Source organism: Pleuronectes platessa, chromosome 16 (assembly GCF_947347685.1).
Source record: "Pleuronectes platessa chromosome 16, fPlePla1.1, whole genome shotgun sequence".
In the NCBI taxonomy this organism is placed as follows: Eukaryota; Metazoa; Chordata; class Actinopteri; order Pleuronectiformes; family Pleuronectidae; genus Pleuronectes; species Pleuronectes platessa.
The window spans coordinates 18,199,495-18,261,700 of NC_070641.1; the positions used below are offsets into that span (position 1 = coordinate 18,199,495).

The 62,206-nt window shown below is 41.6% G+C and overlaps 6 protein-coding genes across 7 annotated transcripts in view; 2 read left to right on the plus strand and 4 right to left on the minus strand.

Annotated features, from left to right (window-relative positions):
* Window positions 1–923: 923 nt before the first annotated feature.
* Window positions 924–29,610, minus strand: LOC128458854 (Na(+)/H(+) exchange regulatory cofactor NHE-RF2). Its single transcript, XM_053443880.1, has 6 exons — window positions 28,948–29,610; window positions 27,311–27,598; window positions 10,223–10,450; window positions 5,077–5,230; window positions 4,556–4,674; window positions 924–4,440 (listed from the first exon to the last, which is right to left on the minus strand). The coding sequence occupies exons 1-6, from the start codon at window positions 29,152–29,154 to the stop codon at window positions 4,276–4,278; spliced, it is 1,161 nt and encodes a 386-aa protein (XP_053299855.1). The 5' UTR covers window positions 29,155–29,610; the 3' UTR covers window positions 924–4,275.
* A 4,438-nt stretch (window positions 29,611–34,048) lies between these two features.
* Window positions 34,049–39,387, minus strand: LOC128459024 (somatostatin receptor type 5). The gene is made up of 4 exons (XM_053444119.1): window positions 39,048–39,387; window positions 36,961–37,687; window positions 36,491–36,835; window positions 34,049–36,001 (listed from the first exon to the last, which is right to left on the minus strand). Exons 2-4 carry the CDS (start codon window positions 37,639–37,641, stop codon window positions 35,927–35,929), a joined length of 1,101 nt encoding a protein of 366 aa, XP_053300094.1. The 5' UTR covers window positions 37,642–37,687; window positions 39,048–39,387; the 3' UTR covers window positions 34,049–35,926.
* A 7,697-nt stretch (window positions 39,388–47,084) lies between these two features.
* Window positions 47,085–47,933, minus strand: LOC128459025 (myeloid-associated differentiation marker homolog). Its single transcript, XM_053444120.1, has one exon. It carries the CDS (start codon window positions 47,931–47,933, stop codon window positions 47,085–47,087), a length of 849 nt encoding a protein of 282 aa, XP_053300095.1.
* A 1,767-nt stretch (window positions 47,934–49,700) lies between these two features.
* On the minus strand, window positions 49,701–50,989 carry LOC128459046 (myeloid-associated differentiation marker homolog). The gene is made up of 2 exons (XM_053444147.1): window positions 50,723–50,989; window positions 49,701–50,291 (listed from the first exon to the last, which is right to left on the minus strand). Exons 1-2 carry the CDS (start codon window positions 50,987–50,989, stop codon window positions 49,701–49,703), a joined length of 858 nt encoding a protein of 285 aa, XP_053300122.1.
* A 1,243-nt stretch (window positions 50,990–52,232) lies between these two features.
* LOC128458346 (LITAF domain-containing protein) lies at window positions 52,233–57,332 on the plus strand. Of its 2 annotated transcripts, XM_053443136.1 has the most exons (5): window positions 52,233–52,302; window positions 53,083–53,158; window positions 54,727–54,883; window positions 55,996–56,140; window positions 56,361–57,332. In XM_053443136.1, the coding sequence occupies exons 3-5, from the start codon at window positions 54,742–54,744 to the stop codon at window positions 56,464–56,466; spliced, it is 393 nt and encodes a 130-aa protein (XP_053299111.1). In that variant the 5' UTR covers window positions 52,233–52,302; window positions 53,083–53,158; window positions 54,727–54,741; the 3' UTR covers window positions 56,467–57,332. The 2 variants fall into 2 exon arrangements, with proteins under 2 accessions (XP_053299111.1, XP_053299110.1); XM_053443135.1 differs by lacking the exon at window positions 52,233–52,302 and having other exon boundaries at window positions 52,960–53,158.
* A 2,826-nt stretch (window positions 57,333–60,158) lies between these two features.
* LOC128457976 (interferon-induced protein 44) overlaps window positions 60,159–62,206 on the plus strand; it is a 4,005-nt gene continuing 1,957 nt past the window's right edge. The window contains exons 1-4 of the mRNA XM_053442551.1: window positions 60,159–60,469; window positions 61,177–61,258; window positions 61,466–61,648; window positions 62,118–62,206. The exon at window positions 62,118–62,206 is cut by the window's right edge and continues 61 nt beyond it. Of these exons, the coding sequence (XP_053298526.1) occupies window positions 61,241–61,258; window positions 61,466–61,648; window positions 62,118–62,206 (290 nt within the window). The 5' untranslated portion in view covers window positions 60,159–60,469; window positions 61,177–61,240. The remainder of the gene's footprint in view (window positions 60,470–61,176; window positions 61,259–61,465; window positions 61,649–62,117) is intronic.

Sequence of the window (62,206 nt, forward strand, 5' to 3'; positions counted from 1 at the left end):
CCAAAAGAGGTCAAATGATCAAGATATGAAAGCATCAAAAACTATTTAAGTTTATTACGTTGATCATTTCATGACCATGCAGATTTATTTTGTCGTCCTTTGGAGGGGTGCTAGGTTCAGATCCATATGGGACTACATACGTTTATATGCAGTGGTTAAAACTCAACTAATTACATCAATTAAATACTGCTTACACTTTGAGGCATCATTACTTCAAATATATTAATCATATCTTATATAAAAAATATGATCTGGACATTTATAAATACTCAAGAAATTGATCTGAGTGCTTCTTGCACTGTCCATAATTCAGACTGGTTGAAGATGCAGACACATGCGGACACATAGAGGCAAGACAAAGGAGATAAGAGACTGATCTTCAAGTCCCTGCTACACAGGCGGTTTGGCCTAGGGGGTAAAGTGGTCGTACTCCAACAAGAAGGTAACCGGCTCAAACCCAACTCTTCCCCATCTGCATGCCGAAGTGTCCTTGGCAAGATACTGAACCCCTAAATGGCCCCTCATAAATGTTGAGTGTACTAATTGTAAGTCGCTTTGGACAAAAGCGTCAGCCAAATGACATGTAATGTAATACACACAGATTCACACACTCATTTTGACCAGTGTTTAACCTTTGTGTGCCCTGAAAGCTCACAGCAGCTGGCTGGTGGAGAAGTCTGAGAACGGGCTGAAACTGAACGCCGGCGTAATCCTCGGCGGGGCGAAAGGCAGGGAGAGCGAGGGCTGAAAGGGAAAAGGGAGTTAAACGAGTGATACTGTAAAGATAAAAAAAAAAAGGACCAGGCGCACTTTCCCTTTTACAAAGCCTTTCAAAGTACAAAGTGCTGAATTCCGTCCGTTGGGGGGGGGGGGGGGGGGGGGACGTAACAGAGAAGGCTTGAGAGATGACAACAACAGTTGAATATGTCCAAAATCGCAATAGTCACACTTTATTGAAAAAAATAACTGAAAAAAAACAACCTGCGATAATGTTTGCTTTTACTGTATGTACATGTGCAGCCAATGGTAACAGTGGTTTGTCAAGATACACCATTTCACGCAGGGATGAGCCAGTACATTCCGTGTGTGCTTTGTAAAGTAAGGACAAGGGTATGAATGCATGGGCACCAACTAAAAAAACAAACAACTAAAGCTCTCAGCATACATGGCATTTCTCAAACTTGCAGTCCATCTTGTTGTAACATAGGCCTTTACATCAGCATTGCCTAGGGTTTCGTGGTGGACGTCCTCCCTACACATAGGTTCACTGACATTGTGCTCAGAATGTGTGTGAGCATGTGTATGACAGCTGTCCCTGTATGTGTAGTAATCCTCGGTAATCCCCATGGCTCCCACCGTCTCTTGGACCAGATCCTCCAGGGCATCGCTGACCTCACTCTGTGCGTCTCCCGTACACCATCATGTAACCATGCTAACACACAACGCTCATGTGACGCCTCATCACATCCGTTCATCCTAAAATCTGCTACTTTGCACTTCTGAGTCTTGATCGCACTTTCTTTCCTGACCTGGAGGAATGTGCCGGGACGTTTTTTTGGCAAATATGCTCATTTGCCGTTCCGTGAGAATTGTCCCCACTCTCGTTTCTGTGAATTGGAAAGCTTTACAGTGAGCAGCAAGCTAGGTTAGCTTAGCACAGAGAAAGCTAGCACAAATCCTTATATTTGACAAATTTTCTGTGTTTACACTTAATTTTTTGCACACAGTAAACAATAGGTGTGAATTAGAGATGTTGTTTAGCTAGCTTTCGTTCACTTTACACAAAGCTAGGCTAAACTTTTCAACCTGTTTCCAAGCTAAGCTAACCTGCTGCCAAGTTGAACAGGAGAGGTTTCAATATTCAAACCTTTGTCTTTCCCAAAATTAGTACTTGCAAAATGTAGCATGACATACTTCCGCTTTCCGCACTGCCCGTTGGTTCGATTCCCCTAAATGTGTGACTAATGTTACTTTCACCACCAACCTGATCTCCACACAGTGCTTTCTTACTTTCACAGTTAGCTTTGTATATATTGTTAATAGTGTAATGGACATGTTAACGTTGGACCTTCAAGCAAAGAGTCTTGTATGTTCCTTACTGTGGGACGCTACAAGCCAGCAGAGCGCCGCGGGTTTAAACTGTACGGGCTCTTCATTTAGTGGCTAGCTAGGCTAACTGGCTGGCTAACCACGCTTTTTTACGAGACACTGATTGTCATTAATGCTAAAAAACAAACTACATTTCTCTGTAAATAAAATTAACAATACATACAAAGCTAAACGTGAAGGTTGAGGAATTAATGTAAGGACAAGAAAGTGTGGGGGGGGGGGGGGGGTCAGGTCAGAAGCGAAGGTATTGACAGGAAGTGAACTGGAAAGAAAAAGAAAGAAAGCAGAGGTACGTCATTGTGCGACTGTTTACCTCATCAATTTAACCTTTTTCTTATACTTGACAAATATGTTCTGAAAAAATCGATTTTAAATTCATTCAGCTAAATTTTTATAGTTGATCATTTATACTTAAAATCACCTTCCACCATTTATATGAGCTTACTTTGAAATCACAGTTGCAGGTGTAAATGTAACACAATAACTAAAGTAAAAGTAAAAGTGTCCTTCACATAATCAAATGATGATTATTTTTTAATACCTAAATCCTCAAATAATTTTGATTTTCTTTCCTCCACCTTACCTGAATTTATATTTTTTTCTAGGACATTGTGTGATGCCAAATGATCTCCTGGTAAACACCTACTTAAGTGCAAAAATATGTCTCCATTTGTGGTGTAAGTTTGCCCTCTGCTGTTCACATTAGAGCAACACTATGCACCTTTTTAAACCTTAAAATAGCAGCTTCAATAGTTACGCTACGCTGACTTGTAAAAGGGAGAATGATGAAGCTTTGATGCCCTCTGCTCACCACCAACACCTGTTCTTGCTCAATCTAACTTTGGTGAGCGGGTACAATCTCCTGTGAGACGTACATAACTGAGCTTGGATTTCTAGACTTAGGTTCGTCAAGATGAAGAGTAAAGCTCACTGGTAGATAGTTAGAAAGACTTAGATGTCATTAAATACCAGCGTCTATATCCAGTTGTCAGTGGGGAAACTTTTAAAGTATCAATAATCTTTAAACAGACTTCGGTTTATTTTCTTACAGCTGCAGCTCTCCTGGTTATGGAAGCCGGGGGTCATGGGTAATATCCACCGTTCACTACGGGACTATGCAGACAGAGCTTTGATGGGTTACTTTTCTCTACATACAAAAAACTGTGTGTCTGCAGAGGACGCTGTTGTTTGTAAAAGTTACATAGTGTTGCTTTAAGCTCTCAACAATATAAATCTCATTCATCGACTCGCTCGGCCTGAGAAACCTCCATTTTCTATTATTTACTTCATCAATGCATTCAATTTTAGTGGTGCTTACCACTGGAGCACAATTTGGGGAAAGAGGTTACTGGTGATACAAGTATTAGCGTATTTTATACGAAAGTAACATTGGTTCTTTCTGAATAAAGCAAGGCAGTTCTGAAGCGGTTCAGCCGCTGCATATATGTGGGCTTAAGCTGAAGATAAAATGATTATCTCATTGTAAAAGTACAAATAGATGTAGAGTACATTATACAAAACCAGCACACGCAGCCCTCCTTTTCTCAGTCAGTGGTTAAACGTCTTGGTGGGCTGGAGGGGGGAGGGTCTCAGCACATTCACAGTGATCTTCTGCCAAATTTGGGCTTCCGCTGACTGACAAAGTCCACAATCATTAATGTCACAGTGTCCATTAAACTATCTGAAATCCAGTCCATGATCCAGACCATGATTTTGGGATAATGCTTATCTGTAGTTTATAGTTTATATATTTAAAATATAAAAATAACTGCCTCCCCCATTTGTTTGAAACAAGTCTCTCGGAGTATAGGCAGGAAAGGGAATGATACAAGTAGAGAAGGAGTGATGGGGATTGAGGCAAATTCATGAAAACGTGTTTAGAAGTACATGTCTGTGTACATGTCAGTTTCTGAGGTCAGTCAACGCTTTATTGTACTTTGATGAGGGACATTTAACAGTTTAAGAGTCTCTTAAGTGGCTGAAGTAAAATCCATTGGACGACTTTATCCCTCTGTCACTTTTCATTCCAGGAACAAATGATGTTCAGTTGTATTGAGTCGTCATAAGCGTCTTAAGAATGTTCTCCAACAACACAAACTCATCCACGCAGAGGGCTGCAGACAGCTCTGTCCTGTGTTCTGTGAAGTGTCCCGTGAGGGGACTGTCTCAGAAATTACTGAAGAGTTCATATTTCTTCATCCAGTCCATCTGTGGTGCCTTCCTCTTTTCTTTGGCGTGCACCTTCATCTTTTCCTCTGCTGCCGTGGCGCTTAGACTCAGCCCCATCTCAGCGAATGGATCCAACAACGGGCTGCCCTCGTCGTCCGCCAGCTGGACCGGAGATGGAGTGATTATCGAAAAGGGGAACACAGATAGAAAGGTTGAGAGTTCTGACTTTACACGTGGAGAAGCAAACACAGCATCATGCCTGAACGTCCACACCCACCTGTGTGCTGTTGCCCTGGCTGCTGAGGTCGGAGCGCGTGGACCTGATGGACTGCGTGGTGGAGCTGCCGTTGATCTGAGGGCTGGGGGAGCCGTTGGATATGGACGGACCATCATAGTCTGTGAAAACAATCAAACAATGCACACTTTACACACAGTCTCATAATATCTTTCGATTCAGGAATCAGTGGAAGTCAACTATTATGCAGCATAAACACATTTGGAAACACTTTCTTTTAAAAGTCTGTAATGCTCTTATAAATTCTGCGAATGTTTCAGAAAGAAATGTGTCAATTGGTGCTAACCATAGAGACCATGGAGATAATATGGAGCTGGTTTACTTCCCTTTAATTGTTTGTCTAACTTCCAATCCCTCAGTCAGTAGCTAAACATGACAGACTTTGCAGGATTAACTTTCCAAAAATAAATTAATTATGAATAAATGTTCATGAAATTGAACACAAATCCCCCCAAATGACTAAAATAACTGAAAGGACAGATTTCCGCGTCGGGCAGTGCTACCTTTGACATGAGCAACCGTGGGGATAACCCCCCTCCTCTTGAAGTGATCGTCTGTGTCTGGATCCACCACCAGCAGCCAGGTCTCGTCTCCCCCTTTCTTTATGAAGGCCACCACCTCTGCATGCCGCATGCCCTCGATGTTCACACCATTTACCTGGAAAACACATAAAAAAAAACAGAGAAGTGTTTATCGATAAGCAGGAAAGAGGTTAGTTGTTGTTGTGTGAGTTGGATAAAGATGATTGAAAAGATGAAAAGAAGACTTTGTGGGCCCTGTAAGATGAGATCAACTTTATTGATCCCTTATAGAGGGATGATCACTTTTATTTTGAATATAGCACCTGTAAGAACCGCTGTCTTATCAATGTTTTTCATTGTTGACATATTGTACACAACACAGAGAGCCTGTGCTACTTAATTTCCACAGTAGGGGGAGCTATACACCAATAAAATGATTCTACACAGTTCAACATGTCTTTCAAAGCCTCAGACCACTACGCTCACAATGTTGCTCTAACTCTTGATGTGACTTATTGATACTTGCAACAGCGACTTGGGAAGGCATTTAGTGCACATGTGCACATGCTGCTGCAGATGAAGCCTGAAGCTATGATCTACCACAGTGAGACTCTTCAGAAGAACAATTAGTTCCAGGACCAAAAACTAAAGCTGAGTAACAGACATAATCAACATGTGAGCAAGGAACTGGCCAATCTATTTAACAACATTCCCTTGGCCTCTACACCTATAGCAAAACACGACAGACTGTTATTGTTTGGTCGAAACTAGACGTCCATTAGGAGCCGTTTGTTTCAACAGCTTTGTGCAGACCTTGGGTTCTCTGAGGCCGGCAGCTTCGCACAAAGCCAGGTTAGTGTTGGTACATATTCAATTATTGATGGCTCTCCTGGGCTCTGGGTTTAGTGGGGGTGTCAGGTGACAAGAGGCCCGAGGCCGAAATATTTTAAAATATTCACCGCTTTTGACAAGAAGTGAAGTGGAAATAAAATCCAGGGGGGGGGGAGATAAGGTGTATACTGGGATAGACTTTACAGGACGTTCAAGGGCAAGAGGAAGGACAAACAAGTCAGAGATTGAGGGAAGGGAACAAGAAGAAAGTGCGATCAACAGATGGAAAATGTGAAAGTCTCCTCTACTCTCCTCTCCTCTCCTCTCCTCTCCTCTCCTCTCCTCTACTCTCCTCTCCTCTCCTCTCAGATCTTCGGTCAGCCAGGACGACACACACAGACAGTTTGATAGAACAAGCATCTTTGTATTCCGCCAAACAACAGGTGTCGTGTCATGTTTCACAGCCCTTCATTAACAGTCCATCCCACACAAGACAATACACTCTGTTCTCTGCCCACTGGGCTAATTAATAAATGCTGTAGGAACAGTACAGACGCTTATTTCTCATGGGATTATCCCTCAGGAAACCTCTTGAGACAAGAATGTTTGCGTGCAAGTGTTGTGTGTGTGTGTTTGTTTGTTTGTGTGCATTATAGTGCATGTATCATCAAAGTCATGATGCGTGCAGTCACCTGATGTCCAACGGTTCATATTTGAATTGGTTCGTGTGCGTGTGAGGAGGCCGCCACAGAGCAACCTGGGATTGATCAAAACAAGCAGGATGCATGTGCACATCTGTGAATATGACGCTTGTGATGTGTGTGACTTTCAACTTTCTGGTCGCCAGACAAAACCTCTTTCTGACACCGAGAGCACATTCGCTGGAAGTGGGACCACGAGGGACAAAATGGGTTTTGAGAAGTCACTGAGTCTGTGAGCCTTATCTCCTCAGCCCGAGGGGCCCTGATGACACATACAGGGTTCTGTGCAAGACAGCAGCGTAGGGTCGAGTGTGTGTCCTTTTGTGAAGTGAATGAAAGAGAGAGGGAACCGCTGTTCCATCACTGTGCAGCTGATTTGTGGCCTATCTTGGAATTAGAACCCTAAGTTTGTTGTGACGGATGCGAGGGGTTCAGGGTACGCACGGTTGAGCTCCGACACAGCAGAGAGCCTGATGAGGCGTTCACAGGTGTCAGTGCTTGTGCCAGACACTGACCGAAAGCTGAGCTCTCTCATCATAGCGTCTATACACCACACACCTCCTGAGCAATGGGGCGTGGTGAGAGAAAAACATGGCGAGCGACAGAGGGCGTGAGAGGGACCTGTCATGGTTGTTCACCTCGACAACAAGCCGCTGACAGACGACACAAGAGATGTCCTGACGCGTGTTCAGAGACACGCACACAGACACACAGACACACACACACACACACACACACACACACACAAACACACACACGCACACTGAAAATCCGACTATCTCCAAGGGGGGGGGGGGGGGGGGGGGGGGCTCAGCATTTTTTTGTCCAAACAAAACAATCACACTGAGATAAAGTTATTATCCTGGCAAGAAACCACAGATTTACCAGAATGCTTTAAATCTAATAAAGAATCCCAGAGGACATTAAAGGTGATTACATCAGTACACAGAGCCAAAGTCCAAACCTTCACACAACATGTTTTCTTTTTTCACAAATTTTCCTTGAATACATGAAGAACGTATATACATATATAATACAAAACTGTGGTCATATTTTAAAGATCTTTCAAATGGGTCATATCGTGTGGGTCAGGAAACAACAAGACTATGGCTGCATCTTTCAGTCATTTTATTAAAGATGAATCTTTTGATTATGGTCTTGATCAATTGATTCGTTTTAGTTTTAAAATGTCAACTCCCCCACTCTTCCACAAATTGTGACTGAAAACCCTTAAATCTTGAGATATTTTGTTTTAAATAACAGAAAAACTGAAAATCCAGACATTGGAGACGTTGAATTTTAGTTAAATGATAATCAACATTGCTACTGATGATTATTTCAGCTCTTAACTTAAGGAGATACTATCAGCTGATCTTACATCATGCCAATAAAGCTCCTTTTATGTAGAAAAAACATGGCTTGACTCAAACTTCATTGTGTGTGTGTGTTTGTGTATGTGTCGGTGTGTGTAAAAGTGTGAATGTACAGCATGATTGTGTGTTTGTGTGGCAGACTGTTCCTGCCATCAGTGACCTGCTACAGGATGTCCCCACACCCTATCACCAGCCAACTAATGTCCCAGCAGAGGATCGCTTCATCAGCATCCTCTACAGCTACGACTCTCACTGCTGAACTCAAAACATGCAGTTCAGTCATAGTATAAACCAGGCTCATTGTTTTCCACTCGCTACCTTAAAATTAGTACTTTCCACGCATGAGATGCACATTTAGAATATTTGGTGAAGCCACAGATAATCTATTACACTGAATATATTATTGTGGATATAACAAAAAGGAGATATAACCAGAGCGCGACCGATTAATGGGATGGCCGATAAATATCGTCCTGTATGAGTCATACGGTATCTGCGTTTGCCAGTATGAGAACTTAATAAAATTACAGAAAAGATGGGCATTTATGCGTAAGGTATAAAATAATCCTAATAGCATTTCTATGGTTAAATATCGGAAATGTTTTACCCTCTTATATCCCTATCAGCATTGGACACACTTACAAAAAAATCCATATTAGTTGTGCATCATATATATTTTGTTAATTAGGGGAGAGTTGGTCGAAAGTAGACCATATATTTACTGTACTGGGAGAATGGATAGTTTCATCCAACTCAAATTTAAATGTTTTCCGTGTTGGATTTATTTAATTAGTATAGTGATATTCTGATGTGAAATACATCAAAAACTCATGTGAAAAAGTTAAAAACATGTAAGACCTCCAGTGAATTCCTACATGAACTGTGCCTGACCTCTGTTTCAGTCCGGCTCTGCAGCCTGATCTGGACCCTGATGTACAACCATTGAGGGCAAAGGTCATGGGAATGAAGGGTGAATGTTGTGTGTGTGTATACTCAGATGAGAAACTGCTTATGATGATGATACCAGGTTGTTTTGTTTTTTTTTAAACCAGGGGAAAAGTTGATTTAACATCCATGCTCTTCGACACGCATGTTTCTGTCTCGTACGTAACATGGTATCGGTCTCCCTTTCTCACAAGGTTTTACAAGAGGCGACACACACGTACCACCCCCCCCCCCCCCCTCCTCAAGCCCCTGCCATTAGTAATCACACTGATTTATAGCCGACTGTCCCCTGTGAGCGGCCTCTCCGCTCTCCGATCTGATATGCAGTCAAGATTGAGTCCAGATTCCAGGTCTGTTCTCCTTTGAATCTGAGGCCCGACGGCAAGTGTGATTCCTTACCTTTTTAATTACGGCTGTAACAGTGCAAGAAGTTGAGAGGTCGCATATGGATTCGATCAGCAACTTAACTTTTCTGTAACTTGTGACTTCTTTTAGATAAAAGCTATTACTTGTTATTTTTAGAACATGTACGCACATGATCCATCTTCATTTTTGCTGTTGGTGGCTTTTTCTACCAGGACCTGGTGCATTCAAGTTGTCTCACACAGCTTTTCTCTATAACTACACACAACCAAATAAATTAGTTCCTATGCAAACACTATGCAAAAGCATCTGGTGATGACAAAGATAGTGAAAATCCACTCTTTTCTAAAGAGGCATGATGAAGGGTTACAGGAAGCCTCTCAGTTTATTTTCTCACACCCAGTCATCACTATGATAAATATACCAGATTAACCTGAAATCATTTATGAATTATCTCCTCGTTAGTGTGCATGTTTTTATGATCCCCTCTCTCCTCTTTCTACTCAAGCCAGTCAAGTGCACACACATGCAAGAAACACACATTAAACTCACTCACTAACTTGAAAGCTAACATGTGTATTTTAGACTATAAATAAAGACGGGCAACAAGTCTTCACTTCCTCCCACTATCCAAAAAAGAAGCCAAAATAATCCGGATACAACCACGGCCATCTTGTAAATTTGGAGCCAGAGTCTGTGCAGTAGAGATCGGGGGCTGGAGGATGGAAGCGAGGTCCTGCCGATGCACTCTGGTTCCTAAATTGAGGGATCGACTTAACATTCCGATGCATCTCAAATCTGAATGTCGTATTTGTGTTTGTTTCCATCACTATGGAAAACATTTCCAGAGGAGTGTAGAAAACAGCAGGCTCCTCAGCACCTTACAGACCCTTCATCCACACCCTTTCTTCTTACCTCGATGAGTCGGTCTTGAGGCCGGAGCCCGGCGCCGTCTGCAGGTGATCCTGGGTCCAGGGAGCGGATATACTGTCCGGGTCGTGAGCGTTCACTGTGCAGGTTGAAGCCGTAGCCCGTCTCTGTCCGCACCAGGTGGCACAGACGTGGCAGAAGCTCAGATGTGCTGACCTGGGGCCGTGGCTGGGATTGCGCTTGGATGTGAGCGTCAGCCTGAGCAAGAGCCTCCTGGATGAAATGAAACAGAAGTATATTGTCATTTAATAAGCTCCATGCAGAAATCCTCGTACCTTTTCGTTTCCCTCTCATTAAGTTTTTGCATCCAACCAGCAAACACACCAACCAACAAACAAATGGAAGGGGGTGAAAACCTAACCTCCTTGTCGGAGCTAAATCAATATTTCAGAGAGTCACCTGGTTATTTCAAGATACTTAAAAGTGCAGAGCATGTGATGATTTCCTATGACGTGAGACTCAAACACGTGGTTGAGTCACTGGTCCTTCATAACAAGCCTGCAGGGTGAGTGTTTCATGCACAAAAATGTGGGTGGAGTATCACTTGAAGGTACAAATGAATAGAGTATTGTAAAGTAACGCAGCTTCACCAGATCATAGTCAAAAGAAAAACATATCAGACGGAATGTGATCTAATAGTTCTGATTAAAAAGACCCCAAAGCGTTCTTTGTTGGTTGCAAATTGATTCTTCCCTCATGTTTTCACTTTGTGCTGCAATTCAAGCCTAGAGGTGTCACAATTTATTTTTAAAAGAGCCAGTTTCCATCTGGAGTGAAACTCTCCACTAGTAGCAAATAAATGAGCCTCGGAGAAGATGATCATAGAAGCTGAAATGGTGCCCTGAGCTCTCCAGTATGATCACGGTGATTTACCACCTGCATTAAAAAGAACATGCCGTGAGAGGAAGAATAGATGAAGGCCATGCAGCTCTGCACCCTCAGCTGATATTTGCTGAAAGGTGGCGAACGGGTGAAGCTCTGGTTGACACACATGTCGTGTACATACAACAGACCTGCAATCATGTTACGCAACTTGAAAGGTCTATTGTTTTCACTGCATGAGTCCACCATGCACATGCTAAAAATACATATAGAGTACGTGGGCAGGGTGAGAGAGAGTTAAAGGTACTGTAGTGTTCTGAGAGAAAAAGTGAGTACTGTCCTTTATTCATTTTACCAGCAACGTACTGCACTAATTTGTTATTACAAATTTACCATGAGCATGCCTCAATCACCACAATACTGCCTCCAACTTTGGCCCTCAACCGTAAAAAACTAACACAGACGGCAACATATAATTTCATTTGAGGCACCAAATTCCTGGGCAGTGATCTGGGCAGCTTGCCCTGAGAAAAAGGGATCGAGAGAAAAAGAGAAAAGGGAGAGGGAGTAACAACAGAATAATTCATGAATCCCCCCAGACCCTCCTTTTCCTGACTGGAGAGGAAGGCCCTGGTTTGGCAACGGAGCTGGATCTTCCAAAGGAGAGAAAATGTATTAATATAAAATCAAAACCTATCAGCATTCAGGGATCTGGGCAACAGAAGGGAAAACCAAATGTCACGAGAGAAGGAGAGGAGGAAGGGAATAGGAGGGAGAGGGTGCGTGGGAGGGATCGAAAATTAGATGCAGCTCAAACGACTGAGAGAGAGAGTTCGAGAAAAGAAGGAGGACGAAGTAAGCAGAGAAACACAGCAGAGAGATAAATGGACAGATAGAGAGATAGAGCGGTGCGGGTAAATCAAGACGACAGTGAGTTTCCAGTCAGAGACGACGGGAGAGGAAAATAGTTTGCAGTGGAACTCGAACATAAACAGTGAGAGTAGCACAGCTGGGAGTCATTATGTGGGGGAGACGTGTCTGCCAATCTAACCTCTGACTGCCTCTCACTGCCTCTCTGCACCCCACTAATCATCCCCCGGGGCTCGCGCCATCCCTTGTACCCCGCGCCTTCGACGTCAGCGTCCATTTAGGACACTTTTGATTCTGTCTTGATGTCCCGTGGGTTTGATCCGTATGAATTTGATAGTGAAAGTCTGGTTTGTCCGGCAGGGAAGGATGACAACATGACTCCACGTGTGTCGAGGCATGTTAAACTGCTGGTTTCTTCCTGTGTAAGCCTACGAGGGATGAGTGGCCTGAAGTTACCACATGACGTCTCCTAACCAGGAGCCCATCAAAGGAAAATACGATCATCTGTGTTTGTTTGAAATGTGGGTGTTGAAAAACCTCGTGTTGTTTTGGGGGTGAAAAAAATATTTTGATGGGACAGGAAAAGAGCTGTAAGGTTTTCCCCCTCTATCAGCAAACCAGCCTGTCATCAGTCGGTTAACTGCGTCGGACACTTGTTTTGATTTTTCAAAACACATGGGAGGAGGAGCAGCAGTAAAAAAACATCCATGTTTTGTTTCGGGCTCATGTGAATATCTGCAGAGCCGCTGAAAAACAAGTTCACCTGGAAAGTTCGGCACTAAATCAGGCTGTAAGGACAATAATATGGAATATTTCACGCCCTACTGCAGAACATTTCGGACACACACACACACACGCACACACACACACACACACACACACACACACACACACACACACACACACACACACACTCACACACACACATACACACACTGACCTCGGTGTCCTGACAGTGGCACACTGAGAGGATGTGCAGTCACAGTGACAAGTGCCATCCCATGAATTCCTTTAGCTTCCTGCTATAATAAGCCTTTGTTTAAGTCACTGAGTTAGAACATGTGGGGGAGAGTACAGTGTACACACAAGCTTCTGTGGTAGGATTGCACAATTGTCGTTTACATTAGTTGTGCATGTTAAAGCACACAAACACATGGGTTAATCAATGCATTGCCTTTTTGCTCCTGTATGTTTGGTTCTAGTGTCAGGTTGGTTGCTGCAGCTTTAACACAACAATCACTTTCCAATGGAGGAGTTTAAGCAAAGAGTTGTTATTACCAAGGAAAAATCTGTGTGTGTCACAGGAACTTAACAGGAAAAAAAATATATTTTGTGATGTAAATAGAATGATTTCATTGTAAATTAATCAGTAACAGTGTGTCTGCATGTGTTTGTGACTGTGAGTCTTACAAGCAAGTCAGAGTTTTAAAAGATCTGTGACTAAATATAAGGACCCCATAGTTAACGTGTTTAATTTGAGTGTGTATTTGCACACATACACACACACGCACACATATTTCCTTCTGCATGCGACCGCTGTCAGTGGCGGTCCCAGTTGATGAAACTAGATCTCGGCTTGCTGAATAATTGAGAGGTAACCTACTGCGATGGACGGATCATGACCAACATTAACCCTTTCACAGCCAAGGATCACCGGCCCACTGGTTTGGTTATGGATGTGCGTGCATCTGCCAGCGTGTGCCGTTGGACAACAACGAGTATCTGTGTGTGTGTGTCTGTGTCGCTCTCACTTTTATGCTTCCTTCTGGCAGTTGACATAAAGTCGATTAAGTCAAGTTTCATTTGTGTGTGTTGGTCAGTAAAAAATATTTTGTGATCATTCTACAGTTTAACACACTCCGCCCTGTAGTTAAAACAAACATGCATTCATCAGTTTTTGTTCAGTGGCTCCTTGTTCCATGACATAAAAACTGAGAGCCAGTTCATTAACGTTATTTTACTGCTCGGAAAAAAAAAAATCGACAGGAGTGACTTTCAGTTTTCCAGCTATGAAGAAAAATCCCACAAGTTTCCTGTTCAGAACATTTAGAATGCACTAAATGGAATTAAGTCGCTTTCCACAATGTTTTTGTATAGTTAGCATCCAAACAGTCTTTTAGTTACACATTTATAAATTAAATAGCACTGAAATACGAAATAAGCTCCACCTACTTCACCCACTGGTTTGTGAGCTGTCGTTTTGAAGCCGCTGGGACAGGATTCTGTCCAGCGCCATCTTGTTTCTCAGAACCAGGAATAACTATATTTAGAGGTGAAGCCTGACTGAGAGGTTGAGGAAAGTGCCCCCCCACCTACACTTAAGACCTGCACACACAATCACACGGTTTAGTCTCTTTCACTCTTAATGGGACCATAATTAAAATTACCAATAATACAGCAAATGAACTCCATGCTGTATTGGAGAAGACTTGAAACTTATATCATATTATCACTACATATGTACATATATTTTCGACCTGATAGAATTGAGCACACATGAACATTTCCTGGAAGCAGCACTGACGCCTTGAGAGCGTCAGCCTGAAGCCAGACTGCACAGAGCTCTCAATGGAAGCACTGCTGACGCTGCATGATGCACTGACAACAACAGCACATGGGACGTTTGCTGATGTCATCTTTGACAACCAGTTGCCATGGAGACAGCGGTGGAACCAGTAGAACCACTTCTATCCGACAGAGAGAAGAAGTGAAGCTTTAGCACGAGGAGGGAACCATACAGACATACATTATTTGTAGATTTCATGTCCTTTCATTGACACATCATCCTGTGCATGTGTCTGTGTGTGTGTGTGTGTGTGTGTGTGTGTGTGTGTGTGTGTGTGTGTTTGTGTGTGTGTGTTTGTGTGTGTGTGTGTGTGTATGTGTGCTTTAACAAATCAAACACGGAAAATATCTAAGACAACCATGTGTGGGTGTCCATGTGTCCCCACATGCAGCTGCTTTAAATGTTGCTCGGTCCAGAGAGGAAAATATCCGACCTGGCCATAAAGTTCACAGTGGGCGAGAGAGGAGCGAGGAGGGAATAAGAGAGAAAGGAAATGACCGGCAGCTGGAGAGAAGCAGAGAGGGATTTGTAAAAATGAAAATGAAGGAAAGGGGGATGACAGAGAGAAGGAGGAGGAGATGATGCACAGCATGTGGAGGACAGGAAGAGAGGTCGAGGGAACATGACAACACGAGAACTGGCCAGAGATCTTGATAACAGTTTTTCCCACTGTTGTTGTGGTGTGTTGCATAACTGCTCTGTGACATGAAAGTGAGCAGTGTGTGTGTGTGTGTGTGTGTTTGTGGGTCCAGTGCTGCTCTGCCGGGACAGAGCTGCCGATGTCTGTTTACAAAGTCTCCTACTCTACTGTGTTGTGTGTGTGTTTTTGTGTGTTTTACATATAACATCAGTATTACCGGCTGTGTTTCCTGAGATCATGCTTCAGGAGAAAGTGAACGAGGAAGGTAGAAAGTAGTAAAAAGAAGAATATACAGGAAAAACACACACTGGAGGAAAAAAAACGAAAGCAAAAGAGCAACATCAGATCAGCTTACATAACCAAAGCATCAGTCGTGGATCAAGTTGTCATACTGAGCTCTAATTTGCTGTTGACAGTAATCAGATCAATCTTACAACTAGTTTGACTCTAAACGACAGGATTCTGGGTCCATGGACACCTCAGGTCAAAGTTGAATCCTTGTTATTTAATCCACAAATGTAGTTGTTTAAATAATAGTTTGACATCTGGGGAACTATTCCTATTTTAATAAAACGTATTCACATGCCTGTGATAAATATGTAGCTGGACCCAGCAGCTGTTAGCTCAAGTTAACTTAAAGATGGGAAATAACTAACCTGGCTCCCTGTGAAGGTAATAAAAGGGAGAGAAAACTCATCTGTTAACATATGGTATCTTGTTTTTGCTTCTTTAATTAATACAATAACTGAAGTGTAAATATACAATTTGCGGTTATGTGGGAGTTACTCTATGTCCAACTATTTTGCTTTGAATTAAAAGAATACGATATAGATTTTTTTGGTGGCGGTGCTGGGTAATGGATGTAGTTGGCTTTGGAAATGATAATGAAGATGGACTACACAGACGCGATCAGGGATGGCCTGGACAAACATCAGTGTGATAAGAAATATCAAAAATGCAAGAAACCACCTATTGATCATTTATTTTGACTTTTTAGTTTGGTCAATGTCCAATCCAGTAACATGGAGGAGGAAGGATGTGTGATCTATACTGCAGCCAGCTACCAGGTGGAGATCGAGACACTTTGGCTTCACTTTTGGGGAGTCGTCATCTTTATAAACAGTCTGTGTCTGCACATGATAACTGTCTGTACCATGATGTTTATCAATATCATTACAGGTGCAGCTGGCTAGAATGTGCTGCAGGGATATTAACCAGCTGCGGGAAAATGTGGTCCTGGTACCTGTAGTTCTTTGGCAGGTGTTTAAATTCCCTTACATTCCCACTGCAAACAGTTAAGACGTGAGCAGGAAAAGCCGGTCTGGTATAAAGTTTAACTCACTGATGAGCTGCTCGTTCATGTTTCATCCTTTTGTCAGACTGTCCTAAATATCTGATGAGGCTGACATGGATGCTGATATTTGTTGTCATTTAACACCTGCTGAAGATGCCCACAGCTTCATGTGCACTGTAACCGGCTGCCTGGGAAGCTGCAGGGCTGACGCTGCAATTATCTGCAGATCTCCAATGAGAGGAAACATATTGTTCAGGGTGTCGTAGCTCCAGGCTGAGCTGTCACCGAGCACAGATGAGATCATGGCTCTCATCTTGACTTATTGCATGAATAAAAGGCACAGAGCCAGATGAGACCCATGTAGTAGACGAGTCTATATGTTAAAGGAAACAACTACATTTCTTCCAATCATCCGATATTTCTGATTTAAAACAACGAGCCTAAGTGAGGCCAGACTGAAATTTTGCTTAAAATGTTTCCATCCTTTATGGACATTGCACAACCTATTCCCCACACATCCAAATGTGGAGAGGGTCTCTTGAGGGTTTAAAAGTTAAACTCCCTCAAGGAGTTCAACATCCCTGCTCAGTGACCTGAGATGTTACCCTATACCCTCTGGAGAACAGTCCACATGAATTGAATGCTCTGCTTTGCAAAACTGTAATGGGAAGAAGATTTGCAAATGTCCTATAGTGTGGTTCTCTGATGGTTCAGCTGCTGATCTCATCAAACTGCAGCAAATATGTCCCCATGTTGCTGCCATTTCTTGGCTGTGGCTGATGTCGGGTCAGATGTGGCTCAGGCTGTTTCTGAGCAGACAAAGAAGTGCTTCTCAGGATCAGCATGGTACATCAAAATAAGTCAAAGCGGGCTAAAAAACTAAAAATAATTATACAAATCTGATAGCTGATACTTAAATGAGCTAGTTTTCACAATGGACTATATATAAAGACGGACAACACGTCTCCACGTCCTCTCACTGCCCACAAATGAAGCCAAAATATCGCAGATACGCATGCACGCTTCAATCCTGGGCATTCGGAGCTAGAGTCAGCGCAGTAGTGATCAGGGGATGGAGCGACAGTAATGGGGTAGTGATTCTTGATGTCATTTCCATGGACCATTTTCATGCTTCAGAATCTTGTGGACACTGCAGAAGGAAAAGCATCAAAGGCACAGAGAAAGGGTTTCACACATCCACCAGCCACGTCATGCTATTTCATGTCTTCCTTCAGCCCAAGTGTTTTTCACCCTTATCTTTGAGCGCCTCGTGTTACAACCTCACAACATGTTCACGTGTAGTTTTCAGAAGCAGGAGTGAAGATAGTGCAACATTTCTGCTTGTTTGCATTTAAATGCCAAATGAAACTGTGTGGGCGGTTGGCCATGCTGCTAAAGTCAGTAGTGATGTGTTGCTATATGTGTGTGTGTTGGTCTTCTTGTTTTATTCTCTGTTTTTCATGTGTGTGATGAGACAGCAGCTGATGCTGGGGATTTAACACGTGTGTGTGTGTGTGTATGTGTGAGGGTTGGTCCACACCCTTGTTATCAGTGTGTTGCAGATATGTCTTGTCCCTGGTGCTTACTGGTTTGCGTGTGTTTTTTCTCTGGGTGTTAGAGTATTCAAATATATGAGTGTGTAAGATGTGACTGAACCTCAAACAGTAGCCGATTACTCAGGAAATGGATCAACACAAAAGCGATAATGGATTGAAAAGATCTTATTTAAGCATGTGCTAGATATCTCCACATGGGGGTGGCTGGCTGGTGGCATAAAATAATCATTCATTAATCCTAATTGAGGTAAAAGTTTGACATAATCGTGGCATTAATTTGAAGTCAAATCGCCCAGGCCTATAATGAATCAATCAGAGGGGATTCCTGTCTGCTACACTGCGCTCACCTCACACACATAAACCAAACCTTCCCCTCTCATTCGTGCTACTCAAGTATCCATAGAATTCCCAGTCGATCCATAAGGATACAAAGCCTCTCTCCCATTACATCCACTCCACTCCCACACACAGTGAGAAGGAGGCTCGCAATTAAACGGATCCAAGATGCCGACGTGCGAGCTGAGTGAAACAGAGCAGGGCCAGTGGGACATCAGAAACAATTGGCTGTGTGTGTTTTTTAAAGTGTGTGTGATCTGTGTGTGGGAATGTGTGCTGGCTCACAGCTGTGGGTGCAGCAGGGAGCAGATATAAACTGAATATGTGAAGGAACAGAACATGATGAGTGGCCAGGATCAGAAATACAGTCAACCTGTGAAGCTGCACAGTTGTAACGGCAAGGCTGATATTTGCTTGTGCTCGCTAAACAGACAATGTCCCACTGTAGAAACACACGAGGGACAACGCTGTCTTCAGTTTGGTCAAGGACTTCATGATCAGCAACGATGAGGTGAACTAATGAAGAATTTCTTGAGGTAGTTTTGCTTTCTCTCTCTCTCTCTTATATTTGCTGCTGGAGCTGTTGTGTGGGCGGCACATTGATGGATCCTCAGCCTGGCTACAGCTGACCTGCGCTCCACTGATATTCCCACAACAAGTCATATTTAAAAGATTAGATTGAAAAAAGGAGCAGAAGAAGCAGAGCGAGTAAATATTTCCCAAACAGACATCACTCAATGGGATTGACCCAGAATCTAAAAGTGCTGGAAACTCATAAAAAACATTTTCAATATGATCTTAAAAGGATTTGGAGAGAACGAAGATAATATAAATAATTCAGAAGATTACGGTCAAGTGTTTTAATTGCTCCGGACTCAATTTGTGGTTCAGTAAAGGAATGTTGCAGCTTCACACTCTGTATAGTTATGGTTTGATGATAATAAAAACAATAGTTAAAAGCTAGAATCACTGCCCTGATCAACAGAATTTCCCTAAGGGTGCTTCTGATATACAGTGTCACGTTCCATAGAACATGAGGTCACTGGGACCTTGACCTTTGACCTTGGAGGCATGGAGGCATTGAAATGTTTTACAGAATTCATTGATATGAAATACAGGAGGACCTAGGATGGAGCCTTGAGGTACTCCAGAGTTCAGAAGGAGAGTAAACCAAAGAGGTAGGAAATAATATATGTTTATCAACAAGTTATTTTAAATGCAGACAACAAAACCACCAGCTGGGGGCAGATTTTTGAACTCTGAGAACAGTCTCCCTTATATTCTTAGCTTGAAAACCAGATTGAAACTTGAGATGGAAAAGGGAGGTTCTTTATTATATCATATCAAATGATGTAAACACTGAGACTTAATCAATGACACAGTGACAAAGACATTTCCTGCCGCGGTCAAAGAACCATTTTAGTTGGTAAACTTATTCAAACAGCATCTGAAGGCCGACAGCAGGGTCAGCGTCTCCTGGATTAACGAGGCAAGCGTTTGAATATATTATCAGCCCTGCGTGGGGAGATAACAGATGCAGACACACAGCTGTGCTCACTCTCACACCCACACGCATTTGACACAACACACTCGATTGTGCTTATTCCTCTCATATTACTAACTAAATCACAAAATTCTTCCTTTTCTTAACACCCACCACACACACACCCTCTTTTCCCACTCATGACTTGTCCACATCCTATAGGCTCCTATATGTTTTTACTTCAGGAATTCAGTTAATGGTCCCCCCCCCCCCTCCATACACACACACACACGCACACACTGAATCTGGACCCCTACAACTTGATGTAACGCAGTTGGTATTCCAAGGAGGGGGGAGGGGGTTCTTGAACACCATCTCCAGATGTTAGTGAAAAGAATCTGAACCGCTTGCTCTTGCCAATGTAAGGTCTCTTTGATTTAAAGTTATATTTCATCTGAGATCTAACACTGACTTGTTTGATTGTAAAAAAAAAATATATATATATATATTGACTTTAAGTAAAGAGGAGAAGTTTGAGTAGTTTGCATGCCAGGTTAAATCAAGGTTTTTACCACAAAGAGACAATGCTTCAACTCAGTCTAACTGCACTGCTACTGTACTGCATCGTGCATAACCTCAAATGCCTCATTTTGTCAAAAAGCTGCAAGAAACAAGTTCACATTTGCCCGGGTGGCAGGCAGAAAACATGCACGTACGATCACACATGGCTCAAGTGCTGACTTTACCTCCAGACAACTCCTGTGTAATGCTCTGTCTCATTCGAGCTGACAACATCTTTTTCCTATTATCTGGGGCAAATGAGAAAACGGAGCCACGGAGCAGGGCACAGAGGGGGTGTGACTCTCCCAGAGTCGGGGAGCTGCTTGAGCCATCATCTCATTTTGTGTGGTTAAATCTAATGGTCGAAAGAGGATGATCATGATTTGGCTGCAGTGACACAAAGAAAACCCCCCTGATAAATCTAAAAGACAATTTGATAAACGAGTAACAAGAGCAGTTTTTCTGATAACACGTCCCAAGGGGAAATTGGGACACATGTCAGAAGATGAACATTGTTTTGTTCAGTTGTGAGTCTATTTATGATTAAAAACCCATGAAGCATCAAAGAATAAATCAATGTTCAATGCCACATGCTCACAACTGCAACAGCACCTCTCATTTTACTTCTGTTGATCGCGACCAAACATCTCTCATCTGTTGCTCGGTCTATTTGTGTTTATTCAATCCTGACCTCATGACCTCAAGCCCTGACCCTTAAAACGCCGATCTCTCTGTCCAGGGTCCTCTCACGCAGATCACTTCCACCCAAATATCACAGACTTTAAAATGAACCAAGCCTCAAGATGTATTTACTAAATACTACTGCTACTATTTCAAAGTATTTACAGATCAGAGGATCGTCTCAGGATTCTTGTTTCTACTCCGTGTTGTTTAGTCTTGGCTGGTGTTTAGATGGAAATCAGAGTTTGTTAAGGTTTCACCACCTGCGGCACACATGTGAATGAGGGTCAACAGGACTCTGAACTTGTACGGTGATGTTCACAAATAACGCTAACGTCTGTTGTTGTAAATCAACCTTTTAAAATCTGCAAAAAATATATCGGATATAATAGATATTTGTTTGGAAGATTTACATTATTGGGAGTAGGAATTACGGCCTTGCGGCTGTTTCCCTCCAGTCAGTTCCCAGTTTACATCCAGCTTTGTGGTCTCTTGTTGAATGTGACAGAGATCAATTTCTTGTATGTGGTCACATGCTTGGTCAATAAAACCGATTCTGGTAGAAAACAAAGTTGCAGCAATGTGATACTTGGTAATACTTCAAATATCGACCCAGCAGGACAGTAGATCCATAAGACCGCAACAATTTCAACGCCGGCGCCCGAGATGAGTTTTTCCGATTCAGTTTCTGACCAAATGCGAAATGTGATCAAAATCCTCCCTTCTATTTCTATGTAATGCACATCTGTTTTTTTCACACTTGCTGTGCGAGCCACCAATCCCACAAGATCTAGATCAGCACCAGAATTCTGGTTCCTTCCACAAGATCTAATGGTAATCCATCCTGTAGTTTTTGCGTAATCCAGCTGATAAACAAACACAAACGCAGATGAAAACAAAATGTTGGACGTAAGGACCTTCAAATGTCACACAAAGCTGCACTACATTCTTGGCAAACACAGAGATCCTCATTCCCCCTCTCTCTAAATTAGTTTTAACAGATGTGTGAGTGTGTGTTTATCCAAACACCAACACACGACTCTACAAGCCACCCTACCCACACACATCTTCACCTTTACCCTCTGTCCCTTCATCGTCTCAATTCTGTTGACAGGACATTCTTATCCAGGGAAAGTGTTTTTATACAACCCTTAGTTACCCAATAGAAAATAACTTTATCCAGAGTCAATCTCAACTTGGCTGAAGGAAAACATTCTATACCCATTTAAATATGCATCTTGTTGCCTAAGATATATAAGCAAGGTTCCACATATCCTCCCTTTTCTCTTTGTCTGTATTGACCATAGAAACGATTTCTGGTGTACCTTCTAACAAGCCTGACGTGACAAACCAGGAGTGCAACAGGGCTGGAAAGAACAATGACAAAAAGACCACAATACTGTGTGTTTGTGCATGTGGTGGAGGCCTCGCCACCAACCAAGAGGGAAACTTCAGACCGGGGAGAAAACCAGAAACTATATCGCTCCCAGAACTTCCATAAACAAGCCAGGAACATGCCTCGCTGTCGCTGTGGAATAATGACGACCCCTCATATGTCTCCTTCTCTGTATTTCTCTCATTTTTTATTTGCTATTTATGAATGCCACCCTTTTTGTTATTTTTGAAACTGCTTATTAAGCCTCTCACGGAGTCTTAAAGCCTCTATTGTTATTGTGACTGTAACTATAGGTTGATGTATGTGTGTGTGTGTGTTGGTGTTTGCAAGTTAAAAAAACGTTAAGGTAAGAAAGTGACACCTGACTCTTTATCTTGAACTTAAGTCTTAATGGCACACCCACGTAACACACCCTGATGCATGTGTGTGTGTGTGTGTGGTTAAGACAGTGTGTTAAGGTAAGATGATACATCTCATACCCCATTCACAATGTTCCTGTCCTTGAAACGTCTCTTCCTGTCTCCCTGAAACACCTGAGTATCAAACCTCGCTGCAGGCTTCCATCGTGCCGTCACCAAAGTGACCGAACAAGAAAGAGAAAAGAAGATTGTCTGAGAGACAGAGATTGTCTAGACCAACTGAGCTTGTGCCTCATTTTGATGCAATTTCCTCTGTTCTTGTGGGACTGAGACAATATGGGGTTTAGTTCAGGTTCGTTTGATAGATTCCACTTCAATTTCCCTGACTCGTTGTAGCCAATAGTTCAAGCGCGACGACCATAGGACACAAGGAAGACATTTCAACATGATGACAAACTTTTTGAGGAGACTTTGCGATAAGTTGGACGACTGCCATTTACAATGCTGCCACTTTTTCTCTTTCCTTAAGGGGAGCGTTATCAGAAACCCTCGCCCTTACGCTGCCCTCAAGTAGCTTAACAACCATGGACACGTAAAGATGCATGGAAAATTGGACGGATGTAAAGGACCCGTGCCTACCAGGCTTAAACATGGTTATTCACGGCTTGTCAGTAACGGCCTGTTAGGGGCTGAATATGGATTTCTAATGATTCAAATTAAATCCTGTTGTGCTGCAGAGATTTTACGAAGACACAGGAAAAAAAGGCCTGTTTTTTGTTCATAGGCTATAGTTTGCTGGGTTAGAGATGCAGCAAGAGAACAGAGAACGAAGGGGACAAAACACAACCTACAGTATTTAAACTGTGTGAAGAAAGGAGTAGTATGCAGACAGATACAAATGCACAGAGTCTGTGGGTCATCGGTCTCCCTTCGACTCTTTCTGCTGTGTCACAAATCTAGAGGAAGGCAAACATGAGAGGAATGCAGCAAAAAAGGAGACCTGGTGGACGAGTGGTCATAAAACCAAGGGAAAATACAGGCCGAGTCATGTAACCTGGGGAACACGCATACAAACACACAGAAAACCTCTAGTGGGGATATTTATTGAGCGAATGTGCAAGTGATTATACATGGAAAAATGATTTCCACCATGTCGATGTACATGCCTGTATGTGTGTGCGTGCAGAGTCTGTGTTGTGTGTCCTCTAGGGCCTTAGACTGTAGCTGCAGACGATTCCTTTTGCTTTCACAGAGAGCAGAGGAGAGGAAATACACAACATCAAATTTGACATCTGGTTCCACCGCTATATTTAGAATATTAAACCACAATAGACATTTTAATGTTAAAGCAGGAATTTTCACAGTCACACACTGTGCTCCGCTCTTTCAACAAAACTGAGAAAATAAAGCCCCCCTGGCTTCTACTTCAATTTTGGTAGCTCTCAAGTTTTGGAACTACAGCTCCCATCATTTTGTGGTTTTGAGAGACGTAAACAGGAAGTATAGTGTTGCCAAAGAGTGGGTTTGCTGTTGAGATTGGTTGTTGTTACCACAAACTGTACATAAAGATGGAAAACACATCTCACTCTCCTTGCAAAAATGAAACTAAAATATCCAGGATACGGGTGCCGCCATAATTGGAGTTTATTCTGTGGAGCTGCTGTCCCGCCGAGACATATGCTCCACCAATCGAAAGTCAGTCTCAGATGTCAATCATGATGTTTTTGTTTTTATAGCATTAAATAACCAATTAAAAACCTGACTTTTTAGGGTTGTCCACGTCTTGTCCACTCACAAGCAGGAGGTGGGATTTGTGATCGACACTATAGCCAGCCACCAGGGGGAAATCAAGGTGGTTTGGCGTCACTTCTGCTCCTCTTTATACACAGTCTATATGGTTGTTAGCTTTGGCTACACTTATTGACAGTTTGGTAATCGGCACTACTACATGTACAGTATGCAACATTAGCCATTGCTAATTCCTGTTTGCCATGTACCCATGGGTGTACAGACAAATACCTTTTTGAACCACCTTGAGACTAAAGAAAACTTAAAAACGTGATAAAACTCAGGCAAGTTCTGGTGTCTTTTCAATCAGTGACCTCTATTTGGATTTATGAACGTTCACTAATGATGGACATCACAGTAAATTGCAGCTCTGTAAATTGCAGGTCCCTCTGAATGTAAAAATATGTGTCACGTCTGCAGAATGCAGAATGAGACCGGCTGCTAAGAGTTTTTAAAAGTACTTTAACTGCCTCCATGAGTGGTGTAATAGCATACATCTAACCCCCCTCTGTGTCAGAACACCGACATGCACCTGTGCCTCTCACCGTCAATATCTTTGTCTGTCATCGCTTACTCGCCACTCCCCTTGCATAGCAATGTTCAATATTCAGATACAATCTCCTCAAAGGGGAAACAAAATGGCAATGAAAGCAGGACAAAATAAAAGAGTATGAACCCAGTTGCACAGGCAATGCCAAGCATCCATCATCAAACCTTCCAACAAACCTTCAAGGTTGCTATTGGCTGCACAAGTCCTGGGTTCTTTCTGTCCAAGTAGTCTGTGCTCTGTCTCTCTTTCCTTTACTCTTTTTCTCCTATCCCTCCCTTCAAAAATAAATCATGAGAAGAAATGTGCAGCTCTCAGCACTTTCTTAAAGATCAGAAAAGGAAAAATGAAACATCTCCCTGCAAACTGTGCACATTTTAGAGCAGTGAAAGGTTGTATTGTTCTTTTCAGCTTGGATTCTTCACTTGGTGATTCATACTTAAATCTCTGATCAGTCTGTTTTCCCCTCTGCTTATGTTGTGGTAATTACCCAGGCATCATATACTGTATCATGTTACAGTCCCAGGAGCTGATTTCAGACGAGCACTGAACCCCAGATAATCTCCTGAAATGATCCACAGGGGCTGTATGTGAGAACACAAATCACAGAGTCAGAGGCCCCAGACAAGGAGAGTTTCTCCTGCTGGCTCGCCTCGTAAAAACTCTGGATTGTGTCCAGGTGAGCCCATGTGAGAGTACAGCCGGATCTTGAGAGATTTCACCACGAGCAAGTTGCGTGATTAATAACAATCGAGAAAAATCTCCGAATGAAAAAGAGGAGCCACACAAGTAGAATGAAGATGAAGATGTCGACCCCAGTGTTTATATACGTCATGTCCTCCCTCCTGCACACAGGACACAGAGGGAGGGGACGCAGAGACATTCAAACCTCTGCAGACTCAGAAGGTAACAGAGGAAGGTTTCAATGCTTCAAACAAAAGGCAATTTGCGTTATTTTTGAGTCTCCTTATTTCATTTTGCAATGCAAATGCTGTTTGGCTCATCCTGCTTAACCGTCTTTCCTTTCTTTCATTAGAGTCATTAAAGACTGAGAGAGAAACAAGAGACCTCGAAGCATTTCCTGAGCTTCAGCTGGGCCAGCCTGATCTCAGCGAACAACCGGGATTCCTCCTCCCCACGGGTCAACGAGACAAATCCACACATTTCAGTCTGAAATGTCGCTGCTCTTGTAGCAACAGTGCCGCTCACATATTTGGCAGGACAAACCTAAGTGAAAACACATGTTTGTGTAAAATGCAGAAAGCAGAGATGGAGCGGCCGCCTCTCGCTGATACTGCGCATGTGAAACTGAAGACGATCGGATCTTTGTGTTCCAGGAGAGACGGAAACACATCAAGGAGATAAAACCGAACTGGGAATTTAAAAGAGAATGAAAACAAAAGTGTATCAAATGCCCACTGAGCATTATGCAGCCAACAGTGTCAATAAGTACAATAAACACAGGAAGATGTGAAAAAACATCCCCTCTTGAGAACCCTTTCACAATAAATGCAATACTGATAAAACAAAAGCTTTCAGAAAAAAGTTTTTATCCCTTTATTATTTCTTTTTAAGATTTCTGTGGATTTCCGGTCCTGCAGAGTCACAGCGTCGTCCAGCTTCCTGACCTCTGACCTGTGTTGCCCTCTTTGACCCCCACACACAACATCTGGAGCGCTTTCAGCCGGCCATGTTCTTCCCTCGGGACACACATACACATACACACACATTCATAAACAGACACACAGCACATGTGCACGGAAGGCTACAGAACGGAAACTCAAATGACATCTGCTTAATCTAATCTCAAACTGGCAAAGCAGCAAGTTAAACAAGTCTGTGGTGAAAGCCGGTGTGAGCTGAGGAGAATCCTTTCAAAGAGGTGACTCACTATCAGCAATCTGTCCACTGTTCAACGTGATTTGTATTTTTAACTCTTGTGTCTGGGAGTAGACAAATATGTAAGAATGCTCTGATTGTCTGAGAAACCTTGTATCATCAGGTCAAAGCTACTTATTTGTTGAGTAGTATAACCTGTCCCTCACCTCAGTTTTAACTCGCAGTCTGTTCGCTATTCCCAGTTAAGAGAATAATGAGATAAAAGTTCAACAACATGATTACTGGTATTAATCTTAATCCCACATGTCCTGCCGCAGTGGGAAGGGACATCTTACCTTCTTTGCTGCCTTCGATGGCGACCTCCTGGTGGGCTTCTGCACCTGGCCACTCAACGTGAGCGGCTGCTTGGACACGGAGCCGTTCTCCCGCTTCTTGCCCGGGGTGGACGGGACTGAGGATGGGGACGGGGACGGGGACGCCGGGGGAGAGGACGAAGGGCCCCTCCTGACAACAGCCATCTCCTCTGTAGCCGTGAGGCGTAGGCTCCGCAGACTTTCGTGTGTCTCATTGTCCACCACGAGTAACCTGGTCTCGTTGGCTATGGATTTGATCCACTGTACCACCTGAGAAATGGGAGGGTAGTTGTTTTTGTAATTTACTGGTTGTATGGTAAATACCCAATCCAATACCAATACCAAATTCGAGAATGTCTCAGATACTGACAAAAATGCTGAGTCATCAGCAGGTACATAAATGTGACGATCAGATACCAAGTCTCTGAAGTATTTTGTGTGGTTTACCAAGATAAAATTTAACTTTCTTTGTATCATTAGATTAGATTAGATTTCTTTATTTATCCACACAATGGGGAAATTCACTTGTTACAGCAATGTTAGAAAAACAGAATTAAAGTAACAGTGCCGAAGCACAATAAAAAAAAAAAAAGATCACAATCTGTACACTACTAAAACTACACATAATAATATTGTGTAGTTTTATCATATACTGTGTCATGGTGCAGTCACTTCTTCTTTGTTCTCTCCAGTTGCTTTACTACGACTGGCGAGTGCTGTTTAGAGAGCGGCAAAGAGGAATTATTCCATTCCCGATACGGATTCCGATTTCTTTCTGTGTAGCATTAGCCAGAGCTAAGTAAAAGTCTGCGATTTGACAATATTTCAGTGAACGTTGAGATGTATGTAAAACTTCAGTTTCAAGCTATTCAAACAAAGTAATTGTTGTGTGTTCCTGTAGGTTTACTCATTTGGGTTCTTTTTATTTTTTCAAATATCAGATTGCTACTCAGTTTAGGCCGATATGCAAAGCCCTGGTATCGGAATCCGTATCGAGAAGGGAGTAATTGTATCGGAACATCTCCACACAATACTTATGATAAACGTGTTGTAAGTATAAACTGTTGTGAGAGCATCATACATAAAAGTAACAGAGCAACCTGGAAAGGACATGTTGGTGCCTCTGCAAGTGAAATGATTATCTGAGCCTGCAGACCAGACCCCAGTGAAACAGGATATGACCATCATATAATTCTCAGCGAGACTTTCTGTGTCTTATTTTGATACATATTTCAGGATTGAATATGTAAACATACAAAATGTGTGGCCTGCTGATTTTCACCAGATGAGAGGAGTGAATATGTGGAGCAACACACTATGACACTGATATCATCCAAAAGCAGACAGTGCTGTCAGTCTACCTGAAGCTCTTTATCAGATCCAGCACATACCTGCTCAATCATAGCATCACGTAGCTCTCTCTTTATGTGTGTGTGTGTGTGTGTTTGTGTGTGTGTTGAGAGTTTCATAACAGTTGATAACTTGACTAGTGGCTCCTCAGAGCTGGAGGAGGGTGGTCGTCCCATAGATGCACCCTCCAGCCCCGTGTGACCTGTTGATGCCCCCCCCCCCCCCCCAGCTTGCACATGCGTCCTGTGGCACAAAAACCATCGACTCACCTGATGATGCGTCTCTTTCTCCACGTTCACTCCATTCACTGCCACCACTCGGTCCCCGGCGCGCATCCCCGCCGCTTCTGCGGGGGAGCCAGCCTCCACTTTGCGGATGAACTGTCCGCTCTTCCCTTTCTCGCCATGCAAGTGAAATCCATACCCGTTGTCCCCTTTAGCCATGACACAAAGCCGCGGTCTCCGCTCGCTGGCCATGTCGTTTTAAACCTCCCGCAGAGTTCAGTCAGAGGATGATGATCAGAACGCAAAGATGGGAGTTTGGGTTAAGGGAGCGGGCGCACGGCTGAACTTCCACAGAGCGAAAACATATCTTCCCATTACGCACGCAAGCTCTCCACCATAGTAGAGCAGCACACGCAAAAACGCCTCAATTCTCAAATGTTCCTCCAAAGGAATAAATCCCACTGCGCTGAAAGAGGCAGCAGGGTTGAAACTTTAAAAACGATGCAACCGGTCCAGATCCAGCTCGTGTGTGTTGGGTCCAAACTGACGCGCACCGCTGGCGACTAAAAACTGATCCTGTGGCAGCGCGCACTCAGCCCGCAGGGGATCCTCAGCATCAGTGTTACCGCAGACGTGTTCAAGTCGAGGAGATGACCTCTCCCTCGACGTTTATCATAACAACTGATCGGGGGAAACACGCATTGACTCAGAGGCTACTGGAGTTCGCGCCCCTGTGCACCAATAGCACCATCTACCTGCAGCCAGGCTACCTGTTGGTTTCTCAGGGGGAGCTGCAGTGGGGAGGGCTGAGACAGAAGATTCTGAATGATGCAACAGTGTCCCCGGGTGGTGGGAGACCAGTAAGAGAAGAAAGTACTTGTGTAAAATGATGATGGCACCACCGTTACCATGAACCTTGCTAAACGTATAAGAAAATGACCAAACCGTATCTTCCAACTGTGAGTATAAAGCGATTATGAAATTTTAAGTCTGATAAATGAATGTCAGAAGAGTGCATCCAAAATAATAATAATAATAATAATAATAAGTGTCCATTTTGTATACAGTAGAACTGTGGGCTGAATGTGTGCATATATTTTCAAAACAAGAGAGACTCATATGTCCAAAAATTAATATGAATATTTAAGAGTAAAGTTTAATATATATAATAGTAAATAAATCGAAGTAATTTTGACTTTCCCAGGGAGTAGAACTATGAACTAGTTACGTCAGATGTGTTTTTATCACCTTACATTAGATGGAAAGTACAAAGTGTTGATTTTGTGGCTCACAAGATGATCATAGTGTGTAATCACCTTAATCGTGAGAATTGTTCTTCTCTTTACCCTTGAACGGGCCGTTTATATTTAAATACTTTCCTCTCTACGTAGGCCGTCATGTTTTTACAGTAGCCAAAACGGGACAAACTTAACACCTTTTGAGTTTTTATAACAACTGAAGGCTTCCACCATAGATATATATAAAGTCTAGACGTCTCGGCCAATAGAGTCGAACGTCCGCACATGGCGGCCATCTTGCCACAGGCAGCTCGCCCACCCATAACATTGGGTTGTAGTGGTACGTACTTTTTAAATAACCATAACTTGCTAAATTCTCAACCGATTTTTAAACGGTTCGGTTTGTTACAAACGTCAACGATGTAGTTATGACACTGCATACTTATGAATAATTGCTCCGTTAAATGTCGGGTGTCGAGGGTAAATTACGTATTCTCCACTCAAGCCAATGTGGAGAATACGTAGCCCCCCCCCCCCTCTCTCTTTTTATCTGTATCAATGCTTGTGTGGCTGTAGTGGATGGGCAGAGGGGGACATTTAATAATGTCATTGGTCAAATTAAAACTCCAGGAAAACAGAAGGGGACTTCAAAGTATGGGATGCATATTTGATCATTTATATCATATAAAATATGTCATCAATATAGTTTAAGATCGTTTTTCAGTGTGTTTCCTGGTGCGATACACTCGAGTCAAGCGCCAAAAATAGACTCGACGCCGAAACGATCGCTGCACGGCGCGAGGCAGCCTTGGTGCTTCAGCCTACGGTGTGACCAGCACAAAGTTTTAACATAGGAGTGGATGTGAACCCAGCGTTAGTAAATAACCCACAATGCGTTGCTTAACATACGTCACATACTACGTTGCTCTGATTGGTTGTAGGTCTATCCAATTGAGCGAAGAGGAATTTTATTTCCTGGTCAGTTGAAACACGCCCCATAATCACAGCCCAATGGAGCGGTCTCAGACTCACATTCTGACTAGAATTGTGAGTCTGACAACGTCAGGCTAGGCTTCCGCAGGCTTTCCTTCATGATTCGAAGGGGAGGTTGTGGTGAGGGGTATTCAGCTGCAACATGCAACTTCACCACTAGATGGCACCAAATTGACACACTGATCCTTTAAAGAATCTCAAACGAGAGTGAAGCTGAGTTCAGGAGGAGGGATTAACCTGTCTGTGCAAGGGAAGGAGTTTTGAAGACCTGGGTGTGTCCAGCCAAATCCATGCGGCCATGCATCAGTAAGTGGTTTGATTCTGTGAAAATTTGCCCAAACCCCCGAACAAATTATTTCTTTATAATTTTGATGGGAGCTGTTCAAATTGACTGTGTGTTTTCATGGATACAGTTGGCCACACCAGCTTTTAAACACTTAAGTCGTTTTTGAAGTTAAAGCTGCACCTGCCATCAGCGGGCAGAGGTCATCCGTCCTAGATGTGCCATTTGTGTCTTGGATGTAAATCACAGGTTTCAGGTTTTCTCCCGCTGTGTAGTGTTGGACCATGCAACTCCTCCATTTTAACCTTTTACAGCTCTGTGCATATTCATCCTTTCAGGGTAACTACAAGCAGGCTGTAATCTAAGCATTGTTACATCCCCACTTTCTAAAACCCCTGCAATGTATGCTGACATAATTGTTTATTTTGTGGCATTGAAAGTACATTGAAATTTGCCCCACAATAGATGCAGCTTACAGGCTATGTCCATTTCACCAAAACGGCCAGTGCAGATCCAGTTAGATCCAGCAGCATGTCTTTATTATTAGATATAATTTATTACCATTGTGGCATCCCACAGTGCTTCCTGTCCCTCATCACTGGCTCCACTGGTCCAGAGCATAATTTCCTGTATTAGCTCCTCTGGGGAACACAAACACACACACACAGACAAGCAGATCAGTGTTTGTCTGCTCTGGTGTCGTGATTTATTTTCACCCAATCGCTGATAAATGGTCTCATCTTGATGACTGTTCCATTTCGTTCTTCAGTTTTCAGGCAGGTGGAGACAGGAAGGATCATTTCAAGCAGTACAGCACAGATTGTATTCAGCAGAGTAGATGAACTGCTTCCTCTGAATGACGACAACGCTTTAACCCGCAAGGTCCCGAATGCCTGCAGATGTTGATGATACTATGACCTTTTGCTGCTTTGGGAAAGTGATTTTTCTGGGGGGGGGGGGGGGGGGCTGAACAGTTCCATAAGTCTGTTAAGTATCTTTCCCAGGGTCACTTTGGGAAAATGCAGAATAACTGAATTATCTGCTGTAAAACCATTTCTTCTTCTTCTTCTTCTTCTTCTTCTTCTTCTTCTTCTTCTTCTTCTTCTTCTTCTTCTTCTTCTTCTTCTTCTTCTTCTTCTTCTTCTTCTTCATAATATTATTATTAGTATGTCTTTTAGTCATTTTTCTTATTTTTGTTTCGTGTTATTTTTGCCATCTTTTGTTTTATTCCCATGTATTTTGTGAAGCACTTTGTAACCTTGTTTACATAAATTGTTATTAATATTTATCATTATGACTCCTGTCTCTCTTACACTCAATATTATCTTCCATTTCAAACAAGTCGGAGTGATTTCCTGGAGGTGATACTGAGGCCAGAACACAGCCAGTGCATTGCATGAGTTGATATAAAATCCCAGCTCTTTCACATGACATTGAGACACATGGAGCAAAAGCAGAATGACCACTAACACAGTGGTAACCAGAGGCCACATAAGACCCAGAGTGTGTTTCTACCCCCACAGCCTGCCATGGAAACAGGTTGTCTGTAAATAAACGTGGAATAAGGGCTGAGAGGGAAAACACAGACTGGGTTATGGAGGGAGAACAAGGAGAAGACACAATGCTGAGTTTCTGAGGAACAGTGAGATTAGAGCAGCAGAAAAGGAAACATCCCTATACAACCTTAGATTTATTAAATCACATCCAGTCAATTATCTATGTGACATAACATATTTCAATCTAAACAACAATGGAATGGTCCTCCTACCAGTTTACCGACTCCAACACTTAACTGCACAATATGTCTCAAAATGTGCATTTGACCTAAATTCATTATGGCTGCTTCAGACAGTTTGGCCACAGGGAACATTTAAAAATAAATAGCCTGTTAATAATTAGTGCTGGCTTCCTGTCGTGTGAACCTTTCTTACCTCTCCATGTGATGACAACACAGTGTTATGTGTGACCAATTTATAAATACTGTGGTTATACATGTTCCTTGACCCTTAATGACAAAGGTTACATTAGCTGAGGATGCAGATCTCTATGCAGCCACTCACACTGGCTGTTACAGGCGTCTGCTTTCTGCACTTGAACAGGCAGTTCTTTGGAAAGACTTACGTAGAAATGAAGTTTATCTCGAGGCTTCAGGTTTGCACAAAATACGTTTTGCAAAACCCCTTGTTTCCTTGAATCTCTCAAAGAATTTCCAGTTAGAATGCATTTAAAATTTTTTTGGGCCCTCGGCTGCTAGACGTCCAGATAATGATAAAGTAGATAGATTTGCATAGCTGTTTCATTTAAATGTGATATGATCAGAATGAGAGAAATAGAAAAAAGAGCCAGCAATGGTGGAAGGTCTATGGACAAACATTTACCAAGTATCTAGGGCTTTGATGATAGTGACCAAAAGAATTGATTCGAACATTTTATACATTATATGTTTAAGCAAATCTGATAGAGTTTTAGATTTCCAATTAAAATAAATAATACATTTGTTTTATTTACCATATTATTTTAATATTTAAATTCCAAATCTGTCTGAACAGCAAACCTAAAGATGGGAACTGATTTAAAACAAGGTGTGTAAGTATATTTACTATACTTTGGACAATATGCACAATATAAACTGTTAAATGACACTGTAACATTTATTAACATTGCTATATCATTATGCCGGGGAAAATCAAACAAAACCCCAACACCAACAACAAACAAAAGTTAGCCCACATGGAAACTGGAAACCGTCTCTCTATTCTGTGCTTGCAACAGATTTTCTGATTGTAAATGTTTTATTTCGGTGGTAAGTCTAAGTCCTAAAGTCATAACACAAAGTAAATCAACATTTTTACCAGTTGTCTGCTCATTGGGAAAAAAATACACTTCTTCATCTTCTTCCTCCGTCTGGTAAGTGTTGCAGAAAACATTTACGGCAAAATCAAACTAAGACATTAGTGAAGACATGAATGCACAATAAATGATCTGTGTTTCATGTCAGCAGCCGACATTGTTCTGCGTTGGATTAAAGCAACATGAGCAGATGTTTATAATTCATAATCGCAAAACTATGTAGGAGCATCATGAATCCGCAGTCTGTTCAAAATGATCAAATTTAAAATACACAGTGTTTCAAATAGAAATACCTCGTATCTCTATTTCCAGCTTTTCGAATGAGCTCAAATTTGGTCTTTTCTTGGCTCAAGTTACAACTATGGAGACGCAACAGTGTTGTCCCGCACATTCCCAATGATGTGGGTATGAAATGTCAGCCTTAACGGTCCAGTCAAGCTCAGATAACTGGTGAGTGAGGATATGACATGTTGCAAAGGATGGAAAAACGATCCCTCCACCAATGTCAGTGGTCAGCAATGTGAGAGAGCAGGAGATATTACCAAAAAGATTTGTTATGACACTCAACACATTTCAACCAACTTTACAATAACCTGCAGAACAGTGATCTCTCTGGTTGTAGCAGGTCAAATGAAATAATGAACATTCTCAAATCAAAGCAGATCAGACAACAAGAACTCTCACTAAAATGTGATCAAATACAAAAATGAATGAATGCCTGTTTCACAATAAAAGTCTGGTTATACCTAAAGCTTTTTGAGAATGACCAGGATTTTATGACTTTTGAGATCATACATCAATACACACACTTTGAGGCCTACAATGCAGTCAATATGGTAACAGTACAAACACATAGAGCCTGATCTACTAAAGATTTGCACGTGGGAAAACGTATGCAAACCTTGATTTCACCCGCAAAAAAACATGCAAGCTTATCTACTAACGGTGTCAGAATAACACAAACTGTCCATTTAGTACGTTTGCCTTAATGAATATGCAATATCGGGCGTTTCAACCCAAGGGCACAAAATATTGGGATGAGTAGATGCAAATAGTTTAATTGATCCCATGCAATGTGATTTACAAAGCCTGAAAATAACTGCAGGGATTGTGACTGCGTCTATATTTAGAATGTTGGAAAGGTAGGTGCTAATCAGCACAGCGTTGTTAATATTTCTTTGCTGTAGCTCAACAACATGTTTGTTTGCCTCTTCCACTAACACCTCCAATTCCATGGAATCTCTGCTCTCCTTAAAAGTCCATGGCGGAAACCAGTAACGCACGCAAAACACTATATAACTGCCTCCACCATGTTTGCACCTGTTATCAGTTACGCAATTATTGTTAGTAGATCACCCGCACAGCGGCCATCAACCAAACGTGAGATCTGTTATAATTCAAACGCAATTTAGCACTTTTTATTTGGGATCTTGGTAGATCAGGCCCATAGAGTACAAACAAAAATGCTTAGTGATGAACGCTGTAAGAAGTTTTCTCTCCAGGGTTCTCCTCGGGTCCTTTTCAAGAAATGTCCCAGTCAGAGAGGAAGGGTTAGGGTTAGCATTAAAGACTGGACGTACAGAATAATAAAATATCCAGGGGTAAACTGTCTGACCTCCATGTGGTAGTTACCACACCGGTACATGGCGGGTCGCAGTATTCACTGACCATTCACTACTGTTTTTGAGGTGAAAGGCTCCGCGTCACGGCAGTCAACAACCTCCATCTGGACAGCCTGAGGAAACACACATAGACATTGTAGGACATTACAAAGACAGAAGGAGAAACCTTATCATTAATGGTCTGTGTAACACTCCATTATTATTAAATTAATTATGTAAGAAAAGTAAGGTGATCATCAGAAAATCAAATTTATTTGCTGGGTTTACTGGGCCATCAGGTAATTCAGATGGTTCACCGGAGAGGATGAAGATCCAGAGAAATAGTTCCGTTTCCCAAATCATTATTGGGACACCATCTCTAATCTTGGAATTTTTATGACATACTGGAAGGATCATATGAAAAGGTATTGAAGAGAAAATATTGGGAAAGTTTGGGGGGGGGGGGGGGGGGCACACTTTAGTTGAGCTGCTGTATGAACAACTTAACGTTCAGTATTGGATGAAATATAAAAGTTTAAACCTATGCATATTATACATTTTCTATTTTTCCATTTTCTATATTTTTATTGATTTTATTAGATTATAAAAACATTGTGGTTTACCTTGGTGGCGGTTTGTCTGCCTCTCATCTGGTCCGTGGTGCTAACGCCATTGGGTTTGTAGGAGCAGAGCACTTTCTGGAAGCTCTGCTTGAAGTTGTCGGAGAGGAAGCCGTAGAGGATTGGATTGGCACAGGAGTTGACGTAGGTGAGGATGACCAGGAAGAAGTAGACTGTGGCGTTTGAATTGGTCTCAGGGATGATATAAACCAGGTTGACAAGATTGGCAGTAAAGAAGGGCAGCCAGCAAAGAACAAACACCAACACGATGACCACCACCATACGCGTCACCTTGCGCTCCGACCTCCGCCGCTTAGTCAGGCCTGCACGCACACCTGCAGACCTCACCTGAAACACAGATGGTGGATTGGAAAGGCTTTGTGAGACCATGAGAGCAGAACCCCGCTGGAAACATATAACATTTCCAATAGACACAATCAAAAGCAGGAGTCCTGGTTTATCTGACCAATTACCTTGATGACAATGATCAGGTAGCAGAGGCTGATGACAAGGAGCGGACCAAAGAAGCCCAGGATGGATGTGTAGAGGATGAAGACAATGGACCACAAATCTGTTGGATCAGGCCAGGTCACGTTGCAGGTGTCAAAATTCTCCTGTACATGCGAGTAAATAGTGACTGGCAGCACGATCAGGAAGGCCACAACCCACACCATGCCATTGAACACCTTGGCCACCTTTGGCTTTCGCCATTTGGAGCTGCGAATAGGATAAACCACGGCCAGGTAGCGATCAATGCTCATTACCGTTAGGCAAAAGGTGGAGCTAAACTGGCTCATGGCGTCAGCAGTCATGTACACCTTGCAGAAGAAATCCCCAAATGGCCAATAGGAAAGTGCACTGTTAGTCCCAAGGAAGGGAATTCCCAAGATGTAGAGTTCGTCCGCCAAGGCTAAATTGAGGATGTACATGTTTGTTACAGTTTTCATCTTGGCGTAGCGGACCACCACATAGATGACCAGCGTGTTACCCAGAAATCCCACGACGAAGACGATGGGGTAGATGACAGCGGTGACCACGCCGAAGGGCATTGGCGCCTGCGTCTCTGAGGAATTGTTGTAGGTGTAGTTGCGGTGGAGCTTGGAGGAGGCCCCTGTGACGTTCACAGATGTCGACGTCCAGTTGAAACCATCCATGTTGAAGGAGGAATCGCTAATCCGATTGGATTACAGTAGGAAGTACCTTAGAAGAGAAAAGACAGACACCAGCTACAATTATTATGTGGGATACATTACAACAACCAATAACTGAAGAGGTGCTCTAAGGAATTTCACCCTACCCACTGACACATGGCCGCACTCTTGGCAGGATGTCCATTTTTACCAAAAGAGAACAAAACCGTTCCATTGAACTGTCTGGGTTTGGGGTCAACATTAATATCTCTGAATGGGAAGTAGCCCTTTCGAAGAAGACATTAGTTGAGCAGGTCTCAAATATATTCTCTGTCATTGACTTAGATTGCCTAACCGGAGGGAACAAAAATCCTCAGTGCTGCACTGCAACGCAGGCAAATGTAAATGACAAAAACATATTTCGTAAAGGTTAATGACTTTGTAAATCCCGTCTGTATACAATGGCAGACAAATTCTTCACTGGGGTTCAAATGTGAATTACTCTTATTATTTGTATCTAAGTCGGGTCCATGTATGGTGGAGACTGAGAGCAGAGTTCTACAGAGAAGCTTCGGTTGAAAGATGAAGTCGTGCCCCACGGTGCGTAAAGATTCAACAGGAAGTGAAGAGTAACACAAAGAAGTTGCAACTACAAATTAATTGTTAACTTCAGTCGAGGTGACTTTTATGCGCCCGGATCTGTGTCCTTCTGCCCCCATTTAGATTTTTCCAAATCATTTCTTTTGTTGTAATAAAAATAAAGGTTAGCAATCACTCGTGTATTTGACGGCCTGCATGTTTGGAAAACAGTTTGAGGATGGGATTTGATCTTTTCAATGAAGTGTAATTACTTCCTACAAGCTAAAATGAAAAAAGATATACGTTTTCAGCCAAAGTGTTTTAAGAAGGAGGGGGGGGGCAGCGCACGTCCTTACCTTGTGCTTGACCTGAAATAGTCATGACCATCTTATAACTGTCAGGTGTCAGACATTGCAACCCGAGGCTCAGCAAACGTGTTGCACAAATAAACGGTGTGACGCGCAGATCCACTGAACCGCGCTCCAAAACACGGGAGTGACGCGCAGCCCGCAGCGTGTTGTTGGGAAAACAAACACTCCGAGTCCCCTTCAAACTGCATCGGGTTTGACATTTCTCTCTAACAAAACGATAACAGCTATTGCCCTTAAACGTGGGAACCAATAAAAAAATGCCCGGGTCATTAAATGTGAGGTTTATACACCCAACTGTAAGCAGAGACCCACGCATCCTCTGTTAGAGAATAAACCACTAAAATAAATATGATGACAAACACATTTGAGATATTTCACGCCCACATCTTTAATTTTAATCTTAGGAGATTAAATATTATTTGATAAACACATTTCTTTCCTCTTGAATGCTGTGAGATTCTTTGCCGGGATGCCACCTACCTGTGCGCTCCCGTGCGCCTTTTCCTCTCCACTATGCGCTGCTGTGATGCGCGTCTCCTGAAGTATTCATACGTTGCGTGAGGTTGAAATCAAGCTGCGTCGCTCCTGTCCCCTCAGAATCCAGCTCACACTTGACTTTTCATGTTGACGCATTTTCTTGATGACAGCACGATTACATCTCCATCACCCGCGGCGCATGTATGGCACGGTGTGTCTGATTCTCCAGGATTTACCCCTCACAGTTCAAATTCTGAAGGGAATCCTCTCTGCATGGTGAAACGCCGTCCTCAGCTCCTTCCAAGTTAACCTCAGGGTCTGTTTGTGCCTCCGCGCACTGCCAGTATTTATATGGAGAACGTCACTGAAGCAGCCTCTGTATGTCCCACCCATTCACCTCACAGCCCAAACCACTGTACTGCGTAAAAGCTCAAAATACAGCCATCTTTTCCGTTCTCTTCTGTTCCTGTGCAGCAGAGACTTTAGCTGAAGTCTTCCGGTCAATCATGAAAAAGATCCTGATTTTAACTTTCCTTGCTGTGTGTGAGAGACAAAGAGGATAGACAGAGGAGAAATAGAGCAATGCCCATATTCAACCTTGGGAATGAAGCACCTTAGTGGTGGTCTGGGGGGACACCTGAGTCACAGGGAGAGAGGAATTAGGATGAACTGGGAAAAATGTTGGTGAGAGGATGAGATTGAGGGATTTGACGGTAATTGTCTGGGAAAGCTGTCGACTTTTGAGCAATTAGCTACAAGTTCTTTCCATCCAGGTCAGTGCCATGTTAACACCAGGTTGTCACACACAAATGCTTTAGTTATATGTGTTTCAAACCAATCTGTTAAACAGTTAAAAGAGATTTGTGTGTGCATGTATGTGCGTCTGTGAAATGCATGCACCAACATCTGTACCTGTATGTGTGTATGTGTGTGTGTGTGTGTTTAGACAACAGTACATACTATATTCCTGCATCAAAGGGGTTGATAAGGGGCAGCGGGAGGTTGATGACGTCTCACACTATGTGGGTCCTGTTTGACTGGTTCCAAGAAGAACAACTGGTCATATTTATGAGACTGGTGAGTGAAAACACCACGAGGGAAGGATAATAAAGTGTTTAATTTACACAGCGTATAAAACCAGGCCTCATTTTCAAGGTGGCACACACAATAAAATGTCTGTAATATGACAGAAATGTATCAATAATTGTGAATCTTTTTGTAACTGAGAAGGTCAACAAAGTCAGGTGCCATTATAAAAATAAAAGGTCAAGTGACGAAGTCATGACAAGTAATCTGAAGTAAATGTCAAATGCTGGGGAATATCAGTCCCCTAAACATGCCCGATTCTTTTTCATCAAGATCTATGAAAGTTTTGCAAAAGACAAATGTTCACGAAAGTGAAAAAATTTGGCCACACAAAAATGTAGCGTGTTCTTTCCTGACCCACACTGTATCCAAATTTTATGTCATCTGTTGTGTAGTGTTGCTCAGTCTTAGTGACAGGCAGACAGACAGACAGGCAGATGAACATATAACAGCCTTGGTGGGGGTAATTTAAAAACTATGCATTTAAAAGGTCAAAACTTGAATAGCACTCAGACCCCATAGCTCCAACAAGTCAAAATAAATCTATACAACTTCTCATCAGAAAAATAACAGGGGAAAAGAGGTTTCATAATCAGTAAAGTCTCCAATCTGCCTTTTTAAATTTCCAGATACAGCCACTCACTTTTATTACATTATACAGCATTGATCTAATTGCATTGTTAGCCTCATCTGAACTAATCTATAGAAGTACTCCCACACTGCGTGCACAAGCCATCAATGATGCATGACAGTCTGCTTACACTTTCACATGAAAAGTAATCACCAATACACAATCATAGTAGTGGCACGAGAATGGATGTTATTGTTTTCAGCTCTTTATATCTTTAAATTACGTTACATGGTTCATAGTTTTAATGGTAAAAATTTTGTAATTTGCGTTTATTAGATACGGACATGAATTGTCTTCTTGAATTTGATTTAATTTCAATTCTCTATCTCCAAGATGTTCAAAAATATCTGAGAGAATCAGCCCAGATTCCTTCTCCCAACTTTCTCTCCCTTGCTCACTTGAGTCACACCGGCTTCAGGCAGTTTTCATGCAGCTCTCGCCTTTCCATATAAAGCTTCCTCTCTGTGGGCATGTGCAGGGAGATTATGTCAAGACGGTGTCAAGAATTCTGGCAAGGATTGATCGAGTACAGAAGTGCAAGTCTTGGTGGCGCAGAGGATCTGTCGTGTGGAGCCTGAAAGTTGTTTGTGTGCATGAGTGTGGAGCTAAGGGGCTGATAGAAGGTGTAAGAAAGAAGAAGGTGATGTAGGTGAGGTCCAAAGGGGCGATTCTGTGGCTCACACAACGGGCTGAGGTCAGGGGATGAAATAAACTTCTAAAAAACTAAATGTGTCTGTTGTGAAGCTGTTTTAATAGTCAACAGTGACTGCATATGAAATTAGACGCTAGGTCCATATTGGAGCCAAAAGGGAAGTGCCTGAAGCCTGTGTTCCGTCTGTGAGAAAATGATTTCTAACTTGGTTTATAACGTCATAAACATCAGAGTTTATCGCCTCAATCACTAGTTTCATATTATGTTTAATGCAGCATGATGTTCCGTTTATAAACCATGGTCCCATTTAGTGTTAAATAGACGTTAAAGCACAGTTTGCATTGTGGATACCATGTTTGACAGCAATGTCATAATGATTGAGTGTATGTATTTCAATTACATCAGATTTGATGAAATAAAAAGTATTTTTTAATGTGTATATTTATGTACTTTTTTTTTCAACGTGATAGAAAACACTTAATAAAATGTGAACCTTCACATTGAACTTATGTTATGAAGTTAGATGGAATTTTAATGTTATTTAAATACATAAAGTCACCGTTTTAGGCTTTGTTATCTTATAGAGCAGGGGTTTTCAACCAGGGGTCCGCGGCCCCCTGGTGGTCCGCGACGGCATTACAGGGGGTCTGCAAAATTAACTTTGATATTTCAACACATTTCCAGATTACTCTTGAATATCGTGAAAAATATCTAAAATAAGAAAAATATGTCTAAAATAATTAAAGGTGATTAGGGGAATATTGAAACTGGCTTGGGGCTAGAAACTGCCAGTATTTTTCCCCTGTGCATGCGTGTTAAAGGGAGATGTAGAAGAGCGGTTGACCTAGGTAGAAAAACTCTCAGGAGGTGTTGGAGATGTAGTTTGTGTGATGGGAATTTTTTATTTTCCCAAAAAGATGGCCCAAAAGGGCAGAATTAATAATGAAAATATTAAATAAAACAAAAGAGCGAAAAACAAGTACTTTGTAATAAGTCAAAAATAAATTGGCATAATAGCCAAAACAATTAATTGCAATAACATTCAACTTTACCACGTTCGCTGGTCGAGAAACAATTTCTTAGGAGAGTTATAACACTTACATCTATCCAGTAGCAGTTCTCCCAACAGAATGAATAGACAAGCTTAAATCGGGCCTTAGCACGCCCCTGCAATTGGCACAAACCATGATTGTTATTGAGCACCGTTACTTTAACGTTCTCTCAACATGTCAGCTACACATCTTTACATTTAAGTCATGAACATTATATATTGAGGTACATATGGTTCTGAGATGGGTACAACTACAAACTGCATTTAAATTTAGTTTTCAATTCTTAAGCACTGAAAATCAACCATTTTTGTTGTTTTTTTACACAGATTTTTCTAGATTTGTTAAGTAGATATACCTAGAGTTGTTTGAGATTTTTAAGTAAAACCAACATGGAAAACCAAATGTTAAAACTTCCTTCTATCCACATGCACGCACGCACACACACACCCACACACACACGTAGGCACATCAGTGGGCCGCGGAATACTTTCTAGTCAGAATGGTGGTCCCCCGGACAAAACCAGTTGAAAACCCCTGTTATATAGTGTCCTCGAGCTCTCAGACAGGCTCCACCCCTGCTCCTCCAAATATGGTTACTTCCAGTTTAAAAACAACAAAATGCCAAGCTCCAGGCTCATTCCTCAAAATATTGAGACAATAACTCAAACATCAATGATTCCGTTGCTGAAGGTATTGGAGTGTTTGCAGGTTTTCGTTTTCATACGGCTCAAAAGTTATAAAACCCCCTCTCACAAAGCCCCTTTGTTCTTCTGCGCAGGGCCATCATAATTAGGACATTATGACAAGTCATGACACTATGTGGGTGAATGAAGAATAGATTTTCTCCAAAAAGACACTTCATTAAGCATCATTCTTTTTTTATGGAAGTGACAGCCTGTATTTATCCCCCCCCCCTCCCCCGCCTGCAGAAGGGGTGCATCAGCACAAACTAAAACCATCTCAAAATATTTGCTTTTCAAGTCAAGTGTGTGAATGTGAGAGAAAAATCGGTGACGTATCCAGAAAGTGCAGTATGATGGAACTTGTGCTTTTATGTAAAGAAACCCTTAACTTACCCTAATCCCAAACCTTTAGTAATCATCTGCTCTGAAATCTTCTGTAAAAGAAGAAGTCGTGACCACAAGCGTTAGTCTTTAAATGAAAAACGATGTTTACTGGCTTCTAGGATAGGAAACAATCAGGAGCAGCAGGAGAGCTGACCATTAGATGATCTCCATCACGTGACGTAGTTTGATGGTTTGACACTATGGACCTGTGTTCCACAGTTCTTTAAAGCTGTCTGGACTGATTGTCCAGTTTGGGGTTCTTCGTATGAGTCGATGAGATGAACAGATCTTTGTGCAGCAGAGTTGGCGATGCGTCAGGGTTCTGCAGACAGAGGCCTGCAGTCTGTCTCTACTTTCCTCTGCTTGATTTCTAAAGGTCACTTTACTAGTCTCATAAAGAAAGCTGCAGCCAGCCTCCACAGGCCAAACAGACAAGCAGGTTAAAACAAAACAAAAAAAACGTAAACTACACAATAATTAGACTTTACATGCGTTTCAAGGTGTGTGCATTTTTTCCCCCTGTCACACTTTTGAAGTAGCCCCCCAAAAATTGGCGGTGATTCATTTTCACATTGTCCAGAAAGGGGTTGAGCGTCTCTGATTGCTGCACAGTTGCTGCACAGTTGAGTCAAAGGCCACTAATCAGAGGAGAAGTTTAATGGAAGATAATGATCACGAAAAAGGAAACAGAGTAGGTGTGAACATGAGTGACTCATCCAGCGCTACCCTTTTACAGCTACAGTCATCCTCTGGACTCACCTCAGTGGATCCCATTAGTGGCTCAGGCAAGGGTGTTTAAAAACTGCTTGGGCTCCAGGGACATGTATCGTGTCAACTACTACTATATGCACATATAGGCAAAATGTGTAATTTCATGGATATACACTAAAAGGAATTACAAGATTGAGAAAAATCTTACTGGCTGATTTCACCCCGAACGATCAGATATTTTTAATTTAAAATGCAACTTAGGCTCAAGCTGCTTTGACATGATGCCACTTCTCTCAGATAATTCTACCATGGTCGGTCTGAGTGGGAATTAAATTCAAAGATCACATTAAGTTTCTTCACCATGAGCCTGATTTAATGGGACGGGAGAGGCGATGCGTCTCGTCACTTATTGTCCCAAAGGGGACCTGCATTATTTTTGGACAATAAGGATGAAGTGTTTTAAATTGTTTTCCTTATCGCAGTAACCTGAGGTGACTTATAAATGAGTAAGAAGATTTTTTTTCTATTTTCGTTTGTAAGGACAAAATCTATCTGATGTTTATTGTTGATGAGACAACACAGAGTCATTCATTCAGGTTTCTTGTCTGTATAAATCCGCCATCATTATCAGAATATTGGTATGAATGAAGGAAGAAAGGTTTGGTGCTTTTATCGCATACTTGAAATAGCTGGAAATATCCTCAATCCTCTCCGTCCTTGGTTTTAGCTCAGTCAGCCGTGGGTGGAGCATCAGTTTTAAAAGTGTGTGTGTGTGTGTGTGTGGGTGTTTGTGTGTGTGTGTGTGTGTGTGTGTGTGTGTGTGTGTGTGGGGGGGGGGTCCTGTATACCCTGTGTATGGGGTTGAATGTACTTATTGTAAGTCACCTTGGATAAAAGTGTCAGCTAGAAAAAGAAAACAGAAATGTAATGTATCAGAAAAGAATATATAATGAAATATATCAAATAATGATAATAGCAATATCTAATGATAACAATAACACTAGAAATGTTTCATTAGCTCTACAGAGGGATGACAAATTAAAGGAGAAACTTATAAATATATATATATATATAAAAATATATATGGAAACAATACATTTAATTGATTATGGTTATTATTCAGTTATAGAACCAAGGTTTCATTTCTCCACTGATAGTATTTAACGATTGTCATTGTCAACCAGCACCACCAGTGTTCAGATACAGAGAGCAGACGCTGGATGATTGTCATTGATTGGATGAACATACAGCTTCTCTTCCAGTACATAGCATTTCCCATTGTTAGTCCTGTAGGTCCTTTACGGACGGGTAATTAGCAAAGCTTTTAGAAAAACTAGCCAGTGGTTATATAGAGCTATTAAATAACCATGTTTATAAAGATAGAGTGAATTAAAGTCAACTAGAATTGCAGTTGTACACTTCTGCTAACATTGTGCAGTTTCAGTGTACGTTCATTTTTATTCCAGATTCATAGGAAGAGAGATATTTGTTGTCCCTGCTGTAAATCCAAGTCAGAGCCGACGCTGACAGCTGCACTTTGCTGCCTTGTGCGACAGACTTCTGATGTGCTCTGTCTCTCTGACGGCACTGACATGAGAAGAAAAGCAGAGGTTCCACGCTTTAGTTACTCTCTTCACTCACACAGATTGGTTTACCGGGTGGCACAATAGCTGCAGGATTACAGGTGAGACTTGGGTGACGCACTTTTAATTGTCCCATTGGTTAAGAAAAAAGAAGAAAAAAAAGGTGCCCTGAACACATGGAGAGAAGCCAGTCAGGAAAAAAAGAAACGTAACACCTCGCAACAAATCCAGCTCCAAATGCAGGAGCCGCTTGTTGATTCGATTTTTTGACTTTTCCCACGCATCCTTCCAACATCTGGAAACCTCATACTGCCTCTATCCTGGCTCTCCCTTTCCGTCTGTCTCTCTTTCATCAACTTCCCCCGCCCTTGTTTATTCTCTCTCTTGTTCCCTCTCTTCTCTTCCTATCTCATCTTTCGTTGGCTCCACTGTTTGCCTTTGTCCCTGGTTATGTCCCACATCCAATTATCTGTCGTCAGCAAGGATGCAACCATTTGGGAGGACATTCGTGAAAACGAAAATTGACCAACAAATCAATGTCTCTGGTCACATGATCAGCAGTACACTGATCTAATCTCTGACTAAAACACAGGGGTGGACACCAGTTTTTCATGACAAATAAAATAGCCTGAAAAAACACTTTGCTTCTTTTTGTATGTTGTCAGCTGATTAACGTTAAATGTTAGAGAGATTTTGTTTATTCATTTTGGACTGAGCCAGGCTTCCTTCTTACCCCTGTCTCTGTGCTTGTGCTGAGCTGACATCCTGCTGTCTGCAGCTTCATATTTCTGGTACACACATGAGATGCATTTTTAACTCTCAGCAATTGAGCAAAAATATATATAAATATTCCTTCAGTCTTCGTTTCATTCGTGGCTTTTGCCACGAATGAAACGAAGAGAAGCACAAACTCTAACTCAGTGTCATAAACCAAAATGAGCGCTCAGTATTATTACCTTCACTATTTGACCTCGATGCATATCAGGATCCAAAGTTCCATCAGGTATTTTTTATTTTTATGACAGTGATACAGTTCAATCATTTACTAACTAACACTCTACAAATATTGGTTAGCCAGCATTAAAATATAGTTAGTTTACATTTTTGATGAACAGGGTTTGCAGAAGATTCATTGAAGTCAACGTTTGCATCATTTCTCAAAGAACAAGAACATAACTAAAGTTTACAAAATGGCCTTTTCACTATGATTCAGAAACCTTCGGTTTTCAGTTGATGTTTGATTTGACGAGCAGCAGCTTCACTCGTTGCTAGTAAAGAACACAAGGCGTATGGAGTAGGCAGTGTCCAGGGTGTAAACAATGAAGTTGAAGATCGCCATGAAGGTGACCACCACCAGTTTATCCCAGTGACAAAGGTGGCCACAGTTGCCAGGTCTCTTATTGCTATGGAGGCTGTACACCGGCCAGATCACCATCGCTGTTGCGTACATCACTGCTGCCAAAATGTTGAAGACGACCACCAGCTTGTCAAATGGGATGGGAAAAAAAGAGGTCACTTGTCCAAGGGTGAGCAGGATTATGATGATGGAAAAGATGAAACACAAGGAGTACACGGCCACGCACCACTGCAGCGGCGGGGAGTTCACGTACTGTCGGCTCTCCAGGGACGTGTAGATGAGACAGGCGATGAAGGTCTCCAGAAGCTTCATTATACCGGCCAACGTTGAGAGAAAGCCGATGTTCTCTCCGCACGGGCGAAGGCGTGTCAGGACCACCTCGCCGGCATACACCCCGAAACAGACCCAGGACACCACAGACGCACCGATCTGACGGTAGCAGGTTGCGCAGGTGAAAAATGTAGGGTAAATGATGGAGGTGGCCAGGAACATGAGGCTGGCCAGCATAGCAAAGGCAGCGGTGAAGTCATCCCAGGCGAAAGGTAGCTTCTTGCTTACAGTGGTGAACTCCAGGACGAGGATGAGAAGGGTGAAGAAGAAGCAGAAGCACCACGTGAACATGCACCAGGCCCAGTAAGAAGACGATTCTTTTCCCCCCGTTGCTGCCAAGATAATCGACATACAAGCGAGGATGGCTGCCAGTGTTCGCAAGATGCCCACCGGCTGGGTGAGCGACCGCAAATCCACCATGGCTGGACAGGATGATCCGCCTTCAAATAAAAGATTCTAAATTCCGTTTATTCTTCACAGTGCATCAAGGCAGCAGGGTCGGTTTCGAGACCAGATCCTGTCGTAGAAATCCATGTAGGCAAACGCCCTCGAGCAGGTCTCTTCCTAGAAACTGAAACTTCAGTGTGGTGGCGTGTCCTGGGCTTATCTCCATGGTTTATGACCCCTGTTTCATGTCACTGATTGGATGGTGGTTTCGTGTTACGTTCACTTCATGACACATACACACTGGACTCTGATCTTCATCCAAGTTCAGAGCAATCTACAACAACAAGGTGTGTGTACATCACATATTCAGGAAACTGGCTCTGATCCTGTCCTCAAGTTCACTGGATTTATTGTTTCTGGGAAGTACTAATGTCAGCGTTTGGAGGAGGGATTGCTTTCAGGCCTTTATCTAGATTAAAAAACACTTCCGGTGCAATGAAAACTTTATTAACTTTAACAAACTACTTTTAAAAGCTGTCTTTCCAGACTAGGTGATCTGGATTTTGAGCTTTGTGATCACAATGAACACAAGTTTAAATGAAAATGATGTAATGCAAAAGATCCTCACACACCCAAAAATAAGAATAATGACATAAAATAAAATAATAATAATAATTGTAAGAACTAAGATTTTCTATTTCCTTTTCTATTCTTACAGATGTGTTTGTAAAACGTTTTTAGAAAAATAAAATAAATAATTCAAATTTTTTGAACATTTGTTCTTAGCTTTGCAGCTTCTTCCTTTTGGTCGATTTCTGTGTTTTCTTACCTTTTTTCTATGGTTCTTTTATTCATATATATTCCTATTTAATATACAGTATGAATACATTTATTGTTTATCACTGATATCATTCATATCAGTAATTCCGGTTGTGAACATGAACCAATTACACTTTTTTATTTTATTAGAAAAACACACATCTGCCCGTTAACCAGATGGTTGGTAGTTCGAGCATGATAAATGTATCTCAGCTATGATTGCAACTAAAAGTGATTTTCATTATAGTCTGAGAATTACTTTTTCCATTTTATGAATCCTTGACAACTTTTTCAAGTGTATGAAGTGTTTCAAAATGCATTTTAAATCAGACTTTAGATTACATATCTTTAAAATAGCTTCATTTCAAAATCCAAGGATATTCAATCAGTGATAAGAGAATGTGCTTGAAAAATAGATGAGGTAAATGATTGTTTATAAAAAAGTTGCATCATAATTTCTTCTTTGGACTGTTTTATTTACAGTCAAATCGTTTCAGCTCTGTGTGCACATGTTTTCAATGAGAGTTTGCAGTGGAAGGTGTGTCTCTCTCCCTCCCTTTCTCTCTCTTGTTATCCATTATGGGAAACTGGGAGTGGAGATAGAAACCTGTGCTGCTGTGTGTGTCCGAGAATGCAAAGCATCACACACCAATACAAACATGCTTTGAGAGGGAGCAGAATAAACATTAAACAGGATATTCATCCATTTAACAATTGCCTCACACTTCTGGAAACATTTTATTCATATTTCAAATGATTCAGTTGAAAAGAACAAACACTGAGAAAGTATCAATTCTGTAGCAAAATAGGAAGATTAATTAGTAAAGATAATAATCATAATTTGATGAAAAGAGATTAGTAACATTATCTCCTGCTGAAGGTGAAATGAAATATGTCATACAAAAACATGTTCTATGTTTGAGATTGAAGTTTGTAAATAACTAAAACGGACAATATTTGAAAATGAGGAACATAAGCCACCTATGTTCTTCTGACGAAGAACACGAGTCTAAAGGAATAAATCGTATCCACGATGTAAGCAATGAGGTTGACACAGGTCATGAAAGAGATGACTACTAAATTATTCCATGTACACATTCTAGTTTTGGAGCAGGAATTGGGTCTGGGGTTGTTCTGGAAGCTGTACAGCGGCCAGATTACCACCGCCGTCATGTACATCAACACCGCTAACACATTGCAGGCTGTCAGAACTTTGTCAAACGGCGCAGGGAAGAGCGTCAGGAGGCGGCAGATGGTGAACACGATGATGAGGATGGCGAAAATGAAGCAGATGGAGTAGACGGCAACGCACCACTGGAGTCCAGGAAACCTGGAGAACTGGTTGTAGTCCAAGCAGATGAAGATGATGCAGGCCACAAAGGCCTCAAGAACCTTGAGGAGGCCCGGCACCGTGGATAGAAATCCGCTGATCTCGCCGGGTTTGGCCCGGGTCAGCCCGACCTCGATGGCGTACAAGATGAAGGCCAGACAGGAGGTGACGGTGGCGCCGATTTGTTTGCCGCAGGTCGGGCAAGTGAAGAACGAGGGGTAGATGATGGAAGCTGCCAGCACCTGACAGACACAGTGTGAAATGAATCATTCTTCAGAGTTGTAGTGGTAGTAGTTGTGCAGTAGTCACAAATAAAGTATGGAAGATGGATACGTTTGACATCTATGTCGCATTAGCTTTCAGCACTTAAGCATTTTAAGCAATTGAATGATTAAGTAATTAAATTATTTTAATATTAATGTATCGATAACAACATTTTTTATAATATTTTTTAATAACAGTAATTTATTTTATTTTCATGGCATTTGTACTGAATTTAGAAAAAAAAAAGTAAAATATTACATTTCTGCGAAATATTTTATTTCTTTTTACAGTGCCAGCTCTATCTATATCATCAATGACACTAATGTCCAGTTACCGTGGCTGTAGTCGAATCATTTACTTCACCAAAAACAGACAAACACAAATAGCAGCAGTGGAAAATGGAACACACCATTAGAGTAGCCAACATGGCAAAAGCGGTGGTGAAGTCGTCCCAGGAGATGGGCAGCTTTGCGCTGAGGGTGGTGAACTCCAGGAAGATTATGAGGATGGTGACACAGAAGCAGAAGCACCAGGTGAACATGCACCACGTCCAGAAGGAGTCTGTTTTGTGGCCTAGCGACGCCACCAGGCTGAAGGAGATGCAGGTCAGGATCACCTCGAATATCCGCACAATGCCCACGGGCGCCGTCAGTGTTGTGAAGTCCAGCATAACCATGGTGCCTGTAACCCTGTGCTCAGTTAACTGAATTAATCTCTCACCTCTTAGTGAGTCTTTGCAGATGTAATATTTGTCCTATTTTTGAATAACCCGTCCTCCCTCGCTCCTCATCTTGTGAGTTCTGACTGAATTTGATGGACACGGAGAGTGAGGTTGCTCGGGCCACTCCCTCGTCGCCGCCTTATAAGACCTTCTTCCTCAAATGTCCACCCACCATATCATAAATGCATGTGTGTAACAGAGGTACATGGAGTGTTTATAAAGGGTGCAGTTGTTTGCACTTTACCTCCATTTGCTTATCAGTTGCACGAACAACAAATGCCTATATATTTATACAGAAACTGCACCTTATTACACAAAACACAGGTCTCCCACGTCACCCTCATAGTCATCTATTGTGTTTGCCTACTTAGCTGCACGCCCACCCATCAACAATTGAAACCTGTTAATATGTTACCAGAGGTGTAAGAGGAATTAGTCAAAAGAGGAAAGCGACAGGAGGGCACGCAATAAAGAGATCAGGTGATTTTTGTCTTTCACTTAATAAAAGCAGGTGTGAGACAATGGAAAAGAAAAAAATCAAAGATTTAACCTAAAGGTTTTGGCTTTAAGGTACTTTAAAGGTTAAATGTGTAGAATCTAGTGATATCTAGTGGTGAAGTTGCATCTTGCAGCTGAACCCCCCTCACCTCAACCTGCGGCTGCATGGGTATGAAATAGTGATCACATTTACGAAACAGAAACACTAACAACAGACAGACACAGTGATGTGAACCTAAACACAACTTAAGCTGCTCAAATTCCATGGTCACACAAATACTTCTTCATTGGTATCACACTGTGTGCCATTAAATGATCCAGAAGAAATTGAGTTAAAGAAATAGCTGTCTGAATGAGAGGATGTGGATGCCTGTGTTTGCTCTCTGAGTTACAATAATGTCTAATGTTGGAATTATTCTGACCTCTTGTGGCCATGCAGTAAAAAATAGACGACCACATCCTCTGGATTTGAATTCAGAAACTACAACTGAAAGTCGTGTTTGGGAGAGAAGGAATGACTGTGTAGCTACCGTCACATTAAAATAGTTAATAAAGTTAGTATAAAGGGTTAGTGTTGTGAGAGTGTGTAGTCTGGTTCAAAACTGAGACACAAACATTCGCTACTTTGTCAAAACCTGTTATCTTCTTATTTCCCTTTCAGCTACTGTAACACACTTCTGCTTTTTTCCCACCACTTCTGCTTGAGTCCACTTCCTGGGCTTCATACCGATGGAAAACACTGACAAACTGTAAACCACTGCAAGTCACTTGTGAGTACCATAGACTGTATATATAAAGTTGAGTAAACACAGAGAGGCGGCCGACTGTCTGCGTGGATGGTAACATATTAGAGCACATATTAGAATAGGTAGGGCGACCACAGACTAGAACATTATGGGAAATGCTGCTATGACTTGGCGAGATAGGGCATTAGCCTTGATGGAGGTTTGCACTCTCGACCGCACTTCTTGAGTTTTCTTTTGCGCCTGTTTTGTTTGATGTTTGTCGAAAGGAATACGCAGAATCTACTGAGTGAAATTGGTAAACATAAATCCTAATCTAGTGAATTCAAATGTGTTTTCGAGAGGGGGCTGTTGGGCCTCGGCGGAGGCGTGTTCTCTCTAGTTTGTTGTTAAATTCACTAGGTTTTGGTAAAATCTTGTCTCCAGCCCGAGTGAGTTTGAACCTGTGTGACTAACTTGCACTCAAAAGCGTGTAAATGCCCTGAACAGTTTCCTGAAGGTACAACTCCCTCAAGTGATGCAGCCTACTCTCCCTCTCCTGCTCTCACCACAATCTTTCAACAAAGGAAACTTTGTTCTTAGCAAACCCACAGCTCTCGCCCCTCTGAGCTCTGTCTCTATTGCTCTTATTCCTACAATCACTTTAACTTCTCTCCTGACCAACCCAGTCACAGTCATATAAAAAGAGGCGGAGAAACAGGAGGAGGCATTGTACAGCTGTGAAGCTCATTCGTGAGATTATAACCCTTCCTCTGTTCAGTTTTCCAATCATATTTCCTGTATTGTCTTCGCTACATTTCTTCTCAGGATATTACTCGGCTTCTTCCTGCATCTCTCAGGACCAGACAGCTCCAGGACAGATCTTCTTGTTGAAAAGTCACAGGTAGGTACAATAAAATATACTCTTCATATTTGAAGCCATTGAGTTTGTGTAAAGTCGGATTATCAATATACTTAATTCAGCTTATATTCAGATGTGGTCTAAACATATATTTCTATGTACAAAGCAGTTTTTATTAAGATGTTAGCGTTTTGCATTTTCCAGCCTCGCTGTCCAAACAAAACAGGGCGAGGCACGAGTACTGTGGTGAAGGAAGATGCATGTGGCTCATGTTGCTCTAATTGATTAAGTATGGATTGATGACGAGACACAGGGACTGACTGGGCCTGTTCACCACGAGCAGACTGAGCAGAATACACTGTGGCACTGCATTCTTCTGAGTGATCAAAATACAGACTAAAGAAGCACAGATACACTCATTCTGAACTGTGTTTGACATGTGGGACTGATGAAGGCAGGCTGCATCATGGAAAGATTATCTGGGCGGGTATTGTCCTTTGGGATCAGAGTTAATTCCTTTAAACCGGAGCTCTGTTGCCCAACATCTCTCCCAATAAGGAAGTGATTCATCAACCATTAACTCACCAAACGTCCAGCTTGAGCAATACATATTGAAGTATATTGTCCAACGTTACTTTCTACTCTAACCCTAACCCATCACAACATTTTAGAGGCATTCAATTCCACTGTATGTATCCGACACCTTATTTAGAGTGAGTATCATCTTCCCTCGATTCATTTATCGATCCATTATCTTTCTGTCGTATCCTTTGTGGGCCACTTGGGGAGCTAGAGCCAATCCCAGCTGACATTGATCGACAATTGGGTCACACCCTAGACAATCAAAGACCTATCTAACCTGCAGTCTGCATGTCTTTGCACCCTGGAAGGTAGCCAGAGTACCTGGACAAAGCGCACGTAGACACGGGGAGAACATGCAAAGTCCACACAGAAACACCCTGCCTTTATTATAGCTTATATCTAATGAATGCCCCTCATTGTGCAGATTAGAAAGAGGATATGAAAAAATGAGGTTTGACGGTGGACTTCACATGTAATTTTAAATTTGGTTCCTCAAAAGTGAATTTAAATTTGGGAACTGGTTGTTTACTGTCATCTTCTTCCTTTATTTCTAAGGTAACGATACCTATGAACCTAATACCTCGTTCACAAAAAGAAAAGTATGTATTATTTAAACCCTGGAAAAAGGGGATTATCTCCTTTCCCATTGTTTGAAGAGGAGTTTGCCTCTCCTCTTTTTTTCCATGTCTGACGGTCACACACGCATGGAGAACTGAGGCGTTCTTTCACCGAGTCATTAATTAATCCGTCCCCATTTAATTTCTCTACCTTTTCCACAGATCACAGTGATGACATGGATGCATAACTTGTTCACTTGTTCAAATGTAGGCATCAAAAGCAGCAATCCTTTTTGTTCATTGGCAGATTACATATTGTAAAGATATGTGGCCATTGATGAATAGGTCTTTGCCAAAGGGAGTGCTAGCAAATCTTCTCGGCTAAAACCAAAAACATTGTTGCTGAGGTTGCACTTATTAACGTAATAGCTTGTATTTAATAAGGAATATTCTACAAATTCTCATTTACAGTGAGGACATCTGAAGATGGAAAAAGCGTACCCACCAGAGGAATCCTCTCCACCGTACCCTGGACCACCAATGAACTACGGTGGTGTAGCACCTCCGCAAGTAATGTATCCTCAGCCGGGATTCTCACCTGCACCGCCATTTGCTGCCCACCAGACAGGTCTGTGTCTGAGATGATGTTTATTCTTTTTCGACTTTATTCCTTTAATGTTTGATTTTTTTTTCTTCAATGTGGCCCTTAAATTCGATTGTACATAATCACAGCAAAAGATGTTCAAATAGAGAAGAGTTCAGGAAAAGGGATACAAAATGTATATGCTGCACTGTTATGTATGGTTTTGTTGTATATTATATTTATGGAAAAAGCTATAATGTTTTGGTAGATGATGTAAGGAAATATATATATTCTGAACCTTCCCTTCCTGTTTTTTGTAAACCGCGCGTTTTCCCGACATTTTTTACCAAGAATATTGTTCAAATCCGAAAATTACACAGTAACCCAATCAGATGGCTCAGTAGTGACTTCACAATACATTCAGTATAGAAACGCTGATGGAAAAACAGAGCACTCATTACAAACCAGAGCACTATCCCGTTATCAAATTACAGTTGTTGTGCAGCCTCTGCTACTCTGCAGAGGAGTCAGTGCAGTGGACAGTGTAGCAACAGAAATGACCACAATAGTATCTATCTCTCTATCTATCTATCTATCTATCAATCTATCTATCTATCTACAGTACCTGTATCAGTACCCCTATAGCCTGTCACATGGCATTTACCCTTTGAGTTGTGTACATGCAGCAAATAACTTTTTTACATCTGATATTTTAACATTGCCACAAGAGGAAAAGCACTGGTGTTAAAAAAAACAAAAAAACAAAATAAGGTTGATTTCTATTTAGGTGCTTCAGGTTTGTGTTATTTCATTGTGTCACAGTGTCTTAATGGAACACTCGAGCCACAGGGTGTGAATGTTACCAGTAACGCCTCTGTATTTCCTACAATGCCATGTCAAAACCTCTACAGTGAAAAAAGGCCCATTGTGTCAGTGAATGTACCAACCAGAGGTCAGTATTTACTCCAATCACGGTAATCTGACGTGACTGTGCCAGTCAGCCAGTGTCACGTTGTGCAATGTGTTTCGCCTGATGGTGGGTTCCATTAAATCGGTGACTCCTAAATACTGGCCGGAACGTGTGAAAGCGTTTACACATGAGAGAACCTACAGAGGCAAATCCTCAATTTGAACTGTTTTGCATTTCTCCTCCTCAGTCGCTCACGTGGTCGTGACACCTGCACTGCAGGACGCCCCAGGACAAGCGGTGTGTCCCCACTGCCACCAGACTGTGGTCACCATCACCGAAGTAAAACCAGGCCTCATGACCTGGGCCATCTGCGGCGGCCTCACCATCTTTGGGTAAGAATTATCTTATGGGTGAACATTTGCTTCACAATAAGTTCCTCTGTAACTGATATCTGATGGAAAAAATAAAGAGACGCCTTAAACTACAATTCTGAAGTGCATTCAAACACTTCAATGACCAATTTGTCTTGCAAAAGATGATCGAAAGTTAGCAAGTATCCTGTTGTATCCTGACATCATCACTTTGGGAATTAAAATGTTGTTTTCCTCTTAGATGTTTTCTTTGCTGCTGCATCCCGTTCTGCATTGATTCCTGCAAAGATGTGGAGCATCACTGTCCATCATGCAACAAACTCATCTACTTATACAAACGATTATAAAACCGTCCTGACTGTGATCGTGGGACAAGAACTCACGCTACTTTCCCACACATTAGCTTATCAGTGGTTTTAGCTGCTTGAAAACATTCCCTTGATAGTGAGGGATACAGTAAAATATGAAATGCACTTACTCTGATTGTATGCTGACTGTTTATTTTGCAACAATATATACTTCTTAATGTGAATTGTAATGACTTGTGAAAAGGCATGGTACTTAGGGTGATTTATATATATGTCAAGCAAAATGTGTAAGAGCTGTGATTTATTATAAATGTCAACAATTTACATCAACAAATATGCCAATAAAGGCAAGCAACAGAAAGGTGTGTGCTGTAGTTTTGAGTTGGCCGCTTGAAGTCTTACATTTTCACACATTTAGTGAATAGCGTTGTATTTCTGTAGAGGCAGGCTCTAAACCCTCATAATCATTTGTTTTCAAAGTAATATTCGAGGAGCCCTTATCGTTTGGCAGGACTTGTACGTGATTTGTTCTACCCTCTTGCTCCTCCCCATGGTCTCACATTCGAGGAACATTAAAAGCATTGGCAAGAATAAAAGCCCTTTCTCAAACCACCCCTCACAACCTCTCCCTACCCACTCCCACTCTGACTCACATCTGTGTGATGTGCAGGGAGTGTCGGCCACATTAAGTGCCATCCCAAACAAATTAGCCGGGAGTGGAGATGGGTTTTAAAACCCTCCAACAACGAGTTTGCATTAATGTTGATTTATGGATTGTGTGTTCCACATGCAGCATGCTTCATGGAAATGTTTGTTCTATGCAAATACCCAAATATTCAAGCAGGAAATTAAATATTCACCTTGTCAATCAGTAGTTCAACACAATAAAGTCATACTTATTCCGATTCATGTGTCATCACTGTTTATTCATGCATGTCTTGTGAACAGCTAAATAGTGTCAGAATTTTTCTTCGTAAAGTCACAAAGTCCTTCAAGTAATTATAACAAAAAAACAAACACAAAAAAAAAACAGTATGAAAAAAGAAAATCAAATTCTCTGCTTTTGAGCTCAGGGCAGATTTTTTACCACGTCTGCTTGTCTTATCAGTGTGACGGTTGTATTCCTAATGTAATTGGTATTGTTCTTGTGATCGTCCTGTGACCTCTCATTTTCATCAGACTCTTCATCGGGCCTTCATGTGTCAAAGTCATATGCTCAGAGGAGGAGCATCACACTCCCTTGGGTTTGGGAGTTGAAGGATCAGAGGCACAGTGTGAATACACCATACAAATGTAATATAGACCTAAGGTTTTGCAGTTCTCCAAAGTGGAACTGAAGCCTCTCAGGATTTTGTTCCTGCTGGCAGAACAGTCCCAGTACTGTGCATTTGTTTTGTTTTTTTGTATTAGAGGAAATATACCGTACCATCCGTTTGATCTCTTTATCTCGATAGATGATTTCGAGACATGTGTTCTCATCAGTGGCAGCCATCTTGGTTGTTATTAGAAATGACTCAGCCGACCCATTGGCCGCTCTTTTATTCTTTTATTTTATTCTCTGTGATTCATTGCTGTTCATCAGTCCGTCAATCATCAATTTGTACATTTTAACTGTCTGCCCTACCTTTTGTGTAACATTTTTTCTACTCAATTAACTAATTTTTTCTGATGTAAGAAACCTTGTAAGAAAGAGAACGCTGTGTCCAAGGTTTACCTCTGTCTGACGATAGTGATATGACCAGAACATCATAAATATCCAAATGAGGAAACGTCTTCTCTGTCAGACTCCTGCATCACACTGTGATGTTGGGAACTCTGTCCTATTCAGCTGAATATAGACTCTGATATATTTTGATAGATTCTCAATCTTTTTCTGAGATATACTATTTTGTTATTCTTTGTTATATTCGCTGTTGTATTTCCTGCTACAATAAATTCACAAAAAGACAGTTCGATCTGAGAATTCTTATTTTCTATTTCTCTCACCAAGAATTTATACCACAAACTGAACATGGGATTGGACGGTGCTCCGGACTCTGAGGGAAGGACAGAACGCGCCACTTAGTGGTTGGCTGCAGTAAAATCATAAGTCCCACCTCCTCCTGTGTTAGTAGACCAAATTTAAAAGTCAAAGTGCAAGTCAAATAATTTTTTCTCAAAGGTGGTTTCTAGCATTGTAGGTAGTTCTAATCACAGCCAAGTATGTTCAACTGCTCTTTGTTCAGGGAAGTTATTTATCTTTACATAAAGTAAAGATTAAAACGTTAATATCCACAGCTCAGACTGACTCACGATTGGTCGAGCATGTAGATCGGTCGGCACCATGCTGCTGCAGCTCAACATGCACAAGATGGCAGCGTTCATATCTAGAAGCTGTTTGCTCCGCCCTGATTAAATTCTTTGTCTACCCCTCACTAAAGAATTCAAGTCTCAGTTTTCCCTTCACTCTGTGTCATTGGATTTGTTCCCTCGTGTTTCTTGGTGGATTTGTTACCTGTGTGACAACTAGAGTCACAGTTCTCAGTGATATGCCAGTACTTCATGAATGTAGCGTAGTGTGTGAGTTCTCCAGTGATTTGCAGTGATTTCTCTGGGATCTCTGACTGAAACTCACTCAGCGATCAGTGTTAACCGGAATCATGTCAGCTAAACAAAGAAATCTTTGTTCTTTGCAAACAAAACCCACATCTCTCTCCCACTAAGTTCTTTCTTTATTGCTCTTATTAAAACACTGGTCAATATTTTAGCAACAATTCAACAAACTCTGTCATACTATGCCGATAATTCTATTCTGACCAATCCAGCTTCAGTGGAATAAGTGGAAGTAAGTGGAATACGTGCAATATTGGAGGAGAAAAGAGGAAGAGGCATCATACAACGCTGTCTTACTGGAGGAAACAAATATTGCTTCCTCTTCTTAGTTTTCAATCAGTGTGAGAATCATGCTCATACGATTTTTCTGTACTGTCATCAATATATTACTTCTGCTGGGCTGTGGCAAAATGTCTCCCTCATTCTCTCCTTGCTGTTTCCCCATCTCCTAATCCAACCCATCACTTCCCAGCTGCTTTCCATCTGCAGAAAGCAAGTGGGAACAAGGCCCAATTTACTATCGCAGCATTAATCAGGACCATAATCATCTAGTTCTCCAACTAATCAATAATAGACACACCTTAAATTATGATAGAATACATAAAAAAACGTTTATATTTTAACTGTATTGTGAACAATTGGTACACGTCTTGTCTATCATTACAGGCACTAATGAAAGTCTCAAATGAAGCAAAGAACCAGACATTGAGTTTTTACTAGTTTTCAAATATCGAAACAGAATAGAACGGTCAGCATTAACGTATCGTCACATGCTTTACTATAAACCATGTGAGAGAATGGAATTGAAAGTTGCTCATGTCCTATGATAGCGAGTATCCAGATATCAAAACTCAAAGGAAAGGACTTAAGGAAAAACATTTAAGTTACCATAAAGGATCAAGTAATTTTTTTCTAGTGGGTAAGTTTTCCTCATGCTATTATAACCTTTAGTTTAAGTGTTATTTCAGTGTAGTGTAATGATAACTATGTTGAAACAAATCTATAAATAACGCTTTGTTTATGATAATCATATATGTTCTGTCTGTTTATTAACTTCCTCTTTAAGTAAACTTTCTGTCCATGGTCCTAAAACAGAAGTCAAACTAAAGTCGAAAAGTCGAATGGAATGACACAACATTTATTTAAAGATATTATAATGACAAATGAGGTGCCAGATCCAACCTGGAAATTACTAATTAAGAGTTATGATTATGAGTTTCAGATGCTCTATAGGGTTACGATCATTTTAATTAGTTTGGTTTGATTTGGATTAACCTGGGTCCCTGCCAGTGAGTGAGTGGGTGTCTGAACAAAGAAAATATCTGGACTTTGTTCAGGGCACATTGTTGACTTCAGACTGAAACTGAAAAAGGAAGTCAAAGTGTTGCCTATAAAATCATCTTCTCCTCCTTGTTCCAGAGTCACTCTTTCCAGAGCCACATAAGCAAAGGTAAGGACTTCAATCTGTCTGTTACCACTATTGAACTGAATGGAATACCTTTTATTTGAGTTCATAATTTTTTTTGCCATAGATTTTGATGAAGCACTTTGTAACCTTGTTTATAGAAGTGCTATACAAATAAAGTTATGATTAAAGTTATTATTATTACTATAACTGTGACTGTCAAGCTAAAGTTAATTTCTTTACTTCATCAAGTCAATATACAACAAAACGCCATGGGTTCATTTTTTATCACATAACAAAATTGGCAGTTATGCTTAAAGGTTCAGTGTATACAATGTAGTGACATCTATTGGTGATGTTGCATGTTGCAGCTGAACACCCCATACCTCTGCTTTCAACATGAGAGAAAACCTGTGGCAGCCTTCAGTTACCACAGGTTCAAACTCGTAAGGAGTTTAGTTTGTCCAGTCTGGGCTACTGTAAAAAACATGGCTGCTTCCGTAGAAAGGATCTGCTTGTTATGTACATTTAAAGTATTTAAATGTACATAACGAGGGTAAAGAAACAATACTTTGTACAATTTAGATGAAGCACACTGGTGGAAACATTAATAGGATTTTTTAGTTTCTGTCAATAGATCCCTTTCACCATAATTTTACACACTGGACCTTTAAGTTAACAATCTGATTGCATCTTCCTCCACTGGGGTGAATTCCTGCATTAACATGTAGTCTGAATGACCTACTTTACAGCAATGGGATCAAGTCAGTCTAAAGCTCCTTCAGTGTCACCTCCTCCACCACTCTTAGAGCAGCCATGGAGGGAGGTGTCAGAGTGAGTATGATCTAACATTCAGTCAGTGTGTTTCCATTGTGCCTTCAGTGTTTGTGCTTCTGCTGCTCAACACATGATCTTAAACATCTCGTTGTATTGTGTGTGAAAGAATGAAAAAATTCACAATTGCAATGTTGTGCAATCTTTAATAAAACTAATACAGCACTTTATTGATCTGATTGTTTTTTTATTTACTTTAATTTACAGGAAGTACAAGGACAATCTTACCAACCTGAAAACAAACAGGTCAAATATCTCAGGATTCTGCTTCATGGACCAGTTGGTGCTGGAAAGTCGAGCTTCATCAACTCTGTCGACAGCGTTTTAAAAGGCAGAGCTGCTGGTCGAGCTTTGACTAATGCAAACTATGGGAGTAGCTTCACCAAACAGGTATGAACAACAGGAAAGGATTAAACTCCATTGAGGTTAAAAAACCACAGGAATTCATTTTCAATAGTAGTTCACTGATGAAAATACAGAGCAACTCCTACTAATATTAAAAGGTCAAAACAGAAGATTTATATCAAATGTTTTGTACAAATGTTGTTTTTATGTTTTATAGCAATAAATTATAGTCAGCACAAAATAAATAATAAGAACCATTACATCTTTCTAAATCTTTCTGTTGATCATCTGAGTGCTTAATGTTTTTTACTTCCTATAGCTTTGCACCCCTTTCAACTTGAGGTTAAGTAGTTCTTGAACTTGATACAAATCACCTGACCAAACCAAGTTCAAGTTTCTTTGGGTTCTCAGGCAGTTTCTCCAGCCTCCCCACACATTCCTGATCGGCCCACAGACAACTGCTGAGATTTACATTGATTCATTGATGTAAATAATTGCACCTTCTGCCTTACAGTACCAGACCTTTGAATTTCACAAAAGTCCAGGGGCCAAATACTCTTTTGTTTTCAATGACATCATGGGCTTTGAGCAAGATTCTGACGG

Bases quoted from the DNA above. Each gene is read 5' to 3' on its own strand.
- LOC128458854 (XM_053443880.1), bottom strand. From the start codon at position 29,154: ATGGCCAGCGAGCGGAGACCGCGGCTTTGTGTCATGGCTAAAGGGGAC. The intron at 4,675-5,076 runs GTAGCACTGCCC...TTGTTTTCACAG, and splicing joins CACGGTTGCTCATGTCAAAG to ACTATGATGGTCCGTCCATA. The intron at 4,441-4,555 runs GTGGGTGTGGAC...TCTCCGGTCCAG, and splicing joins GCCAGGGCAACAGCACACAG to CTGGCGGACGACGAGGGCAG.
- LOC128459024 (XM_053444119.1), bottom strand. From the start codon at position 37,641: ATGGATGGTTTCAACTGGACGTCGACATCTGTGAACGTCACAGGGGCC. The intron at 36,836-36,960 runs GTAATTGGTCAG...TCTGTGTTTCAG, and splicing joins ACCTGATCATTGTCATCAAG to GTGAGGTCTGCAGGTGTGCG. The intron at 36,002-36,490 runs GTAAACCACAAT...GTGTTTCCTCAG, and splicing joins GCAGACAAACCGCCACCAAG to GCTGTCCAGATGGAGGTTGT.
- LOC128459025 (XM_053444120.1), bottom strand. From the start codon at position 47,933: ATGGTGGATTTGCGGTCGCTCACCCAGCCGGTGGGCATCTTGCGAACA.
- LOC128459046 (XM_053444147.1), bottom strand. From the start codon at position 50,989: ATGGTTATGCTGGACTTCACAACACTGACGGCGCCCGTGGGCATTGTG. The intron at 50,292-50,722 runs GTGTGTTCCATT...TGTGTCTGTCAG, and splicing joins CCATGTTGGCTACTCTAATG to GTGCTGGCAGCTTCCATCAT.
- LOC128458346 (XM_053443136.1), top strand. From the start codon at position 54,742: ATGGAAAAAGCGTACCCACCAGAGGAATCCTCTCCACCGTACCCTGGA. The intron at 54,884-55,995 runs GTCTGTGTCTGA...TCTCCTCCTCAG, and splicing joins ATTTGCTGCCCACCAGACAG to TCGCTCACGTGGTCGTGACA. The intron at 56,141-56,360 runs GTAAGAATTATC...TTTTCCTCTTAG, and splicing joins GGCGGCCTCACCATCTTTGG to ATGTTTTCTTTGCTGCTGCA.